Here is a 72,089-nt window from a genome sequence, read left to right on the forward strand (position 1 = left end):
AAACTAACCCACTAGGTACCTCCAGTAAGCGCCACAGAGCTGCGTTGCATGGAGGTGTAAAAAGGGGCGTGGCCTCAGAAAACCTGTCTGCAACGCAGCTCCCTGGCGCATACTGGAGATACCTGTTGGGCTAGTTGGCCCTCAGGGACCCTCAGTATTGAAGGGAAATTAATTCCTCAACTTACAACTGGCCAGGGGGCGCGTTTGCAGAGTGCGGCAAGGAGGGGGCGTGGCCTCCGGTGCGATGCCGGTCTTTTATTTATTTATTTTTAAGAAGGAGGGCTTTGTGTCCCCCTTTCTTTTTCTAATTTATTAGCCCTGGGGACCCCATCCCCCAGGGCCTGCACCCTAATTTTTTTTGTTGAAAAAAATTAATTTGGCCCTCCCAAGGCCTTAATCTGCTCCGGGGACCCCAACCCCCAGATCATGGCCTTTTTTTTATTTTTTTATTCTTTAGGAGGGGGGCTGTGTTGCCCCCCTCCTCAGGCCACTTATGGCCCCGGGGACCCCATCCCCCGGGGCCGGCCTTTGTTTTTTATTTTTTTTAAAAATATATATATTATAGAAACACCTAGGACATGCTGGACAAACCGTATGTACCTATCACCATGACGATTTGCGTGATATTCATTAAAAGGCGACTATGCATACAATGAATCCACATAGAATGTATTCACACCGCTAGTGAAGCTCTGACATGTCTGACACCCTACCGTGCCTAATCCCGGCGCCCCCGCTGGTGGGTACTCTCCAAGTAGACACCCTTGTCGTTTATTTATACAAACATGGGTAGCTATTGACGGGCACATTTAATACACATGCACACCAAGCCATTCAAAGGGGATTCGACAAAAATTCGACCAAACTATGCAAGAATCCCCCTCACGGTTCATAAAACACACATCCACCGCCGGATGTGTAATACTTTTTATTTTACTCTCTGGAAAGGAGACAAACCTCACTTGAGAGTCACAGCGTGCTCCTGGCTGAGCCCAATGCTGTGTTACACCCACCAGTGCCCGCCGAGTGCCACAGACCCCTGTGTTGTATTCCACCAGCTAGTGCGTATGCTATGACACTCTCTAGCCCATGTGCACTGTAACACTACCCCGTGAATAGGTCATGCCACACTTGCCTTCTCACGGGTTATATTGCCCCATCTAACGTGCCTTCCTCGATGCCTATGTTATAAAGCACAGCGCTATGCCATACATATTACAATCTGGGATCCATATCTTTGTCACAGTGCATATGCAATGTTACACTACCCAGCACATATTTTATATTACAACTTTAGAGACTACTTAGGTTACACAACACTGCCCTGTGCATATTACACTCCAAGGTGCATATCACATAGCAAGCGCTAGTGCCTGTGCTATCTCGCGCTCTCCAATGAATCTGTCATTGCGCACAATGTATTGCATATTATATTTCACGCCCCGGTTCATCTTATATCACACTTTTTGGTGCATAGTTTATACCATATACTATATCTAGTTTTCATTTTCAATCGTGCTCTCAGGACTATGTTCTATATAACACTGCGTCCACCTACCCTTTTCACGGGCATTACATTTTGCGATGGGGGTGGAGGGTCAGGGGATGTTTCTGCCAAGTGAGCCCGGAGTCACAGTCCCAAACGTCCTCTTCTTCCTGAATGAAAGTGAGATTATGCTGCATACTTGTTCATATTTTAAGTAGTTCGCACAGACACACATTTTAAAAACAATAAAGTTCCTAAAACCCACCTTCTATGAACAGTTAGCTTGCTGCCCCATCCACCTCCTCCCTATCCTCTGTTGTCTGAATCCATGGACTAGCCTCCTCCCTCCTGCCATGCATGGTCTGATGTGCTGCCACTGCCCTGCATTTAGCATGATGTACCAGTCCACTCATCCTGCCCTCCATTGCCCAATTCTATGCCCCATCATTGACCTCCTGCTTAGCCTCTGTGCTTTGCTTGCTGCCCCTATTCTCCTTCCGCCTGCCCTCCGATGTCTTTGTGCATGCCCCTGCTCTATTCTTTTTGACCACCATGTTCCATGGACCTGCCACTCCTATCTACTCTGAGTGTTCTGTTGAGCTGCCACTCCCCTACCACCTGCCTAGCATTGTCAGATGACTGTAACCTGTTCCTGCCACCTCCACCCTGCCTGTCCACATGCCATGCCCCTATCCCATTCCTCCTGTCCTCCATAGTCCATTTTACTGCCACACCCTTCTGCCCTCCCTGGTCTGTTGTGCTGCAACTGCTCCTCCTGCCTGACCCGCGCGGTCTGTTGTGAGGCCCCTTCCCCTGAACTCTCTTGTCTGTGCCCAGATCCTGACCCTCCCTTCTATCCTCCATGGTCCTTTGTGCATGCCCCTGCACCCTCCTTCTTGCCCATCATAGCCATTGTGCTGCCACTAACCCTCCCGCTTGCCATGCATGGTCTTCTGTGCTGCCATGGCCCCTCCCACCTTCCCTGTGTCGTCAGCTAGCTGCTCCTGACCCCCTCCCACCTTCCCTCCATGGTCTGTGTGTATGCCATCATAGTCTCACTGTTGCTCTCCATGTTGTGTCTTATTTCTAGTGCCCATCCTGCCTGACCTCAATGGTCATCTTGCTGCTCCTGCCCTGCCCCCTTGCCCCCAGCCCTCTGTTTCCATGTGCAGACCCCTATTCCCTCCCTCCTGGCTTGTCGGTTCCATTGTAATGCCCCTGATCCGTCCCTCTTGCCCTTTATGGTCTGTTATGCTGCAGCTTTCTCTCCTGTCTGTCCATTATGGTCAGCTAGCTACCATTGCCTCTTTCCCCTCTGTTGTCTGTTGTCCATGTGCATGGTCCTGTCCCCTCCCTATTGCTTTCTATGGATTGTTGTGCTGCACTCCCGTCCCGCATGCCCTGTGTGGTGTATTGTGCTGCTGCAAACCCTGATGCCTGCCCTGTAGGGTCAGTTTGGTGCACCTCTCAATGTCCCTCCTGTCCTCTGTTATCCGAGTCCATGTCCCTACCCCAATTTCTCCTGCCTACCATGATCCAATGTACCATACTTGCGAACATTTTGAACTTGGTAAGAGGGAGATTTTGAAATAAAACTGGGGTATTGATTTTCCCCTTTGAGTTACAATGAAAAAGAGAAGATTGTAGACAGTAAACAGATCAAGTAAAGCCCATTTGAGCTTAAAAACATTGGACGTTTCCAGGCTGAAACGGGTCTGTTGGCATGTATGGTTGTATGACCACTGCCTCTTCCTTCTGCCCACAATGGTCTATTATATTGCCACAGCCTCTCTTGCCAGTCCTGTATTGTTGGTTTGTTGCCCCTGCCCCGCTTTTCACTGCCCTCCATATTCTGTTGTGCTGCCACTGCCCTTCCTGCCTGCCTAGTGTGGTCAAATTGTTGCCTCTGCACTCTCCTACCTGCCTTCAATTTTCAGAGTCCGTGCCCCTGGCCTCTGACTCTCAACAGTATCCCAATGAACAACTAGATTGCTAACATTCTATATTTATTACAAAAGTGTGGAATGCCTGACGTCATCTTGATGTAATCAAAACTGTAATGCCTAGAGCATTTCCTTTAGAAATTACATATATAAGAGGGTCTTATTTGCATCAAAATTATGGTTAGTGCTCTAAAAAACTAAAATGAGGACATATTTTCTGAGTTTTCAAATAGCGACAAAGAACTTTTAAATTATTTGTAATCTTTATGTTTTTTTATCCAGTTGACCACTTGATTAAATGTTGCATCCAAGGGGAGAGGGTGTGGTGTTACTTCCAGAGCTGCAGACTTTGCAACTGGGGAACCAGGTTGGAGTTTCTGCTTCAGCTCAACATTCTGTGATTCTGGTCAAATCACTTAATCTCCCCATGTCTACAACCAAAATGAATTTGATCTTGTGTGATGTAACCAATGTTCATGTAAAGCACTCCAATACCTGACAAGTCTGCACTATATAAAACTGCAAATACACAAAAAATAAGTGTTTTGCACACTTGTGTCATTGGGCTACATTTGGGCTACATCTGGGTGATATTTGGGCTACATTTGGGCTCTTTTGTCTCTGGTGGCCATTTTAGGAGATTTATTTGTTATGAAGTTTCCTAATTTCCTCATTTACTGCAGTCTCCTAAGTAGGAAATGCTTTCAGTTTTTTACTTTGATTCCATCAAGAAGGTATTCAGATATGTCACACATTTGCCATAAATTCTGAATGTTAGCACTCTAGTTGCTCATTAGATCACTGTAGTAAAGCTACTGCTCACCACGGAAGTCTGCTGCTAGTATTAGAAGTGCATGTTTCAGTCTGCATATCAGAAGTTTTTTAATGAAATAGAAGAGGATTTGAGAAGTCACTCAAAATGTGCCCTAATTTTTCTTTCTTCAGCACTAATCAGCATTTCTATGGCAAAATGAACCCCCTCATTGTGTTCCTTTTTAAATTAAATGTTTTAAGTGTTACCAGTTTATTCCAATTAAGATGGCTTCAGGTGTGCCATACTTTTGTCATAAGTAAGACAGTAAGCGCTGTAGTTGTTCTTAAGAACACTCTGGGACATTCTGTCATTGGGCTATACTTGGGCTACATCTGGGTGATATTTGGGCTACATTTGGGCTCTTTTGTCTCTGGTGGCCATCTTGGGAGATTTATTTGTTATGAAGTTTCCTAATTTCCTCATTTACTGCAGTCTCCTCAGTAGGAAATACTTTCAGTTTTTTACTTTGATTCCATCAAGAAGGCATTCAGATGTGTCACACATTTTCCATAAATTTTGAATGTTAGCACTCTAGTTGCTCATTAGATCACTGTAGTAAAGCTACTGCTCACCAGGCAAGTCTGCTGCTGGTATTCAAAGTGCATGTTTCAGTCTGCATGTCAGAATGTTTTTATGAAATAAAAGAGGATTTCAGAAGTCAAAATGTGCCCTAGTTTTTCTTTCTGCAGCACTAATCATAATTTATATGGCAAAATGAACCCCCTCATTTTGTTCCTTTGTAAATTAAATGTTTTAAGTGTTACCACTTTATTCCAATCAAGATGGCTTCAGGTGTGCCATACTGTTGTCATAAGTAAGACTGTTAGCGCTCTAGTTGTTCTTTAGAGCACTCTGGGAAGCTGCAGTAGAACACAAAGGAATCAAATGACAGTCTCTGCCCTTGTTGGATGTACATGTTTTACTGAGAATGTCAGACTTCATTCTTACGTGACTGAGAAAGATAATGTGAATTTACAGAAAATATGCTCTCAGTTTAGCTTATAGATCACCTTCCAAACCTCCAGGGGTGTGGAATTTTCCAAATAATCTAGTTGTCCAAGGGACAAAATGCCACTGAGATCTACATGTCCTGTAAAATCCACTTGTCCCACCTACCCCCGTTCCACATCAAACCTAAGGGCTCCGGCTGACAGAGAAACATTAAGATATTTTTGCTTTATTAAAATCAGTAAACCATTGAATGTTGTGCAATAATATTGCTAAAGGAAAACTTGTCAAGCGATATTATCGCGTCCCTGCCCCCCTGCGCCCCCTCCCCTTAACCCTGACGGCAATTCTTTTATTTCTATTCCCCTTTTTTTCCATTTTTTTTGGCTGTGTATTTATTCCCACAAAATACGTACATTTCAAACCATACGTAATGTACTAATTTACCGTCACCCTTGGCTGTGTATTTATTCCCACAAAATACGTACATTTCAAACCATACGTAATGTACTAATTTACCGTCACCCTTGTAAAAACGTATGGGTGGGATATAAAAGGTGTCAGCCAGCGTGCCTCCTGCCATTTTCCCCTCACTTTTGCAGCTGGCCAGACGTGAGCCCTACGTTCCTCGCGAATCGGTAAGTTGTATCGAAAAAGAAACAGCAAAGTTGGGAGCTTTCTTTAATAATAAGAATCGTTTTTTCGCCAAATGTACCCTCTTTGCAACATTAATCAATTGTGTAATGTATATTTGTCGGTGTGTTTACGCAGTTATGGGCTGAAAGTTAATAGCTCACTATTCTATATTAGGACTTTAAGTTATAAATTGCAAGTCACCAACGGATGTCTCTTTTGAAAGCATTAATCTGCAGATCTGTTCCCATCCTATGCACTCTGTAATCGACTTCGTACATGTTCTTTGCAGCAGGCATATTAACCCTCTGCACTAACTTCACCGAGGTCACAACCTCAACTATACAAAACACGGATCTTTTCGCCAAATGTACCCTCTTTGCAACATTAATCAATTTTGTAATGTATATTTGTCGGTGTGTTTATGCAGTTCTGGGCTGAAAGTTAATAGCTCACTATTCTATATTAGGACTTTAAGTTAGAAATTGCAAGTCACCAACGGATGTCTCTTTTGAAAGCTTTAATCTGCAGATCTGTTTCCATCCTATGCACTCTGTAATCGACTTCGTACATGTTCTTTGCAGCAGGCATATTAACCCTCTGCACTAACTTCACCGAGGTCACAACCTCAACTATACAAAACACGGATCTCTTTCCAGGATGGTAATTCATCACACAAGTTTCCTACACATTTCTGTGAGGCCTGGTAATTGCCGGCGGAAAGAAACGCTGCAGCAGGTGCTTCGAAAGCTTTTAGTGTTGGCTGCGCCGTGTGCGACAATGTTTTTTTGCCCATAAGCCAAAGGAGTGAAAGTGTAGGAGTCACATGTCACCCATACTGGTAGGCAGTAGTTTAAGAGTGCTTGGTGTGGAGAAGCACAAACGCAGAGTCGAAAAAGAAACAGCAAAGTTGGGAGCTTCCTTTAATAATAAGAATCGTTTTAACGCCAAATGTACCCTCTTTGCAACATTAATCAATTTTGTAATGTATATTTGTCGGTGTGTTTACGCAGTTCTGGGCAGAAAGTTAATAGCTCACTATTCTATATTAGGACTTTAAGTTATAAATTGCAAGTCACCAACGGATGTCTCTTTTGAAAGCATTAATCTGCGGATCTGTTTCCATCCTATGCACTCTGTAATCGACTTTGTACATGTTCTTTGCAGCAGGCATATTTACCCTCTTCACTAACTTCATAGAGGTCACAACCTCAACTATACAAAACACGGATCTCTTTCCAGGATGGTAATTCATCACACGAGTTTTCTACACATTTCTGTGAGGACTGGTAATTGCCGGCGGAAAGAAACGCTGCAGCAGGTGCTTCGAAAGCTTTTAGTGCTGGCTGCGCCGTGTGCGACAATGTTTTTTTGCCCATAAGCCAAAGGAGTGAAAGTGTAGGAGTCACATGTCACCCATACTGGTAGGCAGTAGTTTAAGAGTGCTTGGTGTGGAGAAGCACAAACGCAGAGTCGAAAAAGAAACAGCAAAGTTGGGAGCTTCCTTAAATAATAAGAATCGTTTTTTTCGCCAAATGTACCCTCTTTGCAACATTAATCAATTTTGTAATGTATATTTGTCGGTGTGTTTATGCAGTTCTGGGCTGAAAGTTAATAGTTCACTATTCTATATTAGGAGTTTAAGTTATAAATTGCAAGTCACCAACGAATGTCTCTTTTGAAAGCATTAATCTGCAGATCTGTTTCCATCTGCGGTATGAAGGCTCCGGACCTGCGATGTTAAACCCGCGTTGCGATGGCAGCGCGTGAATCTGAATTCGTTGTAATGGGTGTTTCCCCCATGAAGCGGTGGTAGCGCAGCGCGCCTGCTTGCGATACGCTTTTTTGACGTCCTCATCTGAGGCGCCGAGGCGGGCCAGGCCTAGGCTTTTGTACTAATTAATCTACCCACGCACGGTTGCTAAAAATATAAATAAAAGAAAATCGCAGCACCTCCGTCACAATATCACACAATTCAAGCGGGCAAAACTGCTTATTTTACCTGAATGCTTATTGCAAGCCTCGTGGCGGCCACGGACTACTGCTTGCAGAGGCTGAGTGACGTTTCTCTCCACCAGCCAATCACTGGCTAGAGCCCAGTCATGGGCTGCTAGCCAATCAGATGCCGCCAAAGGCTCTCTGCAAGCTTCGGATTGGCTGTGAGCCCCAGAGTGCCCACAGCCTGTTGTTTTAACGTGATTAAAACGTGATTAATGTCTACATGTCCTTCGCACATAAATAGACAATAAATCTTCTTGCCCGTCAATATAAACAACATGAATCCGATTGGCCGCACTCTGCTAGTCCTATCAGTGTGTTGCCCCAAGGAATTGTGGTCCATGAAGTAGCGTCGGCGGGTACGCCTATGCCAAAAGTTTAAAATGAAAATGAGTGTCGCATTAGCCATCCCTGGACACGTGTTTCGAGGTAGTTGCCTCTCGTCAGCAGGGAGTAGGTATGTGTGTGGGGTTGCTGCGTAGGCTGCCAAAACATATTCTCAGGTAAAGTACCACTCAAGGCGCGCAGGTGCGTAGCCATGGGCTCGTCAGCCCCGCCGGCTCAAGGGAGCCTGAATATAAACAAAAATCCGATTGGCCGCACTCTGCTAGTCCTATCAGCGTGTTGCCCCAAAGAATTGTGGTCCATGAAGTAGCGTCGGCGGGTACGCCTATGCCAAAAGTTTAAAATGAAAATGAGTGTCGCGTTAGCCATCCCTGGACACGTGTTTCAAGGTAGTTGCCTCTCGTCAGCAGGGAGTAGGTATGTGTGTGGGGTTGCTGCATAGGCTGCCAAAAAGTTTTCTCAGGTAAAGTACCACTCAAGGCGCGCAGGTGCGTAGCCATGGGCTCATCAGCCCCACCGGCTCAAGGGAGCCTGAATATAAACAAAAATCCGATTGGCCGCACTCTGCTAGTCCTATCAGCGTGTTGCCCCAAAGAATTGTGGTCCATGAAGTAGCGTCGGCGGGTACGCCTATGCCAAAAGTTTAAAATGAAAATGAGTGTCGCGTTAGCCATCCCTGGACACGTGTTTCGAGGTAGTTGCCTCTCGTCAGCAGGGAGTAGGTATGTGTGTGGGGTTGCTGCGTAGGCTGCCAAAAAATATTCTCATGTAAAGTACCACTCAAGGCGCGCAGGTGCGTAGCCATGGGCTCGTCAGCCCCACCGGCTCGAGGGAGCCTGAATATAAACAAAAATCCGATTGGCCGCACTCTGCTAGTCCTATCAGAGACCACAATTCTTTGGGGCGACACGCTGGTAGGTAGAGCAGTGTGCGACCAATTGGACTTTTGTTAATATTCAGGCTCCTTGAGCCGGTGGAGCTGACGAGCTCATGGTTACGCACCTGCGCGCTACGAGAGGTACTTTACCTGAGAACACTTATTTTAGCAGCCTACACAGCAACCCTACACACTCACCTACTCCCTGCTGATGAGAGGCAACTACCTCAAAACACGTGTCCAGGGATGGCTAACGCTACACTTACTTGAACTCATGACTTGGGCATAGGCGTACCCACCAACGCTGACTTCAGGGACCACAATTCTTTGGGGCGACACGCTGGTAGGTAGAGCAGTGTGCGACCAATTGGACTTTTAATATAAACAACATGGTTCGGGCGTTGGGCGATATGATTCCCCCACCCCTGCCTCTGTGGGAAAAGTATGAGAAAATAGTTTTCTCTCAAACATGGTTCGTGATATCACAGCAGAAGGCTTTTTCACATGGTAAAATCACCTTAGAACACACCACAATTCCTAAAATGAGTATGGTACCATCAACAAATGATTTATAATGTAACTAAAGTCTTAAAACCTTCTATTAACTGCAATGCTTTTTAATGAGGGGCTATCATGTATATTGGTCCCAAGATGGCTGCCAACACTTCTTGGATGAAGTACTGACAGCCAATCAGATCTCACAATGAGATGTGTGGTTAGGCTCCGCCCAGATATGTATATGATTTTACTTTTGATTTTCTCAGGAACTACTGAACGGATTTACACCATATATGAAAGACACATGCCTGACCTGAGGACTACCTCTTTGCCAAATTTCAAGTAATTCTGTTCAGCCGTTCGGGCTGTACCTTGGACTAAAGGTCCCTATGGAAAATTGCATGGGGAAAACGCATTTTGGGACCCCCCTTTTTTCTCAGCCCCCGCTTGACGAATCCCCCTGAGACTTATAGGGTAGGAGCGGAGCGGAGCGCCCCACCTATTTTAAAATTTCGCGAGGATTCGTCAACTGGCGCCAAAGTTATTCCAAATAGAATGTTGCGGATTTCCTATGGAAACACGGTCCTAACTATAACTATCTACTGGTCCAGAGAGGTGGCCACGCCCATTGGGGCGTTTCAGAGACATTTAAATCGAGCTGCACATTGCCGGTCCTGTTCTACGTGCTTTTGCCAATGATTAAGGGTCAGGAGGACTCGAAACGCGTCTGGCAGCAAACTTCACAATTACATTTTGCCGGAAATCTGTGTGCAGCCTTTGTGAAATAAATATTTGGAACTACAACCTACCTGCTCTGGCTCTTCCATATAGGGCAACCTTTCGACTTGATTTGTATCGGCCTGCTCCGGCCGCGGATGAAGCCCCGCTGCTAGCGCGGCGTTCCCGAGATGAGGCTATTCAGTGTCATCGACAAAGGGAGGTAGTCCATCACAGAGGATTAATTGTGCTGCAGTTTTTGACAGGATCGCATCATCCCACTGTGGTAAATAATAAACTGTAAATTTCATGTATTTTCAGGACGGACTCACTGGAGTTTTAATCATGTGCAACTACAATAACCATAAGGCCAGAGTGGTGGCCACGCCCATTGGGGCGTTTCAGAGACATTTAAATCGAGCTGCACATTGCCGGTCCTGTTCTACGTGGTTTTGCCAATGATTAAGGGTCAGGAGGACTCGAAACGCGTCTGGCAGCAAACTTCACGATGACATTTTGCCGGAAATCTGTGTGCAGCCTTTGTGAAATAAATATTTGGAACTACAACCTACCTGCTGTGGCTCTTCCATATAGGGCAACCTTTCGACTTGATATATATATATATATATATATATATATATATATATATATATATATATATATATATATATATATATATATATATTACCTACTGGCGGTCGCCACTAGGTAGTTATAGTTAGGACCCCTTTTCCATAGGAAATCCGCAACATTCTATTTTGAATAACTTTGGCGCCGGTCGATGAATCCTCGCGAATTTCTCAAAATAGGTGGGGCGCTACGCTCCGCTCCTACCCTGAAAGTCTCGGGGGGATCCGTCAAGCGGGGGCTGAGATAAAAGGGGGGTCCCAAAACGCGTTTTTCCCATGCATTTTTCCATAGGACCTTTAGAACGAGCTACAGCCCGAACGGCTGAACAGAATTACTCGAAATTTGGCAGAGAGGTAGTCCCTAGGTCAAGGAAGTGCCTTTTGTAGGTTTGGTGTAAATCTGTTCAGTAGATTCTGAGAAAATAGCCTTTAAATCAATATATATATCTGAGCCCGCTTACGGTACGCTTACCGTACGCTTACCGTAAGCGTACGGTGGCGTGCGCGAGCGCGATTCTGATTGGCTCTTAGATCTTAGTAAACATTCGAATCGGCCGAAACCAGGAAGCGGCGGCCGCCATTTTGTGTATTTCACTCTGAAAAAAAAGAGTGAAAACAAGAAAAGGGGGCAATGAGGAGAGTTACAGACCCCCTAACATTTGTAAGGGGGTCAAAGAAGGACAGAAAAGTACAAAAAAAACATTTATTGATTTTTAAAAAAATCACGGGGTACGCGTACGGTAAGCTTACGGTAAGCGTACGGTAAAAAAAATAAAAATAAATAAATGAAAAGCAGATTTAAGAGTTTAGATATTAGGGAGCTCTAAAAAGAGCTGTTGTGTTTATGAAGTCATTTTTTTAGTGGTACCTACAAGTAAGTACCGATGCAGAGTCTAAGGTTCAAAAGGAAGACTCTGTTCCCTTCATCATTGAAGTGCACACCATCTCCTCTATAAATGTCTTGCATGTCATAACGCAAGTTGTTGTGGTAAATGGCACCCATACCATAGTCACGGAGGAAAGCAGAAACAGATTTGTTGACGTGCTTTCTTGCTTTGTCAATCTGTGGACAGAAATGATTGGACCAGTTCCATTTTTGCCTTTGGCATATGTTGGAAAACACAAAGGCAGTTTTAGGGAAAAGTGAAAACAGTTGTGCAAAGGTGTCCTTCATAAGCATTTCCAGACCTACCCCAGTCAAAGTGCCTAGGTCATTGCCACCACAGTGCACTATTATGAGGTCAGGGTGTTGGATTTGCATGAAGGATTTCACCAATGGCATCAATTGGTGCCACTTTAACCCTCTCTGACCAATCCATTTAATGTCTACATTTGGCAAAGCAAGGTCTCTCACCATATCTGTTTTCTCTGCAAACTTTTCACTCCAGAAGACATAGCTGTGCCCTACAATCCACACTGTGAACATCTTCAAAGGAGATCTGGATGCACTCAGGAGGTGTCTTTCAGTAGAATGGCAATATGAAAAGAAAGACAGTTTGGAAATGGAGGCATACATATTTTTTTCAAAACAAAAAGAACTGATTGGCTGTTTCATACCATTCTAGAATAAAAACTAGGCTGTATGTGTAAATTAATAGAAGCATGTTTTGTATTGGTACAAAAAAATGTGTAACCAAAGAACAGTACTATGGATTTGCTGTTAGGTTTGAAAAGTCAAGCACTCTTGCTCTGTGGAATTGAAACATTGTTTGGCGAACTTCTGACCTAACTCAACACAGCAGTGTTCCATGAGCTGTTGCTATGGTAGCAGGCAGAAGTCAAGTTGGGGGAAGGGTACTAGGCAGAAGTCAAGTTGGGGGAAGGGTACTTTTGGAAAAGGGTTGGTTTTCAACCAATAGAAATGTGTGATTACATTTGAAAAAAAGGGGGAAGCACTGAGATTTGAAACTTACATGTATATGTGTGGAAAAATAGAGGGAAAGTTTGCCATTATCTGGTTCTGCTGAGAGGAGAGAGGTGAACACAACAGAGATCCTGGCTCTGATAATCTGCTGTTTGAGTGTCACATTTCTTTCACTACTAACTAATTTTAAAGGTGAGTTTACAGTTTGAGAGGGGATGTATGTGGTAACTTAAGAAATGAATAATAGAAATGGAAATTGTTTTTGTTGTAGTTGCGTTTATCATTTTCTGTTTTGGGAGAAATTTAAATGTGAGGAACATGTAAAATAATATGGAGTATGTTTTCACAATAAATTAAGGTGTACTGGAAAAAAAAAGAATAGTTTAAGGGTTTGAGGTTGGACTCAGTAATGCAAATACATTCAGCATCACTAAGGCTGGTTGCCCTTGCTGGAGTGTAGGCAGTCACCGAGAATACACATGGTGGTGGTCTGAAAAAACAGTTTGGACATGTGCATTTAAAAAAATCAAAAAAAGTGGTTTCATAATGTGTCAGTCTGTAAAAGTGATTTTCACTTGCCCCGAAAAAAAAAGAGCAGTAAGTGTGCTTTCAAATTGGCAAAGAAATTTCGTTTTGGGACTAATGTGAAAACATGACTCTGTGTGCAGACTGCAGAGAGGAATTATAGGCAGAGATTTATTGCGTATTGCTCTGGTGATTTCACAGTTGCATTAGATGGAAAGGGGGAGCGAATTTTTGGGGGAAGAAGCAGACTCTTAGCACACACCCATGTGCTTGCCATGTATAATCATGCACAGTATTTACAAGCGAGTGGGGTTTTCAGGTTTCAGTCTGTAATGCAAATACATTCAGCATCACTAAGGCTGGTTGCCCTTGCTGGAGTGTAGGCAGTCACCGAGAAAACACATGGTGGTGGTCTGAAAAAACAGTTTGGACATGTGCATTTAAATAAATCAAAAAAAGTGGTTTCATAATGTGTCAGTCTGTAAAAGTGATTTTCACTTGCCCCGAAAAAAAAAAGAGCAGTAAGTGTGCTTTCAAATTGGCAAAGAAATTTCGTTTTGGGACTAATGTGAAAACATGACTCTGTGTGCAGAGAGGATTTATAGGCAGAGATTTATTGCGTATTGCTCTGGTGATTTCACAGTTGCATTAGATGGAAAGGGGGAGCGAATTTTTGGGGGAAGAGGCAGACTCTTAGCACACACCCATGTGCTTGCCATGTATAATCATGCACAGTATTTACAAGCGAGTGGGGTTTTCAGGTTTCAGTCTGTAATGCAAATACATTCAGCATCACTAAGGCTGGTTGCCCTTGCTGGAGTGTAGGCAGTCACCGAGAATACACATGGTGGTGGTCTGAAAAAACAGTTTGGACATGTGCATTTAAATAAATCAAAAAAAGTGGTTTCATAATGTGTCAGTCTGTAAAAGTGTTTATCACTTGCCAAAAAAAGAGCAGTAAGTGTGCTTTCAAATTGGCAAAGAAATTTCGTTTTGTGACTAATGTGAAAACATGACTCTGTGTGCAGAGAGGAATTATAGGCAGAGATTTATTGCGTATTGCTCTGGTGATTTCACAGTTGCATTAGATGGAAAGGGGGAGCCATTTTTTGGTGCAGAAGCAGACTCTTAGCACACAGGTAGCTGCTTACCATGTGGAATCATGCACAGTATTCACAAGCGAGTGGGGTTTGAGGTTTCAGTCAGTAATGCAAATACATTCAGCATCACTAAGGCTGGTTGCCCTTGCTGGAGTGTAGGCAGACACCCAGGTTAGAAATGATGCTGGTCTGAAAAAGCAGTTTGGACATGTGCTTTGTAAAAAATCTGAAAAGTGGATTCATAATGTGTCAGTCTGTAAAAGTGTTTATCACTTGCCAATAAAAAGAGCAGTAAGTGTGCTTTCAAATTGGCAAAGAAATTTCGTTTTGTGACTAATGTGAAAACAAATGTAGTAATATATTTAAATAAAATAAAGGAATTTTTTTAAAGTTTTTTTCAGGTATTGCTGAAGAGCAGTGAACAAAATTAAAGATGCCTACAAAATCCAGAGCAAAAAAAGAGCAGAAAAAAAAACTATATTTGAAGACAACTGGAGGACCTAAGTTAGTTGAAGATGCTCATGTTGGGAAGAAGAAAAAATCTTCTGGTAAGCAAAAGAAAGATTTTCTAAGGAACATATTCAAAAAAAGGAAAAATGTACAAAATGTCTGTACTGAAAAGAATGATTTGAATCGAAAAGGACAGGAAAAAATTGAGAATTTGAAAACAGCAAAAATAAGGCAAAAATATTTTTTGGAAAAAAATGTAAATATGTGTACTGTATTATAAAATGTTTTAAAAATATTAATACTTTTTTCTTTTTTTCCAGATAGATATAGAAAAATTTCGAAAACTAGAACCATTTTTAAAACTATTTTTTTTAAAAACAAATGAATAAATATTTTTTTGAGTGAGTATGGTAAGTCAATAATAATAATTGTAGTCTCTCAAGGACCTTGTAATGTGATAATTGATTTTTAGTGTTTTTTTAAAAAAATAAAAAAAAAGTACGCGCACCGTACGCGTACGGTAAAAAAAAAAAAAAAAGTTTTTAAAAACATATGTAAAAAAAAGATGAAAGATAAGGTTGGCTCTTAAAAGAACCGTTGTGTTCATGCAGGGACAGAGGAAAGGAAGCATGGGAAAATTATTCAAAGCGACAAATGTGCTGATCTATTTTGTTGTTCACTAGGGAAACACTGGTCTCCCTATAGCAAATTAGATCTTGACAAAATGTGCATCGAATATCAACCTTCCGAAATCGAGGGTTGATTTCCAGAGGGCCAGCAAAAGGAGATTCTCCCCCCACAGATGAAGGGCTCACCTGACCTGCAGAAGAAGGAGTCAGCCCTGCAGATGATGGTCCAGGCTGAGCTGCTGTGGATGTACTGGCTTGTCTTTCTGAAGAGTTACCTCCAAAAAGATGACCATGTGTCCTTCTGTGTACATCCTGGAGGTGTCTCTTCATGGTGTGATTCCCAAAGGAATACTTCCTGTTAGGATTACCTCTAGAAAGTACACGCTTACACAGCTTACAAGTCACTAAGGGTGCATTTACCTTTTGCTGGCCTTCAGGAAAAGTAAAATAATCCCATACATAAGAGGGCTTTTGTTTCCTCGATCTCTGCCTCAAGACAGTGCTGCTAGTGCTAGCCTCACTCTCAGAAGAGCTCTGCTGTTCTGCCATCGTATCCCAAAGACAAACCAGCTCCTTCTCCCAAGGGATCACAAGCAGAAATGAGGGGAATGGGTGTGGTGTAGGAGAGTTCTAGAACTGAAAGTAGTTTCAACCAATCAAAAGTTGTGTTTCATGATCACATGACCTACCGTACGCTTACGGTACGCTTACGGTACGCTTACGGCAAAAGTGCGCATGCGCGTAAAAAAGACATGCGCTTGCGCGCATGCGCATAACAGTCACTACCCGACACTTCCGCGTAACGTGCGCGTGTAGCGTACACTCGTACGCGTCCCACGCGGAGTACGCGCGGCTACGCAAATTGCGTAACTATACGCAAGCAGCGTAGGAAAATTACGGACGTTGCGTAAACCGTACGCTTACCGTGAGCTTACGGTACGCGTACTAAAAAAATAAAAAAAACAATAGAAAAAAAGTACTGCAAATAATTTTTACATGTTTATTTTAAAAAATATATAAAAAAAACATATTAAAGAATTAAAAAAATTAAATCATAGTCTTTATAAAAGGTAAGAAAATTAAAATAAAAATATGTTAGAAAAAATAGAAGAAAAAAAAAAAATTAGCATTTAAAAAACCTTGCAAATTCACTGAAAAAACCATGGGTTTCACACACGTTATAGTTAGGAATTAGCATTTAAAAAACCTTAGAAATTCAGTGAAAAAACCATAGGTTTCACACACGTTATAGTTAGGAATTAGCATTTAAAAAACCTTAGAAATTCAGTGAAAAAACCATAGGTTTCACACATGTTATAGTTAGCTGGACATTTTACTCGTAAAAAACCAATGAAATTCCCCCATTATAGTTAGTTCAGCTAACTATAACTCGCGCGCCCGCAATGCACTGCTGATGACGTCACATATTACATCACTCATGACATGGTCAGTGACATCACTCATGACATCACTGATGACATCTCAAATGACATCACTGATGACATCACTGATTACATCATCCTTGTGATAGAGTGGCAGACCTCCTCTTCCCCTAATATAACCTTTGACACACATATTCAAAAATAGAGACTAAAATTTACAAAACAATGGACATACCAATAACAGTTACAACAACCTCTTCAGTAATTCTAAGATCCACATACACATCCACTCATTCACCAACAGTCCAATACAGTCACTCATACATGTACTCACTTATCATATGTACTCATACACCTATACATCCTGTTACACAATGCCACTCATCCATAGAGCAACTCACACACATAGTCACTCATGCTAATAAAGAATCAAACATACATTTACTTGCATATACAGTTATACACACACACCACCACACTTACTTCTACGGAAACTTACACATACTTAGTCTTTTAAACAATCACTTATAGAAACACATACTTATTCATACAGGAACTCTTTCAATCTCTCACTCTCACATATACTCACATATATACACCAATAGTCACATATACTAGTTTTAAACATATGTAGTTACTCATAAAGACACTATTGAGACAGTCATTCACTCACTAACACACCCATACACACACTCATCCACCCATGCAGTCCTGCACACATGCTCTGTTCAACACATACAAACAGTGAGTCACTCATTCATGCACCTATGCACTACGTAATACCCCCCACCGAACCATGCAGACACTCAGACTGATACTCAAAAAACCAACTAATAACCTATATAGACACCCATGTAGCTACTCACCAACCCATGCAGCCACTTATACACAAAGTGAGAGACTGATACAGATATTTACATATTTAAACATTACTCACTAAGCCATGTATTCACTATGATACACTTAATCAGTCAGTTACACAATCAATTTTTCAAAAACAAATCATCCATTTAGACACTTATATACCCATTTATTCTTCCATCGACCTTGAGATATACATATATAAAACATATTTAATTTTCAGAAAAACCCACATTCACTGGATGATGTCATCAGTGATGTCATTTGAGATGTCATCAGTGATGTCATGAGTGATGTCACTGACCATGTCATGAGTGATGTAATATGTGACGTCATCAGCAGTGCATTGCGGGCGCGCGAGTTATAGTTAGCTGAACTAACTATAATGGGGGAATTTCATTGTTTTTTTACGAGTAAAATGTCCAGCTAACTATAACATGTGTGAAACCTATGGTTTTTTCACTGAATTTCTAAGGTTTTTTAAATGCTAATTCCTAACTATAACGTGTGTGAAACCTATGGTTTTTTCACTGAATATATATATATATGTATATATATATATATTCACTGAAAAAACCATAGGTTTCAGGGCTGTTATAGTTAGCTGGATATTTCACTCGTAGAAAACCATTGAAATTCCTCCGTTATAGTTAGTTCTGCTAACTATAATTCACGCGCCTGCAATCCACTGCTGATGATGTCACATATTACATCATTCATGACATGGTCAGTGACATCACTGATGACATCACTGATGACATCATCCACGTGACAATCAGATACACCTCATCATACACTAGTATAACCTTTCATCACTCACTGTAAAATACAGAGTACCATATTTGAATCCATTGACACACCAATACAAGTTTCTAAAAACCCACTCAGTGAGTCCTAGATCTACACGCACATCTAATCACTTACCTATAGATTCGCTCATACATGCTGTCAATGATCAATAGAACACTATCAAATATACTTAAACACCGATATCGACATTACACACAGCACACATCTTATTCACTTATGCAGTCATCCTACTAACTTATGCAAACAAAGGATCATACTTACATTTATTCAGCTACACACTTATACAAACACCACTTCATTTATTCATATAGATAGTAATTCATACTTAGTGTGTTATAAAAGCACTATTACAAGTATACAGTTATCCATACAGTCACTCATAAAATCACTGAGTCTTATGTATACTTATTCATATAAAACAACTGTCACATACACTGCCTTTTATTTTTCTAGTTTGTTGGACATGTACCATTCAGAGATATATTTGGTCATCACCACACCCATAAAGATATTCACTCACCCAAACAACTGTTATAACATGTAGTCTTAACCTCATATACCTACTGAATCAACTATTCACACATCTTTGGGCACTCACACACCCCCTACCGAACCACACACACATTCACTCTCCCATACAAATAGTCTGTTAACTAATCAATAACTAATATAGACTTTCACATAGCTAGTAACCAACTGGTGCAGCAGTTGACACATCAACTGACAAAGTGATACAGATATTCACACAATTTAGTTACTATCCAATATATTTAGTGAGACACTATAAATTAGTCAAGTAAACAGTCAATCACACTGCTACTAAATCCTCCATCCAGATATTTATATTTATATATCCACTCATTCTTCAATGCAGATTGGTATATATATAATACATATTTAAATAACGAACCAAACCACATTCCCTGGATGATGTCATCAGTGATGTAATTTGAGATGTCATCAGTGATGTCATCAGTGATGTCACTGACCATGTCATTAATGATGTCATATGTGACATCATCAGCAGTGCATTGCGGGTGTGCGAGTTATAGTTAGCAGAACTAACTATAACAGAGGAATTTCAATGGTTTTGTACGAGTGAAATATCCAGCTAACTATAACAGCCCTGAAACCTATGTTTTTTTCTGTGAATTTCTAAGGTTTTTTAAATGCTAATTCCTAACTATAACATGTCTGAAACCTATGGTTTTTTCAGTGAATATATATATATATATATATATATATATATATATATATATATATGAAGCAGGAGACCTCTGAGCCCAGAGGTCAAGAGTACACGCACTCAGACGAAATCCAACGGTTTGGTTTGCAGTTCGTTTTTAATCCAAAACAAAGTTGGGCCATTTCTTTATTTCAATCTTGTGTTTACACGTTTTTTCCCCACCAGAGGGATGGGACATCCTGATGTGTGATTTTGGGCTTTGATGGCAATTGATTCTTTCATAAACTGTTTATTTTACCATTAAACCCACTAGAGGGTAAATAACATATATCATATATCGTTTTTCACACATCATGCACGTTAAACACTATGTTTGTGCTAACCTGATTACCTATCGCATCACTTTACTTGGAACTGCGTTGTTAAAAGTGGTCCACTAAAGGATTGTTATTATGACAAACTTATTTTATTCCTCTTCTCTCCCCATGTTACCTCAGTTTAATTTTGGTAAACTTTGTTTTTGTAATTCACCAGCATCATGTGTAAATACACGTACTACAATGACCAGCATGCTTTGCTAACGCTTAAACAGGAAGTAGCAGCAATAATTTAAATAAATAATGTCTGGACATTGTGTAGGTAACCCGTGATCAAGGTTCGAGTGAGAACCGAAACGCGTTGGGCCAGTGTTGTTGTTGGCTGGCTGTGCTGATGAACTTTGTTTTGGATTAAAAACGAACTGCAAACCAAACTGTTGGATTTCGTCTGAGTGCGTGTACTCTTGACCTCTGGGCTCAGAGGTCTCCTGCTTCTTGTTTATACCGGTTGTCCTACCGGTTGTACCACGCACCTCCCCGACCAAAGAGCGCCGTCCCCCAACCCAGGACATTACATGATTTCATATATATATATATATATATATATATTCACTGAAAAAACCATAGGTTTCAGGGGTGTTATAGTTAGCTGGACTTTTCACTTGTACAAAACCATTGAAATTCCTCCGTTATAGTTAGTTCAGCTAACTATAACTCGCGCGCCCGCAATGCACTGCTGATGACGTCACATATTACATCACTCATGACATGGTCAGTGACATCACTGATGACATCACTGATGACATCTCAAATGACATCACTGATGACATCACTGATGACATCATCCAGTGAATGTGTGTTATTCTGAAAATTAAATATGTTTTATATATGTATATCTCAAGGTCGATGGAAGAATAAATGGGTATATAAGTGTCTAAATGGATGATTTGTTTTTGAAAAATTGATTGTGTAACTGACTGATTAAGTGTATCATAGTGAATACATGGCTTAGTGAGTAATGTTTAAATATGTAAATATCTGTATCAGTCTCTCACTTTGTGTATAAGTGGCTGCATGGGTTGGTGAGTAGCTACATGGGTGTCTATATAGGTTATTAGTTGGTTTTTTGAGTATCAGTCTGAGTGTCTGCATGGTTCGGTGGGGGGTATTACGTAGTGCATAGGTGCATGAATGAGTGACTCACTGTTTGTATGTGTTGAACACAGTATGTGTGCAGGACTGTATGGGTGGATGAGTGTGTGTATGGGTGTGTTAGTGAGTGAATGACTGTCTCAATAGTGTCTTTATGAGTAACTACATATGTTTTAAACTAGTATATGTGACTATTGGTGTATATATGTGAGTATATGTGAGAGTGAGAGATTGAAAGAGTTCCTGTATGAATAAGTATGTGTTTCTATAAGTGATTGTTTAAAAGACTAAGTATGTGTAAGTTTCCGTAGAAGTAAGTGTGGTGGTGTGTGTATAACTGTATATGCAAGTAAATGCATGTTTGATTCTTTATTAGCATGAGTGACTATGTGTGTGAGTAACTCTATGGATGAGTGGCATTGTGTAACAGGATGTATGGGTGTATGAGTACATATGATGAGTGAGTACATGTATGAGTGACTGTATTGGACTGTTGGTGAATGAGTGGATGTGTATGTGGATCTTAGAATTACTGAAGAGGTTGTTGTAACTGGTATTGGTATGTCCATTGTTTTGAAAATGTTAGTCTCTATTTTTGAATGTGTGTATCAAAGGTTATATTAGGGTGAGAGGAGGTCTGCCACTCTATCACAAGGATGATGTCATCAGTGATGTCATCAGTGATGTCATTTGAGATGTCATCAGTGATGTCATGAGTGATGTCACTGACCATGTCATGAGTGATGTAATATGTGACGTCATCAGCAGTGCATTGCGGGCGCGCGAGTTATAGTTAGCTGAACTAACTATAACGGAGGAATTTCAATGGTTTTGTACAAGTGAAAAGTCCAGCTAACTATAACACCCCTGAAACCTATGGTTTTTTCAGTGAATTTCTGAGGTTTTTTAAATGCTAATTCCTAACTATAACGTGCCTGAAACCTATGGTTTTTTCTGTTAATTTCAAAGGTTTTTTAAATGCTAATTTCTAACTATGCCTACAGAGATAGGACATGTGAAGAAAGAAGAAAAAATGCACAGAAAGAAACAAAAGAAGTGCAGAAAGAAGCAACAGAAGTCCTCAAATACGAAGATAAGTGCAGGAAGAAGGATAACGTGCAGAAAGAACAAAAAGAAGAGCAGAAAGAAGCCTTGTTGCAAAATCATCCTGTACCCTCAACTTTTTCAGACGGATACTGGTGGTAACTGAGTCTGACTAACCAGTCCTAGAGCCAGTGCTATGTTAAAAGACACTTAGAATACAGTGAAAACACCTACATACACTAGGGAACATTATGCGTTGGGGTCCCCCTGTGATTAGCCTTACCTCCTCTATAAGCCCCTAGTATATAATAGGGCATGGGGATTAAAACTACCTCTTAAAACAGGCCACAGGGCGTTTTTGCACACGTTAACTCAGAGCCCGTCCCCTCCTTTCACCATTGTGTAAACACGCCCTGTGTCCGTTTTTAGTTGGGAGATTAAGTTCATTTGAGTCCTGAGGGTCCCTAGGGTCCAACTAGCCCACTAGGTACCTCCAGTAAGTGCCACAGAGCTGCGTTGCAGAGAGGTGTAAAAAGTGGCACGGCCTGGACCACCTCTCTGCAATGCAGCTCAGTGGCGCTTACTGGAAGCACTTGGTGGGCTAGTTAGCCCCCAGGGGCCCTCAGTATTGAAGGGAAATTATATCCCCAATTTAAAACGTGCCATGGTGCGTGTTTGCACACGTCACCTCAGGCCCCGTCCCCTCCCTTCACCACTGTGTAAACGCGCCCTGTGGCTGTTCTAAGTTGAGAGATTAAGTCCCCTTGAATCCTAAGGGTCCCTAGGGTCACACTAGACCACTAGGTACCTCCAGTAAGCGCCACAGAGCTGCGTTGCAGAGAGGTGTAAAAAGGGGCTTGGCCTCAGAACACCTGTCTGCAGCGCAGCTCCCTGGCGCATACTGGAGATGCCTGTTGGGGGCGCGTTTGCAGAGTGCTGCATGGAGGGGGCATGGCCTCCGGCACGATGCCAGTCTTTTATTTATTTTATTTTTTTAAGAAGGGGGGCTGTGTGGTTCCCCTTCTTATTCTAATTTATTGGCCCTGATGACCCCATCCCCCAGGGCCTGTCTCCTAATTATATTTTTTTGACCCCAATCCCCAGGGCCGGCCACTGTTTTTTATTATTTTAAAAAAATATATATTTATAGACACACCTAGGACATGCTGGACAAACCGTACGTACCTATCACCATGACGATTTGCGTGATATTCATTAAAAGGCGACTATGCATGCAATTAATCCACGTGGAATGTATTTACACCACTAGTGAAGCTCTGACATGTCTGATGCTCTACCGTGCCTAATCCCGGTAGACACCCTTGTCGTTTATTTATACAAACATGGGTAGCTATTGACGGGCACATTTAATACACATGCACACCAAGCCATTCAAAGGGGATTCGACAAAAATTCGACCAAAACTATGCAAGAAACCCCCCTCACAGTTAATAAAACACACATCCACTGCCGGATGTGTAATACTATTTATTTTACTCTCTGGAAAGGGGACGAACATCACTTGCGAGTCACAGCGCGCTCCTGACAGAGCCCAATGCTGTGTTACACCCACCATTGCCTGCCGAGTGCCACACACCTCTGTATTGTATTCCACTAGCTAGTGCATATGCTATGACACTCTCTAGCCCATGTGCACTGTAACACCACCCCGTGAAAATGTCATGCCACACTTGTCTTCGCACGGGTTATATTGCCCCATCTAACGTGCCTTCCTCGATGCCTATGTTATAACGCACAGTGCTATGCCATACATATTACAATTTGGGATCCATATCTTTGTCACAGTGCATATGCAACGTTACACTCCCCAGCACATATTTTATATTACAACTTTAGAGACTAGTTAGGTTACACAACACTGCCCTGTGCATATTACACTCCAAGGCGCATATCGCATAGCACGCGCTAGTGCCTGTGCTATCTCGCGCTCTCCAATGAATCTGTCATTGCGCACAATGTATTGCATATTATATTTCACGCCTGGTTCATCTTATATCACACTTTTTGGTGCATAGTTTATACCATACACTATATCTAGTTTTCATTTTCAATCGTGCTCTCAGGACTATGTTCTATATAACACTGTGTTCACCTACCCTTTTCACGGGCATTACATTTTGCGATAGGGGGTGGAGGGTCAGGGGGTGTTTTTGCCAAGTGAGCCCGGAGTCACAGTCACTAACGTCTTCTTCTTCCTGAATAAAAGTGAGATTATGCTGCATACTTGTTCATATTTTAAGTAGTTTGCACAGACAAAATGTTTTAAAAACAATAAAGTTTCTAATACCCGCCTTCTCTGAACAGTTAGCTTGCTGCCCCATCCCCCTCCTCCCTATCCTCTGTTGTGTGAATCCATGGACTAGCCTCCTCCCTCCTGCCATGCATGGTCTGATGTGCTGCCACTGCCCTCAATTTAGTGTGATGTACCAGTCCACTCCTCCTGCCCTCCATTGCCCAATTCTATGCCCCATCATTGACCTCCTGCTTAAACTCTGTGCTTAGCTTGCTGCCCCTATTCTCCTTCCCCCTGCCCTCCGATGTCTTTGTGCATGCCCCTGCTCCATCCTTTTTGCCCACCATGTCCCATGGACCTGCCACTCCTATCTACTCTGAATGTTCTGTTGAGCTGCCACTCCCCTCCCACCTGCCTAGCATTGTCAGATGACTGTAACCTGTCCCTGCCACCTCCACCCTGCCTGTCCACATGCCATGCCTCTATCCTCTTCCTCCTGTCCTACATGGTCCATTGTACTGCCACACCCTTCTGCCCTCCCTGGTCTGTTGTGCTGCAACTGCTCCTCCTGCCTGCCCCGTGTGGTCTGTTGTGAGGCCCCTTCCCCTGAACTTTCTTGTCTGTGCACAGGTCCTGACCCTCCCTTCTATCCTCCATCGTCCTTTGTGCATGCCCCTGCACCCTCCTTCTTGCCCATCATAGCCATTGTGCTGCCACTAACCCTCCCACTTGCCATGCATGGTCTTCTGTGCTGCCATGGCCCCTCCCACCTTCCCTGTGTGGTCAGTTAGCTGCCCCTGACCCCCTCCCACCTTCCCTCCATGGTCTGTGTGTATGCCATCACAGTCTCACTGTTGCTCTTCATGTTGTGTCTTGCTTCTAGTGCCCATCCTGCCTGACCTCCATGGCTATCTTGCTGCTCCTGCCCTGCCCCCTTGCCCCCAGCCCTCTGTTTACATGTGCAGACCCCTACTCCCTCCCTCCTGGCTTGTCTGTTCCATTGTAATGCCCCTGATCCGTCCCTCCTGCCCTTTATGGTCTGTTATGCTGCAGCCTTCTCTCCTGTCTGTCCATTATGGTCAGCTAGCTACCATTGCCTCTTGCCCCTCTGTTCTCTGTTGTCCATGTGCATGGTCCTGTCCCCTCCCTCTTGCTTTCTATGGATTGTTGTGCTGCACTCCCGTCCTGCATGCCCTGTGTGGTGTATTGTGCTGCTGCAAACCCTGATGCCTGCCCTGCAGGGTCAGTTTGGTGCACCTCTCCATGTCTCTCCTGTCCTCTGTTATCCAAGTCCATGTCCCTATCCCATTTCCTTCCATGATCCAATGTACCAAACTTGCGAACATTTTGAACTTGGTAAGAGGGAGATTTTGAAAAAAAACTGGGGTATTGATTTTCCCCTTTGAGTTACATTGAAAAAGAGGATATTGTAGACAGGAGACAGATCAAATAAAGCCCATTTGAGCTTAAAAACATTGGACGTTTCCTGGCTGAATCGGGTCTGTTGGCATGTATGGTTGTACTACCATTGCCTCTTCCTTCTGCCCACAATGGTCTATTACATTGCCACAGCCTTGAAGGAGGGTAGATTTTGTATCACAGGGGGCCCCTGGCCCGTTCTGTCCACACCTGAAGTATGAGACCCTTGTCCTTGCCCTGCCAGCCGCATTTGTAGGCCGTATTAAATTGACCAGCGGGTCCTGTGTTGCTATATAATTATCCTGAGACATCCTTACCACTCAGCCAGCATAAAACCCCTGTGTAGGCCCTTCTGTTCAATATGTAGGCCTCTTTGTTAAATTGACCATAGCTCTGCAATTTTAGTGTATAGCAGTCTGAAGGCAGGTCTGCGAGGCCTTCTGCTCCAAACTAGTAGCCCCCACCCTACCCGAGTGCTCCGTGCTCGGTATCAAAGTTCAACATCCCCCTGAAGCTGTCGACATACAGTAGGCTGCATCCTGGACTGGTACTTGCTTCCTGGGCAGGTTTCCCGCTTTTAAGGAAGTGGCAACCGCAGAGCGTCAAGTTAGGAGAACTGAGGAGATTTTATACATGAATATATTGAATTCCTGTACAATACCCATTATTTTCTGCTTGCTTTATGGAACTTACGATAAGCGATTGGCCTGAGAGACTGACCTTTTCACCCAGTCCATTGTCAGCATTAAGTGGGTAAATGACGAAATGTCTGGTAAAATCTGCAGACGAAGCTTTTGGGTAGCATACGTAGGTAGATGTAGCGTGCAAAGGAGCCCACAAAATGATATAAAAAGGGAGCACCCACAGATATCGACGGACAACCTCGCCGTCTGTATGTAGGTTAACAGGCTGTGCAGGTTTTCCCCAAGAACTGGGAGCTCTTGTCTTCCTTTGCTTAAATTGTCTTGCTCTGCTTTGCTTGAAGTATCTTATTCTATTTTACCTATATGAAATGTCATGTTATGTTTAACCATTGTTCTCTTTACTTTTGCATTTAAAAGATGTTGTATTGTAATTGCAGGAATGCTTGCTCTAAGAGTAAATGTGAGTGTCCCTAGGTAACATTTTCCTTGGTGTAACTTGTTTCTCATGATGCATTTATAGATGTGTTTTCTCTCTCTCTCTGTCAGTCCATTAATTGAGATACAGAGAATATCATGACAGCTGTATGATTATCTGGATTCTGTATTTTGTACTTTATGTCTCTATTCTGCGGTTTCTTTGAAGTTGCATCTTCTCATTAAACTGCCATTGTATTCTGCCTCCAATTCCATGTCTCATATGTCTGTTTTCTTCATTTTTGGAGCAAGCGTTCCTAGGCACCCCGGCTCAAATTAAGGTGCCCCTTTTGTCCCTGACTCACTCTCCTGCTCAGTTCTGTGGTGGCTCCCGGGGCTCTGGGGACCGCCCCTAGCTTCCTTGACCCGTAATAGATCTTCCCTCCAACAGCCTCTCTTGCAAGTCCTGTATTGTTGGTTTGTTGCCCCTGCCCCCCTTTCCACTGCCCTCCATAGTCTGTTGTGCTTCCACGGCCCTTCCTGCCTGCTCAGTGTGGTTAAATTGTTGCCTTTGCACCCTCCTACCTGCCTTCAATTTTCAGAGTCCGTGCCCCTGGCCTCTGCCTCTCAACAGTATCCTAATGAACAACTAGATCGCTAACATTCTATATTTATTACAAAAGTGTGGAACGCCTGACATCATCTTGATGTAATCAAAACTGTAATACCTAGAGCATTCCTTTAGAAATTACATATATGAGAGGGTCTTATTGGCATCAAAATTATGGTTAGTGCTCTAAAAGACTAAAATAAGGACATATTTTCTGAGTTTTCAAATAGCGACAAAGCACTTTTAAATTATTTGTTAACTTTATGTTTTTTTATCTAGTTGACAACTTGATTAAATGTTGCACTTAGGGGAGAGGATGTGGTGTTACTTCCAGAACTGCAGACTTTGCAACTGGGGAACCAGGTTGAAGTTTCTGCTTCAGCTCGACATTCTGTGATTCTGGTCAAATCACTTAGTCTCCCCATGTCTACAACCAAAATGAATTTGTTCTTGTGTGATGTAACCAATGCTCATGTAAAGCACTCCAATACCTGACAAGTCTGCACTATATAACACTGCAAAAACACAAAATAATAAGTGTTTTGCACACTTCTGTCATTGGGCTATATTTGGGCTATATCTGGGTGATTTTGGGCTACATTTGGGCTCTTTTGTCTCCGGTGGCCATCTTGGGAGATTCATTTGTTATGAAGTTTCCTAATTTCCTCATGTACTGCAGTCTCCTCAGTCGGAAATGCTTTCAGTTTTTTACTTTGATTACATCATGAAGGTATTCAGATATGTCACACATTTGCCATAAATTCTGAATGTTAGCACTCTAGTTGCTCATTAGATCACTGTAGTAAAACTACTGTTCACCATGGAAGTCTGCTCCTGGTATTAAAAGTGCATGTTTCAGTCTGCATGTCAGAATTTTTTAATGAAATAGAAGAGGATTTGAGAAGTCACTCAAAATGTGCCCTCATTTTCTTTCTTCAGCATTAATCATAATTTCTATGGCAAAATGAACCCCCTCATTGTGTTCCTTTTTAAATTAAATGTTTTAAGTGTTACCAGTTTATTCCAATCATGATGGCTTCAGGTGTGCCATACTTTTGTCATAATGAAGACAGTAAGTGCTCTAGTTGTTTTTAAGAACATTCTTGGACATTCTGTCATTGGGCTATACTTGGGCTACATCTGGGTGATATTTGGGCTACATTTGGGCTCTTTTGTCTCTGGTGGCCATCTTGGGAGACTTATTTGTTATGAAGTTTCCTAATTTCCTCATTTACTGCAGTCTCCTCAGTAGGAAATACTTTCAGTTTTTTACTTTGATTCCATCAAGAAGGCATTCAAATGTGTCACACATTTGCCATAAAATCAGAATGTTAGCACTCTTTTTGCTCATTAGATCACTGTAGTAAAGCTACTGCTCACCAGGGAAAACTGCTGCTGGTATTGAAAGTGCATGTTTCAGTCTGCATGTCAGAATTTTTTAATGAAATAGAAGAGGATTTGAGAAGTCACTCAAAATGTGCCCTAATTTTTCTTTCTGCAGCACTAATCATACTTTTTATGGAAAAATGAACCCCCTCATTTTGTTCCTTTTTAAATTAAATGTTTTAAGAGTTACCACTTTAATCCAAGCAAGATGGCTTCAGGTGTGCCATACATTTATCATAAGTAGGACGGTTAGCGCTCTAGTAGTTCTTTGGAACACCCTGGAAAGCTGCAGTAGAACACAAAGGAATCAACTGACAGTCTCTGCCCTTGTTGGATGTACATGTTTTACTGAGAATGTCAGACTTCATTCTCACATGACTGAGAAAGATAATGTGAATTTACAGAAAATAAGCTCTCAGTTTAGCTTATAGATCACCTTCCAAACCTCTGTGGTAAAAGCATGAGAAAATATTTTTCTCTCAATCATGATATCCCAGCAGAAGGCTTTTTCACATGGTGAAATCACCTTAGAACATACCACAATTCCTAAAATGAGTATGGTACCATCAACAAATGATTTATAATGTAACTAAAGTCTTAAAACCTTCTATTAACTGCAATGCTTTTTAATGAGGTGCTATCATGTATATTGGTCCCAAGATGGCTGCCAACACTACTTGGATGAAGTGCTGACAGCCAATCAGATCTCAGGATGAGATGTGTGGTTAGGCTCCGCCCACATATATATATTGATTTAAATGCTATTTTCTCAGGAACTACTGAACAGATTTACACCAGACCTACAAAAGGCACTTCCTTGACCTGAGGACTACCTCTCTGCCAAATTTCAAGTAACTCTGTTCAGCCGTTCGGGCTGTAGCTGTGTCTAAAGGTCCTATGGAAAAATGCATGGGAAAAACGCGTTTTGGGACCCCCCTTTTTTCTCAGTCCCCGCTTGACGAATCCCCCCGAGACTTTCAGGGTAGGAGCGGAGCGGAGCGCCCCACCTATTTTGAAAATTTCGCGAGGATTCATCGACCGGCGCCAAAGTTATTCCAAATAGAATGTTGCGGATTTCCTATGGAAACAGGGTCCTAACTATAACTATCTACTGGCGACCGCCAGTAGATAATATATATATATATATATATATATATATATATATATATATATATATATATATATATATATATATATATTACCTACTGACGGTTGCCAGAAGGTAGTTATACTTAGGACCTATTATCCAAAGGAAATCCGCAACATCTTATTTAGAATAACTTTGGCGCCGGTTGACGAATCTTCACGAAATTTTCAAAACTTGTGGCCCGCTCCAGTCCGCTCCTATTCAGAAAGTCTTGGGGTGATTCGTCAAGTGGGGGCCGAGAAAAAGGGGGACCCAAAACGTGTTTTCCTCATGCAATTTTCCATAGAGACCTTTAGTCGCAGCTACAGCCCAAACTGCTGAACGGAATTACACCAAATTTGGCAGAAAGGTAGACCTTTTGCTTAAATGGTGTAAATCCGTTCAGTAGTGCCTGAGAAAATCAAAAGTAAAATCACATATATATCTGGGCGGAGCCTAACCACACATCTCATCGTGAGATCTGATTGGCTGTCAGCACTTCATCCATGAAGTGTTGGCAGCCATCTGAGAAAATTCGAATTACGATCGTGATCATATCGACCCGCCATTTTGTACTCCGCCGCCATTTTGTGTTGCCCTCACTCAGGCAGCACGGCGAACAAAGCCTTTTCTGCTTTTCCTGCAGCATCATGTTGAAATAAGTCTTCTGCCTCTATTTACAAAGCTGGTGTTAGGACTGGCCGAGCACACTAATCCCCGTCTGGTTTTCGTAATCCCTGTCTCAACTATCTATTGGTTCACACTATTCTCTTTTGACTTTATCTTATCGTCTGGCCTTCGCTGTCCTCTGCTAACATTCTCTCGTTTCACAACTGTCCTCCAAAAACACACAAACGTATCTCGCCACCTGCGAGTCGGTTACAAACCTGTTAATGAATTAGTTTGTGGGGAGGGGTGACAAACACAGTTGGAGGAGAGGCTTCTTCGAGTTACTTGATACTTTATTTTCAAACCTTTCCTATTGGTTCTGTTCTGTTTTCCAACCTTTCTTATTGGCTCTTTTTATATGTTTTAGGTGTGTTCTTGGTTAATGTATATTTCACATATGTACTATATAAGATTGTGCGCCACGGAGTGAAGTGGCAGTCTCCTGAGAACATACCGTGCGTACTTCTAGGACAACTGTACTAGCTGCAGCTAATAAAATCTGATCTTTTACGCCAACAGAGTGTCCCCGTGTCTCTGTGTAGCTGAGCAGGAGAACCCAGGAGATTAAGGCGTACCCTGCGCCGCCAGACCCAATTGGTTCTGGTTCTTTACATCTTGGGACCAATACACAAGATAGCACCTCATTAAAAAGCATTGCAGTTAATAGAAGGTTTTAAGACTTTAGTTACATTATAAATCATTTGTTGATAGTACCATACTCATTTTAGGAATTGTGGTGTGTTCTTAGGTGATTTTACCATGTGAAAAAGCCTTCTGCTGGGATATCATGACTCATGTTTGAGAGAAAACTATTTTTTCATGCTTTTCCCACAGAGGTTTGGAAGGTGATCTATAAGCTAAACTGAGAGCATATTTTCTGTAAATTCACATTATTTTTCTCAGTCATGTGAGAATGAAGTCTGACATTCTCAGTAAAACATGTACATCCAACAAGGGCAGAGACTGTCAGTTGATTCCTTTGTGTTCTACTGCAGGTTCCCAGAGTGTTCCAAAGAACAACTAGAGCGCTAACAGTCCTACTTCTGACAAACATATGGCACACCTGAAGCCATCTTGATTGGAATAAAGTGGTAACTCTTAAAACATTTAATTTAAAAAGGAACAACATGAGGGGGTTCATTTTGCCATAGAAAGCATGATTAGTGCTGCAGAAAGAAAAATTAGGGCACATTTTGAGTGACTTCACAAATCCTCTTCTATTTCATTAAAAAATTCTGACATGCAGACTGAAACATGCACTTTCAATACCAGCAGCAGACTTCCCTGGAGAACAGTAGCTTTACTACAGTGATCTAATGAGCAACTAGAGTGCTACCATTCAGAATTTATGGCAAATGTGTGACACATCTGAATGCCTTCTTGATGGAATCAAAGTAAAAAGCTGAAAGTATTCCTACTGAGGAGACTGTAGTAAATGAGGAAATTAGGAAACTTCATAACAAATAAGTCTCCCAAGATGGCCACCAGAGACAAAAGAGCCCAAATGTAGCACACATATCACCCAGATGTAGAACAAGTATAGCCCAATGACAGAATGTCCCAGAGTGTTCTAAAGAACAACTAGAGCGCTAACAGTCTTACTTATGACAAGTATGGCGCACCTGAAGCCATCTTGATTGGAATAAAGTGGTAACACTTAAAACATTTAATTTGCAAAGGAACAAAATGAGGGGGTTCATTTTGCCATAGAAATTATGATTAGTGATGCAGATGAAAAAATTAGGGCACATTTTGACTTCTCAAATCCTCTTCTATTTCATTAAATAATTCTGACATGCAGACTGAAACATGCACTTTGAATACCAGCAGCAGACTTCCCTGGTGAGCAGTAGCTTTACTACAGTGATATAATGAGCAACTAGAGTGCTATCATTCAGAATTTATGGCAAATGTGTGACACATCTGAATGCCTTCTTGATGGAACCAAAGTAAACAAGCATTAAAAATGCAATAGGTCTCGCCCTCATTTAAGTTAAAGCAATTCTGTTTGTAATTAGGTGGCTTTTTAGCTTTGCTTGTATTAGTGTTTTTCAAACTTTCATGTACATAACATGCATATGCATGCATATATGTATATGTATGCATGCATTTATATTGGTATTTATATAGATATGCAGGTTATATATATGGATGTATATATATATACACATACATATATATAAATGCATATGCATATATATGCATCTATATATGTGCATATGTGTGCGTGTAGAGAGAGGTAGAGAGAGGTAGAGCGGTAGAGAGGTAGAGGTGTAGAGGTAGAGAGGTAGAGGTAGAGAGGTAGAGGTAGAGAGGTAGAGAGCAGTAGAGAGAGAGGTAGAGAGGGGTAGAGAGGTAGAGAGTAGAGGATGAGTAATAGAGAGTAGAGAGTGAGTAGTAGAGAGTAGTAGAGAGAGTAGCCGAGAGTGAGTAGTAGAGCGTATTAGAAAACCATTGAAATTCCTCCGTTATAGTTAGTTCTGCTAACTATAATTCACGCGCCCGCAATCCACTGCTGATGATGTCACATATTACATCATTCATGACATGGTCAGTGACATCACTGATGACATCACTGATGACATCATCCACGTGACAATCAGATACACCTCATCATACACTAGTATAACCTTTCATCACTCACTGTAAAATACAGAGTACCATATTTGAATCCATTGACACACCAATACAAGTTTCTAAAAACCCACTCAGTGAGTCCTAGATCTACACGCACATCTAATCACTTACCTATAGATTCGCTCATACATGCTGTCAATGATCAATAGAACACTATCAAATATACTTAAACACCGATATCGACATTACACACAGCACACATCTTATTCACTTATGCAGTCATCCTACTAACTTATGCAAACAAAGGATCATACTTACATTTATTCAGCTACACACTTATACAAACACCACTTCATTTATTCATATAGATAGTAATTCATACTTAGTGTGTTATAAAAGCACTATTACAAGTATACAGTTATCCATACAGTCACTCATAAAATCACTGAGTCTTATGTATACTTATTCATATAAAACAACTGTCACATACACTGCCTTTTATTTTTCTAGTTTGTTGGACATGTACCATTGAGAGATATATTTGGTCATCACCACACCCATAAAGATATTCACTCACCCAAACAACTGTTATAACATGTAGTCTTAACCTCATATACCTACTGAATCAACTATTCACACATCTTTGGGCACTCACACACCCCCTACCGAACCACACACACATTCACTCTCCCATACAAATAGTCTGTTAACTAATCAATAACTAATATAGACTTTCACATAGCTAGTAACCAACTGGTGCAGCAGTTGACACATCAACTGACAAAGTGATACAGATATTCACACAATTTAGTTACTATCCAATATATTTAGTGAGACACTATAAATTAGTCAAGTAAACAGTCAATCACACTGCTACTAAATCCTCCATCCAGATATTTATATTTATATATCCACTCATTCTTCAATGCAGATTGGTATATATATAATACATATTTAAATAACGAACCAAACCACATTCCCTGGATGATGTCATCAGTGATGTAATTTGAGATGTCATCAGTGATGTCATCAGTGATGTCACTGACCATGTCATTAATGATGTCATATGTGACATCATCAGCAGTGCATTGCGGGTGTGCGAGTTATAGTTAGCAGAACTAACTATAACAGAGGAATTTCAATGGTTTTGTACGAGTGAAATATCCAGCTAACTATAACAGCCCTGAAACCTATGTTTTTTTCTGTGAATTTCTAAGGTTTTTTAAATGCTAATTCCTAACTATAACATGTCTGAAACCTATGGTTTTTTCAGTGAATATATATATATATATATATATATATATATATATATGAAGCAGGAGACCTCTGAGCCCAGAGGTCAAGAGTACACGCACTCAGACGAAATCCAACGGTTTGGTTTGCAGTTCGTTTTTAATCCAAAACAAAGTTGGGCCATTTCTTTATTTCAATCTTGTGTTTACACGTTTTTTCCCCACCAGAGGGATGGGACATCCTGATGTGTGATTTTGGGCTTTGATGGCAATTGATTCTTTCATAAACTGTTTATTTTACCATTAAACCCACTAGAGGGTAAATAACATATATCATATATCGTTTTTCACACATCATGCACGTTAAACACTATGTTTGTGCTAACCTGATTACCTATCGCATCACTTTACTTGGAACTGCGTTGTTAAAAGTGGTCCACTAAAGGATTGTTATTATGACAAACTTATTTTATTCCTCTTCTCTCCCCATGTTACCTCAGTTTAATTTTGGTAAACTTTGTTTTTGTAATTCACCAGCATCATGTGTAAATACACGTACTACAATGACCAGCATGCTTTGCTAACGCTTAAACAGGAAGTAGCAGCAATAATTTAAATAAATAATGTCTGGACATTGTGTAGGTAACCCGTGATCAAGGTTCGAGTGAGAACCGAAACGCGTTGGGCCAGTGTTGTTGTTGGCTGGCTGTGCTGATGAACTTTGTTTTGGATTAAAAACGAACTGCAAACCAAACCGTTGGATTTCGTCTGAGTGCGTGTACTCTTGACCTCTGGGCTCAGAGGTCTCCTGCTTCTTGTTTATACCGGTTGTCCTACCGGTTGTACCACGCACCTCCCCGACCAAAGAGCGCCGTCCCCCAACCCAGGACATTACATGATTTCATATATATATATATATATATATATATATATATATATATATATATATTACCTACTGACGGGTGCCAGAAGGTAGTTATACTTAGGACCTATTATCCAAAGGAAATCCGCAACATCTTATTTAGAATAACTTTGGCGCCGGTTGACGAATCTTCACGAAATTTTCAAAACTTGTGGCCCGCTCCAGTCCGCTCCTATTCAGAAAGTCTTGGGGTGATTCGTCAAGTGGGGGCCGAGAAAAAGGGGGACCCAAAACGTGTTTTCCTCATGCAATTTTCCATAGAGACCTTTAGTCGCAGCTACAGCCCAAACTGCTGAACGGAATTACACCAAATTTGGCAGAAAGGTAGACCTTTTGCTTAAATGGTGTAAATCCGTTCAGTAGTGCCTGAGAAAATCAAAAGTAAAATCACATATATATCTGGGCGGAGCCTAACCACACATCTCATCGTGAGATCTGATTGGCTGTCAGCACTTCATCCATGAAGTGTTGGCAGCCATCTGAGAAAATTCGAATTACGATCGTGATCATATCGACCCGCCATTTTGTACTCCGCCGCCATTTTGTGTTGCCCTCACTCAGGCAGCACGGCGAACAAAGCCTTTTCTGCTTTTCCTGCAGCATCATGTCGAAATAAGTCTTCTGCCTCTATTTACAAAGCTGGTGTTAGGACTGGCCAAGCACACTAATCCCCGTCTGGTTTTCGTAATCCCTGTCTCAACTATCTATTGGTTCACACTATTCTCTTTTGACTTTATCTTATCGTCTGGCCTTCGCTGTCCTCTGCTAACATTCTCTCGTTTCACAACTGTCCTCCAAAAACACACAAACGTATCTCGCCACCTGCGAGTCGGTTACAAACCTGTTAATGAATTAGTTTGTGGGGAGGGGTGACAAACACAGTTGGAGGAGAGGCTTCTTCGAGTTACTTGATACTTTATTTTCAAACCTTTCCTATTGGTTCTGTTCTGTTTTCCAACCTTTCTTATTGGCTCTTTTTATATGTTTTAGGTGTGTTCTTGGTTAATGTATATTTCACATATGTACTATATAAGATTGTGCGCCACGGAGTGAAGTGGCAGTCTCCTGAGAACATACCGTGCGTACTTCTAGGACAACTGTACTAGCTGCAGCTAATAAAATCTGATCTTTTACGCCAACAGAGTGTCCCCGTGTCTCTGTGTAGCTGAGCAGGAGAACCTAGGAGATTAAGGCGTACCCTGCGCCGCCAGACCCAATTGGTTCTGGTTCTTTACATCTTGGGACCAATACACAAGATAGCACCTCATTAAAAAGCATTGCAGTTAATAGAAGGTTTTAAGACTTTAGTTACATTATAAATCATTTGTTGATAGTACCATACTCATTTTAGGAATTGTGGTGTGTTCTTAGGTGATTTTACCATGTGAAAAAGCCTTCTGCTGGGATATCATGACTCATGTTTGAGAGAAAACTATTTTTTCATGCTTTTCCCACAGAGGTTTGGAAGGTGATCTATAAGCTAAACTGAGAGCATATTTTCTGTAAATTCACATTATTTTTCTCAGTCATGTGAGAATGAAGTCTGACATTCTCAGTAAAACATGTACATCCAACAAGGGCAGAGACTGTCAGTTGATTCCTTTGTGTTCTACTGCAGGTTCCCAGAGTGTTCCAAAGAACAACTAGAGCGCTAACAGTCCTACTTCTGACAAACATATGGCACACCTGAAGCCATCTTGATTGGAATAAAGTGGTAACTCTTAAAACATTTAATTTAAAAAGGAACAACATGAGGGGGTTCATTTTGCCATAGAAAGCATGATTAGTGCTGCAGAAAGAAAAATTAGGGCACATTTTGAGTGACTTCACAAATCCTCTTCTATTTCATTAAAAAATTCTGACATGCAGACTGAAACATGCACTTTCAATACCAGCAGCAGACTTCCCTGGAGAACAGTAGCTTTACTACAGTGATCTAATGAGCAACTAGAGTGCTACCATTCAGAATTTATGGCAAATGTGTGACACATCTGAATGCCTTCTTGATGGAATCAAAGTAAAAAGCTGAAAGTATTCCTACTGAGGAGACTGTAGTAAATGAGGAAATTAGGAAACTTCATAACAAATAAGTCTCCCAAGATGGCCACCAGAGACAAAAGAGCCCAAATGTAGCACACATATCACCCAGATGTAGAACAAGTATAGCCCAATGACAGAATGTCCCAGAGTGTTCTAAAGAACAACTAGAGCGCTAACAGTCTTACTTATGACAAGTATGGCGCACCTGAAGCCATCTTGATTGGAATAAAGTGGTAACACTTAAAACATTTAATTTGCAAAGGAACAAAATGAGGGGGTTCATTTTGCCATAGAAAGTATGATTAGTGATGCAGATGAAAAAATTAGGGCACATTTTGACTTCTCAAATCCTCTTCTATTTCATTAAATAATTCTGACATGCAGACTGAAACATGCACTTTGAATACCAGCAGCAGACTTCCCTGGTGAGCAGTAGCTTTACTACAGTGATATAATGAGCAACTAGAGTGCTATCATTCAGAATTTATGGCAAATGTGTGACACATCTGAATGCCTTCTTGATGGAACCAAAGTAAACAAGCATTAAAAATGCAATAGGTCTCGCCCTCATTTAAGTTAAAGCAATTCTGTTTGTAATTAGGTGGCTTTTTAGCTTTGCTTGTATTAGTGTTTTTCAAACTTTCATGTACATAACATGCATATGCATGCATATATGTATATGTATGCATGCATTTATATTGGTATTTATATAGATATGCAGGTTATATATATGGATGTATATATATATACACATACATATATATAAATGCATATGCATATATATGCATCTATATATGTGCATATGTGTGCGTGTACAGAGAGGTAGAGAGAGGTAGAGCGGTAGAGAGGTAGAGGTGTAGAGGTAGAGAGGTAGAGGTAGAGAGGTAGAGGTAGAGAGGTAGAGAGCAGTAGAGAGAGAGGTAGAGAGGGGTAGAGAGGTAGAGAGTAGAGGATGAGTAATAGAGAGTAGAGAGTGAGTAGTAGAGAGTAGTAGAGAGAGTAGCCGAGAGTGAGTAGTAGAGCGTATTAGAGTGAGTAGTAGAGAGTGAGTAGTAGAGAATGAGTAGTAGAGAGTAGTAGAGAGTAAGTAGTAAAGAGTAGTAGAGAGTGGGTAGTAGAGAATGAATAGTAGAAAGTAGTAGAGAGTAGTAGAGAGTGAGTAGTAGAGTGAGAAGTAGAGAGTAGTAGAGAGTGGGTAGTAGAGAGTGAGTAGTAGAGAGTGAGTAGCAGAGAGTGAGTAGTAGAGAGTGAGTAGTAGAGTGAGTAGTAGAGAGTAGTAGAGAGAGAGTAGTAGAGAGTGAGTAGTAGAGAGTAGTAGAGAGAGAGAGTAGCAGAAAGTGAGTAGTAGAGAGAGTAGTAGAGTGAGGGGTAGAGTAGTAGAGAGTAGTAGAGAGAGAGAGTAGTAGAGAGTAGCATAGAGTGAGTAGTAGAGAGTAGTAGAGAAAGAGTAGTAGGGAGTGAGTAGTAGAGAGTGAGAAGTAGAGAGTAGTAGAGAGTGAGTAGTAGGGAGTAGTAGAGTAGTAGAGAGTGAGTAGTAGAGAATGAGTAGTAGAGAGTAGTGAAGTAGTAGAGAGTGATTAGTAGAGAGTGAGTAGTAGAGAGTGAGTAGTAGAGTGAGTAGGAGGGAGTAGTAGAGAGTGAGTAGTAGAGTGAGTAGTAGAGAGTAGTAGAGAGTGTATAGTAGAGAGTGTGTAGTAGAGAGTGAGTAGTAGAGAGAGTAGTAGAGTAGTAGAGAGTGATTAGTAGAGTGAGTAGTAGAGAGTAGTAGAGAGCGAGTAGTAGAGAGTGAGTAGTGGAGAGTGAGTAGTGGAGAGTTAGTAGTAGAGAGTAGTAGAGAGTGAGTAGTAGAGTGAGTAGTAGAGAGTAGTAGAGAGAGAGTAGTAGAGAGAGAGTAGTAGAGAGTGAGTAGTAGAGAGTAGTAGAGAGTGAGTAGTAGAGAGTAGTAGAGAGAGTAGTAGAGAGTGAGTAGTAGAGAGTAGTAGAGAGTGAGCAGTAGGGAGTATTAGAGTAGTAGTGAGTGAGTAGTAGAGAGTGATTAGTAGAGAGTAGTGGAGTAGTAGAGAGTGAGTAGTAGAGTGAGTAGTAGGGAGTAGTAGAGAGTGAGTAGTATAGTGAGTAGTAGAGAGTAGTAGAGAGCGAGCAGTAGAGAGCAAGTAGTAAAGAGTGTGTAGTGGAGAGTGAGTAGTAGAGAGTAGTAGCGAGAGTAGTAGAGGGAGTAGTAGAGAGTGAGTAGTAGAGAGAGTAGTAGAGAGAGTAGCAGAGTAGTAGAGAGTGAGTAGTAGAGTGAGTAGTAGAGAGTAGTAGAGAGTGAGTAGTAGAGAGTGAGTAGTAGAGAGTGAATAGTAGAGAGTAGTAGATTGAGTAGTAGAGAGTGAGTAGTAGAGAGAGAGTTGTAGAGACTAGAAGAGAGTGAGTAGTAGAGTAGCAGAGAGTGAGTGGTAGAGAGTAGTAGAGTGAGTAGTAGAGAGTGAGTAGTAGAGAGAGTAGTAGAGAGAAATAGAGTTTTAGAGAGTGAGTAGTAGAGAGTGAGTAGTAGAGAGAGTAGTAGAGTAGTAGAGAGTGAATAATAGAGTGTGAGTAGTAGAGAGTAGTAGAGAGCGAGCAGTAGAGAGCAAGTAGTAAAGAGTGTGTAGTGGAGAGTGAGTAGTAGAGAGTAGTAGAGAGAGTAGTAGAGAGAGTAGTAGAGAGTGAGTAGTAGAGAGAGTAGTAGAGAGAGTAGCAGAGTAGTAGAGAGTGAGTAGTAGAGTGAGTAGTAGAGAGTAGTAGAGAGTGAGTAGTAGAGAGTGAATAGTAGAGAGTAGTAGATTGAGTAGTAGAGAGTGAGTAGTAGAGAGTTGTAGAGACGAGAAGAGAGTGAGTAGTAGAGTAACAGAGAGTGAGTGGTAGAGAGTAGTAGAGTGAATAGTAGAGAGTGAGTAGTAGAGAGAGTAGTAGAGAGAAAAAGAGTTTTAGAGAGTGAGTAGTAGAGAGTGAGTAGTAGAGAGAGTAAAAGAGTAGTAGAGAGTGAGTAGTAGAGTGTGAGTAGTAGAGAGTAGTAGAAAGCAAGTAGTAGAGAGCGAGTAGTGGAGAGCGAGTAGTGGAGAGTGAGTAGTGGAGCGTGAGTAGTAGAGAGTAGTAGAGAGCGAGTAGTAGAGAGTGAGTAGTAGAGAGTGAGTAGTAGAGAGTGAGAAATAGAGAGCAAGTAGTAGAGAGTTGTAGAGGGAGTAGTAGAGGGAGTAGTAGAGAGAGAGAAGTAGAGAGTAGTAGAGAGTGAGTAGTAGAGTGGAAGAGAGTGAGTGGTAGAGAGTAGTAGAGAGTAGTAGAGTGAGTAGTAGAGAGTAGTAGAGAGTGAGTAGTAGAGAGTGAGTAGTAGAGAGCAGTAGTAGAGTAGTAGAGAGTGAGTAGTAGAGAGTGAGTAGTAGAGAGTAGTAGCGAGTGAGTAGTAGAGAGTGAGTAGTATAATTTAAAAGGAACACGATGAAGGGGTTCATTTAGCCTTAGTAATTATGATTGGTGCGGAAAAAAGAAAAATTAGGGCACATTTTGAGAGACTTCTCAAATTCTCTTCTATTTCATTAAAAAATTCTGACATGCAGACCGAACCATGCACTTTCAATACCAGCAACAGACTTCCCTAGTGACCAGTAGCTTCAGTACAGTGATCTAATAAGCAACTAGAGTGCTAACATTCCGAATTTATGGCAAGTAGAGAGTGAGTAGTAGAGAGTGAGTAGTAGAGAGAGAGTAGTAGAGAGTAGTAGAGAGTGAGTAGTAGAGTAGTAGAGAGTAGTCAGTCAGTGTCAGTCAGTGTCAGTCAGTCAGTGTCAGTTAGTCAGTGTCAGTGTCAGTGTCAGTCAGTCAGTCAGTGTCAGTCAATCAGTGTCAGTCAGTGTCAGTCAGTGTCAGTCAGTTAGTCAGTGCCAGTCAGTCAGTGTCAGTCAATTAGTGTCAGTCAGTTTCAGTCAATCAGTGTCAGTCAGTGTCAGTGTCTGTCAGTGTCAGTGTCAGTCAATCAGTGTCAGTCAGTGTCAATCAGTCAGTGTCAGTCAGTAAGTGTCAGTCAGTCAGTGTCAGCTAGAGCAGCTCTGCTGACCTGGTTCTCTGGCTCTAAAACAGTTCTGCTGACCTGGTTCTCTCCCTCTAAAGCAGCTCTGCTGGCCTGGTTTCTCTGGCTCTACAGCAGGTCTGCTGACCTAGTTCTCTGGCTCTAGAGCAGCTTTGCTGACCTAGCTCTTAGACTTCAGAGCAACTCTGCTGATCTGGTTCTCTGCCTCTCCAAACAGCTCTGCTGACCTGGTTCTCTGGCTCTAAAGCAGCTCTGCTGACCCGGTTCTATGGCTCTAAAGCAGTTCTGCTGACATGGTTCTTTGGTTCTAGAGCAGGTCTGCTGACCTGGTTCACGCCCTCTAGAGCAGCTCTGCTGACCTGGTTCACTGGCTCTAGAGCAGCTCTGCTGACCTGGTTCTTAGGCTCTAGAGCAGCTCTGCTGACCTGGTTCTCTGGCTCTAAAGCAGCTCTGCTGGCCTGGTTCTATGGCTGTAGAGCAGCTCTGCTGACCTGGTTCTATGGCTCTAAAACAGCTCTGATGACCTAGTTCTTTGGCTCTAAAGAAGCTCTGCTAGCCTGGTTCTCTGGCTCTAAAGCAGCTCTGCTGACCTGGTTCTCTCCCTCTAAAGTAGCTCTGCTTACCTGGTTTCTCTGGCTCTACAGCAGGTCTGCTGACCTGGTTCTCTGGCTCTAGAGCAGCTCTGCTGACTTAGTTCTTAGGCTCTAGACCAGCTCTGCTGACCTGGTTCCCTGGCTCTGCCACAGCTCTGCTGACCAGGTTCTCTGGCCCTAGAACAGCTCTGCTGACCTGGTCCCTTGGCTCTAAAGCAGCTCTGCTGACCTGGTTCTCTCCCTCTAAAGAGCTCTGCTGACCTGGTTCTCTGGCTCTAAAGCAGTTCTACTGACCTGGTTCTCTGCCTCTAGAGCAGCTCTGCTGACCTGGTTCTATGGCTCTAAAGCAGGTCTGCTGACCTTGTTCTCTGGCTCTAGAGCAGCTCTGCTGACCTGGTTCTCTGACTCTAAAGCAGTTCTGCTGACCTGGTTCTCTTCCTCTAAAGCAGCTCTGCTGACCTGGTTTCTCTGTCTCCACAGCAGCTCTGCTGACCTGGTTCTCAGCCTCTAGAGCAGCTCTGCTGACCTGCGTCTCTGGCTCTAGAGCAGCTCTGCTGACCTGGTTTCTCTCGCTCTACAGCAGCTCTGCTGACCTGGTTCTCTGCACTCACGATGAACGCACGCGACTTCGCAAAAATATATGTAAAAATAATATGTTTATTATAAGTACAAATATATTATTTTTATGAATATCTTAGATAATCTCTTGCCCTAATATGTACATTAAAGACACATACATATCATTTTGGAACATACTTTTTTTGCGGGTGTCGTGCACTCAGCGCGCCCCAGCACGTACGACGTCACGCGGGACCTGCTACCGCGCAAGCATCTCATACCGTAATGCGCATGTGCGCGAATACGCAGGAGCAGGAGTCGCGGACTGGTCCCATACCAATCACGCACATCACGTAATATTAAATGTATATGATGTAACTAAAAAACACGCAGCCATCACACACCGTACGCGGATCCTTCACGACTTTTCTAAAATGTGCGCACCCACCGTGATGTGTACGCTTTGAGTGCGCGACTCCAAAAAAAAATGGGGGTTTTTCAAAGAAAGTAATATAAATATATTAAAATAAAAAATTAAAACAAGAAAATTAATCAATATTTCAGTTTGAATTTTTTTTGTTGCAATTTTCAGAAAAATATATAATGTTATTTAATGAATAAAATATTTATAAATAAACAGTTGAAAAAGTGTAGAAAATCAGTAAAAAAAATAGGTATAACTACTATCACACTTAAAAATTAGCATTTAAAAAACCTTTGAAATTCACTGAAAAAACCATATGTTTCAGAGACGTTATAGTTAGAAATTAGCATTTAAAAACCCTAGAAATTCACAGAAAAAAACATAGGTTTAAGGGGTGTTATAGTTAGCTGGCCATTTCACTCGTACAAAACCATAGAAATCCCTCCATTATAGTTAGTTCTGCTAACTATATCTCGCGCGCCCGCAATGCACTGCTGATGATGTCACATATTGCATCATTTATGACATGGCCAGTGACATCACTGATGACATCACTGATGACATCTCAAATGACCTCACTGATGACATCATCATACACTAGTATAACCTTTCATCACTCACTGTAAAATACAGAGTACCATATTAGAAAAGATTGACACACCAATACCAGTTACTACATACCCACTCACTGATTCCTAAGTCTACACACACAACTACCATTCAACAATCATTTATACATGCAGTAACTAATTAATAGAACACTATCAAATGCACTTATACACATATATAGACATTGACACATCAGCAGTTCTTAGTCGGTTATGCAGTCATCCTACTCACTCATGAAAAAAATTATTCACACTTACATTTACTCACTTTCACAATTAACCAACAACACCTCATTTCTTCAAACACATAGTAACTCATAGTTAATATGTTAAAAAATCACCATTACAATTATACACTCATTCATATAGTTACTCTCACAATCACTGACTCTTACACATATTTATTTATATACACCAACTCTCACATACAATGCCTTTTATTTTTTTACTTTGTTGAAGATGTACAACTAAAACATATATTCACTCACCAACACACAAATAAATACACTCAGTCACCCGAACAACTGTTTCCACATGCACTCTTAAACCTATACACCTAGTCAATCAACCATTCACACATCTAGAGTTACACACACCCCATCCAACCACATACAAACTCAGTGTCCCATACAAATACTCACCCAACTAATCAATAACTAATTTACACACTCATGTAGTTAGTGACCAACTGATGCAGCATGTTATACAACGACATAGACAGTGCTGCACACATTCACATAGTTTAGTTACTAATCCATGTATTAAGTGAGACACTTAATTATTCACTTAAACAGACAGTCAGACAGCTACTAAATCCTCCAGCCAGACAGTTATATATCCACTCAATCTTCAATACAGATTGGTATATATATAATACATATTTAAATTTCAAACTAAACCACATTCACTGGATGATGTCATCAGTGATTTCACTTGAGATGTCATCAGTGATGTCACTGACCATGTCACTGACCATGTCATGAATTATGCAATATGTGACATCCTCAGCAGTGCATTGCGGGCACACGAGTTATAGTTAGCAGAACTAACTATAGCGGAGGAATTTCTATGGTTTTGTACAAGTAAAATGGCCAGCTAACTATAACACCCCTGAAACCTATGTTTTTTTCTGTGAAGATATATATATATATATATGAACAAAGGTTACACTGACATTATAGTTAGACTGATGTTTCACTCATACAAAACCAGAGAAGTTCAGCCGTTATAGTTACCTGATCCCACATATTGCATCACTCATGACATGGTCAGTGACATCACTGACAGCATCACTGATGACATCTCAGATGACATCACTGATGACATCAGTGCTGATGTTATCCAGTGACTGTGAGTGTTTTAAAAACGTTTATGAGTGTTAAATATATATATCTAGGTGTATTGGTGAATCAGTGGGTGTATGAAAGACTCTTTGGATGACTGAGTGGGTACGTGACTGACTATAAGTGAGTGATTAGGTGTCTTAGTGAATGTATGAATGTTTGACTGCATGTGTGAATGCATCTGTCTGTCAGTTGATGTGGATGTCTAAGTAGGCGTATGAGTATGTTAGTGGGTATGTGAATGGCTATATGGGTGATTGATTGGTTGACTATCTCTATGGTTGTGTGGGTGTCTGTGTGTGTGGGTGAGGAGGTTTGTGAATGAGTGAGTCAGTGCCTGTATGGGCGAGTGACTGCGTGTGTGAGAAGCTGAATGGGAAGTGAGTGTCTGTATGGCTGTTTTGATGATTGAGTGCTTAGTGCTTATGTTAGTATGGGACAGTTACAGTATATGTGAAAGGCAGTATAGTTGAGTGACTGGGTATATGAGTGACATGTATGCATGAGTGAGTGAATGTGAGAGTGGCTATATGGATTAGTACATGCTTCTGTCAGTGACTTTATAGGTGAATGAGTATGTGTCACTATTTGTATGAGCAAGTAAGTGGATGTGTATGGAACTGTTTTGGTTAGTACATACCTGTATGATTGACTGTATGGGTGAGTGTGTAGGTGCGTGAGTAGTTCTATGGGTGACTCACTCAGTGTGTGTGTATGCCTGTATGGGTATATGAATGGATATGTCAATGGCTGTATTGGTGACTGAGCAGGTGTATGAGTGGCAGTATGGGTGAGCAAGTGGATATGTGTGTAGATCTATGAAGTAGTGAGTGACTGTGTAAGTACTGGTATGGCTCTGTCAATCAATCTGTGAATGGTTGAGTGGGAGTGCCAATAGGTGTTTCAAAGATTCTATAGGGGTGTGAGTAGGTGCATCAGAGATGCTGCAGATGATGTCGTCACTAATGTACTCAGTGATGTCATTTAAGATGTTGTCAGTGATGTCATGAGTGATGTCACTGACCATGTCATGAGTGATATAATATGTGAGGTCATAAGCATTGCTTTGGAGGGGCGCATGTTATAGTTAACTCAGGTAACTATAATCAGACCCTCCAGGATTTCGCGATTTCGCGATTTGCAAAAAAATCGCGAAATCGGCACTTTTGTAAAAATGCCGCGATTTTTACAAAAGTGCCCGTGAAATCCTGGCATCCTGGCAGCATCCCACCCCCATCCAGCAGCAGACAGCAGACCACCCGCCCCTCTTCCTCTTCTATTGTTCTATTGGGCCAGTGGCTCTTGCCACGGGTCCAATAGACCAATAGAAGGGGGATAGGGGGTGGTCCTCACAGCAGGCAGTGCTGACGACTCAATGACGACGCGACTCACCTGGTCTGGAGCGGCGCTGCTGGTCTGGATCGTCATCGTATCGTTGTGGCTGGTGCTGGTGGTGGATCGTTGCTGGTCTGGATCGTCATCGTATCGTTGTGGCTGGTGCTGGTGGTGGATCGTCGGATCGTCGTCTCGGGAGGCCCAGAGGCCCAGGTAAGCTGCTGTGAGCTGAGCGCTGTGAGCTTGTTTTGAAAGTCTTTAAAAACTTGCTTAGGTTTTATACATTTCAATGTACGCAATGGTTTTAATTAATACAGCATAATAAGACTAATGGCCCTCTTGCACCCTACGCTTGTATAGTGTACTTCACTGAAAAAGAGCCTTTCCATGGTTTGTTCGTTCCAAAACCCGCTAGGAAACGGTGGCAGACAAATATTCATTCTACAACTAGCTGTGGCTTTCACAGAGAAAAGCACAGGGCCAACTTCAGCCTTAAAACCAGCTGACAGCCTGATAAGAGATTATAGTAATTGCTCAAAAACTGTAGGTGAGCACTACAAACAAGCGGGCAACTGTTATAGCAGGACCTAAACAAGAACCAAAAAATTATGGTGCGCTGAGCGCTGAATTGCGCTGAATTGGCTGCTGTGAGCGCTGTGAGCGCTGAATTGTTGGGGGCCCGCCGCGTGCCCAGTGTGCGGCGGGCCCAAGCACCAACCACCTGCCACCAGTCCCGGGCCCCGGCGTCAGTGATTCCATTTGCTGTGATGCAACTGAGGGACAAAGGGCACATATTTTCATTTCCTTTACTCTTGGCATTTAGTTAATCGACCTCAGCTTGAGGCTGAAGTTCTTGTCTTGTCAGTTTACTTTTGGGAAGAAATAAAGATGAAAGAGATATACGTTTGCGCTGTGATGCATGCGGATGGTGGTGTGCTGTTTTGCAGTGTGCGCAATGTGGTTGTGGATCACATCCGGAAACACACTGTTGATATGCATGTGAAGTCCCAAAAACACTTGAAGCGCTGTTCAGATGATCCAGACCCTCACTCTTCGCCAAAACGTGCCCATCAGATGACTGTCAACGCACTTTTCACAAAGAGTACAGCTGCCGGTGCCTCAAACCAGGAAATTATAAGTGAGTGGGTCAATGTCTGCACAGCGCTGAACATTCCGCTGAGCAAAACCGACCACCCTGTGCTGCGCAAGTTTCTCCATGAGCGAGTGCGAAATGGTGGAGCAATACCTGGAAGTCATCAGCTTCAAGAACGTCATCTCCCAGAGAGATATATAGTAGCAAAGAACGAGCTGAAAGAACACTTGCAAGATCAGAAGATCAGTGTTATATTTGATGAAACACCTGATGTTGAAGGGCGGTGTGTATTGAAAGTGTTATTTGCGGTTGTTTCTGCGCAGGGTGGCCGTAAGATCCACACCCACCTAGCGGACACAGTGTTCCTCTCACAGTGCAACCATGGGACTGTAGCGCAAGCAGTTGTGAAGGTGCTCACAGAGTACAACATAGCCTTCCAGGACGTTATTTCCTTTAACACTGACAATGCGGCATACATGCTCAAGGCATACAACACTGTTTTGAGAAATCTGTACACAAACTCCATACATATCACCTGCTTGGCACACATAATGAACCTTATTGGAGAGTCATTTAGGAAGCCTTTTGTGGAGCTAAATGCTTTTCTCCTGTACTTCTCGCGCATCTTTTACATGGCCGGGAGCAGAAAGAGAAGGTACCTGCACCATCTTGCTGAGAACCATGGGATGAAACCACGGATGGCACCTGATCCTTGCAGTACCCGGTGGAATTCTTGGTTTGCTGCTGTCCAGTACCATTGCAAGCATTTTGAGGCCTATGCTGGGTTTGTTGAGTCTGAGATGCAACTCAGCAAGTCTCCCCCAGATTCCCTTGAAAATCTGCAAAGGATTTTGAACAGCGACGAAAGAAACTGCATAAAAGTGCAATTGGACATTGTGGCCGAAAAATGCCAAAACATTTTGCATCTGATGGACTTATTCCAGAGTCAGACACCAGTGACAATGAAGGTGTATGATTATTTGGAGGACCTTCACATAGACCTAACAAACAATTCAGTCCTCACTCTGGAGTCACTACAACCATTTCTGCAGACGACTGCAGGGGCTAAATTAACTCTGACACAGAAAAAAAAGATAACAGCCCAGCTCAATGAAGCTTTTGAAAATTCTCTGGAAAAGGCGGGCAAATACATGGGGGAGGCCCAACCGGGCATTGGGTTCTTGAAGCAAGTGCGCCTTTTCAATCCTGCACGACTCTGCATCCTGCCTAAGGACAAGAGTGCATATTCTGCCATCCCTGCTTTCAGCGAAGTCCCCGATCAGGAGCTTTGCCTCTACTTTGAACATGTAGGCCCAGAAGCAGTACAGGCATCTGTTTCTGGGGTGATTGACACTGACCTTTTCTGGTGTGGGATGGCTGACCGCATTCTAGTCCTTTCACAGCTTGCAGCTGTGTACAAGGACTGTGTGACCAGTTCTGCAGATGCTGAAAGGAGCAACAGCATCTACAAAATTATTTTGTCAGCCAGACGACGGTCCCTCTCAGAGCAATCCATCCGGGCATTATTGTTCCTGCATTATAATCAGCAGCACAATATTGGGCTACATTTGGACTGCTCAGAAGAACTGCAAGATTAACACGACAAGCATTTATTCAGTAACAGGTTTATGTCCTATTTGTAGTCTTGAAGACAAACAAAGTCTCTACATTGTAAATAAACCAAATATACATAGCTTCATGGTGTTAAATAACTCAAAAAACAAAGAGATCTGTGTTTGTTGTAGGTTAAACTGCCAAATAAAACGCCGCTAAATTGCCGCTAAATTTCCATATTTGTGCCGCTAAATTTCCATATTTGTGCCGCTAAATTTGCTAATCCATGCCGCTATATCCTGGGGGGTCTGTGCTGAATTTCTCTTGCTTTGTACAAGTGAAATGTCAGTCTAACTATAATGTCCCTGCAACCTTTGTTTTTTTGCGTGAATTTCTAAGGTTTTTTAAATTCTATTTGCTAACTATAATGTCACTGTAACCTTTGCTTTTTTAAGAGAATTTCTAAGGTTTTTTAAATGCTAATTCCTCACTATAACGTCCGTGTAACTTCTGTTTTTTGTGTGAATCTCTATGGTTTTTTAACGAGCAGTCATTTTTGCAGAGTGGTGGAGAAAGGGGTCTGGGCCTTCGGCCAGCTCTCGGGAATGCTGCTGTTTAGGGCTTACAGGAGGTAGCAGGAGGGCTTCATGGCCCCCAATGTCCCTCTGGAGCCAAGGGGAATTTATCCCCCAACTAGTAGTGCACCAGGAGGCACGTCTGCAGAGTGGTGGAGAAAGGGGGCACAGCCTCTGACAACTTCTCAGTAATCCTGCTGTGTGGGACTTACTGGAGGTAACAGCAGGGGTGGTTGGCCCCCAAGGTCGTCCTTGGGGGTCAACTACTCCTCCTATTACCTCCAGTAAGTCCCACACAGCAGGACTGCTGAGTTCTGACAGCAGGCCATGGCCTCTTTCTCCACCAGTCTGCAAACACACATCTTGGCGTGCTCTTGGTTGGGGGATAAAGGCCCTTTCGCTGCTGGAGGTTCTTAGGGGCCAACTAACCCACCTGGTACCTCCAGGTAGCCCCACACAGTGGGATTGCTGAGAGGCGGTAGCAGGCTACACCCCTTTCTACACCACTCTGCAAAGTGCCTCCTGGCACACTATTATTATTTGGGGGTGGAGAAGTGTGGCTCAATGGTTAGCGCGGCAGACCTCGATGCAGAGCACCAGTCCGGGACCAGGGTTCGATTCCCGTCGCGGTAGGGTCTCGGGCTATAAATTCCGCGGACCGGATATTCTCGCCTCAGTGCCTATTCTAATCATGGGTCCCACGCTGCAACTCTGGGCAATAGCTTGCTTAATCTCCACAACGGCCCCAACAGCGCTGGGATGTCTGGCCTTCACCATGGGGGTGCCCAGGAGTGGACACCTCACATGGAAAGCCAGGAAGGGTTCCTTCAGTGGTATGAATACAGCGCTGAGATACCCGTAGTGGTGATCGGCGCTATATAAAAAACCATACATTTACATTACACATTACATGAAGTCCATTTGCTTCTTCAGGGTCCCTGGGGGCCAACTAGCCCTCCTGTTACCTCCAGTAAGTCTCACACAGCTGGATTGCTGAGAGGTGGCTGGAGGCCATGCCCCTTTCTCCACCACTCTGCAAACGCGCCTCATGCAACACTTCAGCTTGCGGGATGAAGTCCACTTTAGTACTGAGGCCCTCAGAACACAAGGGAACCTCATCGCCCCACCAGCAGTGTGATGAGAGGCGCGTTTTCAGAGTGGTGGAAAAAAGGGGCATGATCACTTCTCAACAATACCACTGTGTGGGGCTTACTGGAGGTAACAGGTGGGCTAGTTGGTCCCTAAGGACCCTCAGTAGCGAAGATGACTTCATCCCCCAACCAAGAGTGTGCCAGGATGCGCAATTGCAGAGTAGTGGAGAAAGGGGGAGGGGCATCCAGCGACTTGCTGGCTTCCAATTTTTTATTTTATTTTAGGAAGGGGGCTGTGTGGCCCCCCTTCCAATGATCCTTTTGGGCCTGGTGACCCCATCCCCCAGGGCTTGACCCCTTAAAAAAAAATGAAATAAAATGAAAAGGAAGGGGGCGTGTGGCCTCCCTCCAGAGGCTGATTTCTGCCACGGCAACCCCATCCCCGGAGCCCACCCATTTTATTCACTTTATTTTAAGGGAGGGGGGCCGAGTGGCCCCCCCTCCCTGGCCATTTTCTGGCTGCTTTGTGGATGCGCAGGGTTTCGGCCAGTGCAAGGTTGGAAGATCTAAGGTTTCTTTTGGGTACGTGGAAGTTTAGTCTGTCGTTGAGGTATTTGGGTCCGTTGTTGTGTAGGCATTTGTAGGCGTGAGTGAGGATTTTGAAAGTGACTCTTTTCTCCACGGGGAGCCAGTGGAGACTTCATAGGTGTTGGCTGATGTGTTCGTGTCGGGGGATGCCGAGGACGAGTCTGGCGGCGGTGTTCTGTATTGTCTGGAGTTTGCGTAGTAGGGGCTTGTTGATGCCGGCGTAGAGTGAGTTTCCATAGTCCAGTCTACTGGTGATTAGTGCGTGGGTGACTGTTTTCCTTGACTTAGGGGGGATCAACTTGAAGGTCTTGCGGAGGATGCTGAGGGTGTTGAAGCAGCTGGAGGTGACGGTGTTGACCTGATGGTTCATGGTGAGTGATCAGTTGAGTACGATGCCGAGGTTCTTGGTGTGGTCTGAGGGGGTAGGTGGGCTTCCGAGGGCGGTCGGCCAACAGGTGCTGTCCCATGCAGAAGGGGAGGTACAGAGGACGAGAACTTCTGTCTGCTCGGTGTTGATCTTCAGGCAGCTGTTGATCATCCAGACTGCAACATCTTGCATTCCTTTCCGGAAGTTGAGTTTGACAATGGTGGGGTCTTTGGTAAGGGAGAGGATGAGATGGGTGTCATTGGCATAGGATACGATGTTGAGGCCGTGTTGTCGGACGATGGCTGCGAGGGGGGCCATGTAGATGTTGAAGAGAGCGGGGCTCAGGGGTGAACCCTGTGGGACCCCTGTGGGGTTCAATCGGTGCCTCTGGGCCCTGATGCTACTGCACTTGCTCCACCGATGGTAGCTACACCCTTGCAGGTGGCCTGGAAGACACATGGAAGATTCGCCATATCACTCTCCAATTATAAGCCGCTGCTTATACAGAAGGACATATTCAGGACATATGCTTGTTTTTGCCTCATCTTCCTCATCGTTTATGGACCAGTTTAATTGCTCTTGCTGCAGGGTTCCAAATTAATGCAAGACAATCCCATCCTACACGCACAGTCGTTAATCGCTTCCTCTTCTAAGTATAGACGAAGCAAATACAAATATATTTCGACTCTTATTTTAATGGAGCTCATACAGAATGGATTCAGAGCTTCCCTGCTGGGAAGATGAGTGTCTCAATAAAATGTTTTGCTTTCTGCCTCTTTTAACCTTGTGCTTGTGTTGATAATTGCGAATAGACAACGCTGCATATTGGGATTTTTTGATCACTTCCTTCCTGCAGATGTTCTGGTTTTGTACGCATTTAAGAAAATACAAACAATTTTTTTTCACGAAAGTGCCATCTTTTTAAAAGAAAAACTGGGCAGCAAATGACTTCTCAGGGAGGCTGTAGTATGTGGGTAAGACTAGAGACAGTGGAATAGCAGTGATGAAGTATATTGGCCTGTATCATTGTCTGCAATCATACAGCAGTCCAAAAATGAGAGTTGCCAATATTTGCATTACTGCTTCACATAGTATTCAAAACACTCTGGGAGCTATTTATGTAAAAGTAGCACAATGTAGTGCAGCAAGTCAACTTGCTGAACTGCGTTACAGAGAAAGGGCAGGAATGCACCCTATTTATAACAGTATTGTGCATTTCTGTCCTTTCCCCAGTGCTGATGCGCAATAGGCTGCCTAGCAACGGTGCAGGCAGCTTCCTGCACAAAAACAATCCTTAGAGGGGTTTTCCTCTTCCTAAGTGTGCTGCAGAATTCAGCACACATAGAAAGAGGAAGTAAAGAGGAGAAATAAAAATATTTCTCTTCATTACACCTCACCTGGGAAGGTGTTGCATTTTGCATCACAGTGACTATCCAAAAGAACATGATGATTTTTTTGCTTTCCTTAGATAATTATAGAAAAGTTGGAGTCTTTCTGTGTGTTTCTACACATTCTAAGCTACTGCAGTTTTTTTTTTTAATTGACTTGTATTGAACTGCTTCTAATATCTTTTTGCAGCAAAAATCTAACAGGTTTTTGATGTGTTTTAATTTTTGCACTAGAGATTCAATTTTTACTCTTCAAGTTTGCAAACATACCCTCTCTTTTATATGAAAGAGCTACGCGCCAAGGTTTCAAGTGGTTTGTTGGAAAGGTGATGGTGTGACCATGTATTATAAGGGATAAAGTACACCTTGCCATACATGATAAGAATATTGCAAGTCACCTTGGAGTTCCTTAACACTATAAAGGAACTCGGCCTTCTGCCTCATTCATCTATATTGTTATGGAACTCCTCAGTGACTTGCAATATCCTCACAATGTACGGCAGTGGGCACTTTATCCCTAATTTCAATCAAGAGATAAACACTCACTCAGCTGATTATGTCACAGCAAGGACTGTTCCTTCCAATGGCAATTGTAGTCATTCATTATATAGAAACAATTACCTAATCCCTAACCTATAGAAAGCAATTGGCCCATAGCCAACCTCCTTGTTTCATTTTAAAACGTGAAATCTTTAATATGATAACTCAAACAGAGCGTCATACGATCTCCTCGATGCAATCCATTTCAGAGCCCAGATCTTTTCAAAGAGCAGACTTCATAGTGGCTTTCTTGCAAGGAGTACCCAGAGATCACAGTCCAAGGAGCACCAGAGCACACCACCCAGAGCCCTAATGAGGAACCGCTAAGTAGACTTCCAACAAAAGCTCATTTTGAGGATCTTGGCCAACGAGCAAGTGAAACAAGCCAGTAGATCAGCTCCGGCTGCTCTCTGGTGCTTTCACCACTCTATCCTCACAGTGTCTGTTTCACCACGTCTGTGCGTCACTCTCCACTTCTGTTGTGTATGTAATTTGACTAAACCGTGGTATACCGCGTCGCCACTGTAATATCTTATTGCTGACTGATCGTTGTCCTCATCAGCTTTGGCCCTGTCAGGGGTTTTAGTAATGGAACTGACCTTTTCAGAAGCCTGCATTGCAACGTTGTTGACTTTCAGCCCTCATTACCTGCGTTTTTGCACCCTTGTTTGTGAACCTATTGAAGGTGCAATCTTGTGCCACGTTTTCCAGTGCTGCAACAAAAGTTTCCTTAGATGTGCATGCCTCCTGGTATACTGAGTTCAAGGTGTTCTGTGCCCAGCTCACATTCCTCTTGGGGATGAAGTGCACACACATAGGTTATTTGTGGTTTTTACACGTTTTTTATAGAGAATGTCCAGAGAAGGTGCTTGTCTTCGTGTGTCAATGGAGCAATTAGAGGCTTTGGTTTTTGTTTGTCTTGCAAATTTCCTGCCACTTCACGAAATGTATTTAGCGTCTCCGGCCATAGGTCCACTTGAACCCCAACTTCCATGTATTAGGGACAACTATTTTTTAGGTACGGGGACAAGTCTGAAGAGGTTCTGTCTTCAAGCATAGTAATGTGGTAGTGGGGCTCTCTGCTCCTTTAAGTGTAACACTGTGTGTGCCTCACTTTCTCCCAAACATGTCTGCATGGTATCCTTCTTTTGAGATTGCTTTACTCTGACACTATCTCACAAGCCTGGCGAAGATTGTCACAGGTGTTAACACTGATCCACCTTAGTGCTCCGTAAGAATAACTTGTGCAAGTTTATTTCCATCAACTGTTCTGGATGGGCGTAGTGCTTTCTCTACACCTCTCAAGTTTTGAATACCTTTTAAATAGGTGTGGTTATTTACCTATATATGCTAATTTTTCTGTAATGATGTCCAGAACCTTGCAGCCTCAAAGTGCTGCAGGCAGGAGGCACCACAAACACTCAACTCAATAGTATTAAATTTGGTAAACTCATGGGGATAGATGTCCTAGTTGTACCTCTGGACTTCGAACTTGTAACTGGCAGATCCTTTTATGGCCTAGAGGCAACTAGCTTTCTCAAATTATAAAATTGGATCTGTCCGCTAGTGTCCCTCTCCTCTGCTATTTTCTTTGTATGTAACTTTTTTTTGATTCACAAATGGAGTGATTGGTGTAACGTCAGTGCACAGTGCGAGAAGCCGGATGTACCTCTCTCCAGAGTGAGGAATGGACTCACCCTAAGTATTTTTGGGATTTCATTGTAGACCTCCTTTCTCCTTATGCTATATGCATAGACAAGGGCAGTGCAGTGGTGTTCGGACAGTGTGAGGGGACGTGCTGGAGCTGGTGTTTTAGGGTTTAGGGCAGTGCAGTGGTGTTTGGGCAGTGTAGGGGATCGTGCTGGGGCTGGTGTTTTATGGTTTAGGGTAGTGCAGTGGTGTTCGGGTAGTGTAGGGGGTCATGCTAGGGGTGGAATTTTAGGGTTTAGGGTAGTGCAGTGGTGTTCGGGTAGTGTAGGGGGTCATGCAGGGGGTGGTGTTTTAGGGTTTAGGGCAGTGAAGTGGTGTTCGGGCAGTGTTGGGGGTCGTGCTGGGGGTGGTGTTTTAGGGTTTAGGGCAGTGCAGTGGTGTTCGGGCAGTGTAGGGGGTCATGCTGGGGGTGGTGTTTTAGGGTTTTGGGCAGTGCAGTGGTGTTCGGGCAGTGTAGGGGGTGGTGCTGGGGGTGGTGTTTTAGGGTTTAGGGCAGTGCAGTGGTGTTCGGGCAGTGTAGGGGTCGTGCTGGGGGTGGTGCATCAGGGTTTAGGGCAGTGCAGTGGTGTTCGGGCAGTGTAGGGGGTCATGCAGGGGTTGGTGTTTCAGGGTTTAGGGCAGTGCAGTGGTGTTTGGGCAGTGTAGGGGGTCCTGCATGGGGTGGTGTTTCAGGGTTTAGGGCAGTGGTGTTCGGGCAGTGTAGGGTGTCTTGCTGGGGGTGGTGTTTCATGGTTTAGGGCAGAACAGTGGTGTTCGGGCAGTGCAGGGGGTCGTGATGGGGCTGGTGTTTCAGGGTTTAGGGCAGTGCAGTGGTGTTCGGGTAGTGTAGGGGTCATGTAAGGGGTGGTGTTTCAGGGTTTAGGGCAGTGCAGTGCTTTTTGTGCAGTGTAGGGGTCTTGTTGGGGGTGGTGTTTCAGGGTTTAGGGCAGTGGTGTTCGGGCAGTGAAGGGGGTCTTGCTGGGGTTGGTGTATCAGGGTTTAGGGCAGTGCAGTGGTGTTCGGGCAGTGTAGGGGGTCGTGCTGGGACTGGTGTTTCAGGGTTTAGGGCAGTGGTGTTCGGGCAGTGTAGGGGGTCTTGCTGGGGGTGGTGTTTCAGGGTTTAGGGCAGTATAGTGGTATTCGGGCAGTGTAGGGGGTCGTGCAGGGAGTGGTCTTTCAGGGTTTAGGGCAGTACAGTGGTGTTCAGGTAGTGTAGGGGTCGTGCTGGGGGTGGTATTTCAGGGTTTAGGGCAGTGCAGTGGTGTTCGGGCAGTGTAGGGGGTCATGCTGGGTGTGGTGTTTCAGGGTTTGGGGCAGTGCAGTGGTGTTCAGGCAGTGTGAGGGGTCGTGCTGGAGCTGGTGTTTTAGGGTTTAGGGCAGTGCAGTGGTGTTCGGGCAGTGTAGGGGGTCGTGCTGGTGTTTTATGGTTAAGGGTAGTACAGTGGTGTTCAGGCAGTGTGGGGGGTCGTGCTGGGGGTGGTGTTTTAGGGATTAGGGCAGTGCAGTGGTTTTCGGGTAGTGTAGGGGGTCATGTAGGGGGTGGTGGTTTAGGGTTTAGGGCAGTGCAGTGCTGTTCGGGTAGTGTAGGGGGTCATGCTAGGGGTGGAATTTTAGAGTTTAGGGCAGTGCAGTGGTGTTCAGGCAGTGTAGGGGGTTGTGCTGGGGATGGTGTTTTAGGGTTTAGGGCAGTGCTGTGGGGTTCGGGCAGTGTAGGGGGTCATGCTGAGGGTGGTGTTTCAGGGTTTGGGGCAGTGCAGTGGTGTTCGGGTAGTGTAGGGGGGCCTACAGGGGGTGGTGTATCAGGAGTTAGGGTGGTGTAGTGGTGCTCGGGCAGTGTAGGGGTCTTGCAGGGGGTGGTGTTTCAGAGTTTACGGCAGGGGTATTTGGGCAGTATAGGGGGTCTTGCTGTGGGTGGTGTTTCAGGGTTTAGGGCAGTGGTGTTTGGGCAGTGTAGTGGGTCCTGCTGGGGGTGGTTTTTCAGGGTTTAGGGCAGTGCAGTGCAGTGGAGTTCGGACAGTGTAGGGGGTCATGCTGGGGGTGATGTTTCTGGTTTTAGGGCAGTGCAGTGGTGTTCAGGCAGTGTAGGGGGACGTACTGGGAGTGGTGTTTTAGGGTTTAGGGCAGAGCAGTGGGGTTCGGACAGTGTAGGGGGTCGTGTTCGGGGTGGTGTTTCAGCGTTTAGGGCAGTGCAGTGGTGTTCAAGCAGTGTAGGGGTCGTGCAGGGGGTGGTGTTTCAGGGATTAGGGCAGTGCAGTGGTTTTTGGGCAGTGTAGGGTGTCTTGTTGGGGTGGTGTTTCAGGGTTTAGGGCAGTGGCGTTTGGGAAGTGTAGGGGTCGTGCTGGGAGTGGTGTTTTAGAGTTTAGGGTAGTGCAGTGGTGTTTGGGTAGTGTAGGGGGTCGTGCTGGGGGTGGTGTTTTAGGGTTTAGGGCAGTGCAGTGGTGTTCGGGCAGTGTAAGGGGTCGTGCTGGGGGTGGTGTTTTAGGGTTTAGAGCTGTGCAGTGGTGTTCGTGCAGTATATGGGGTCGTGCTGGGGTGGTTTTTCAGGGTTTAGAGCAGTGGTGCAGTGGTGTTCAGGCAGTGTAGGGGGTCTTGCAGGGGGTGGTGTTTCAGGGTTTAGGGCAGTGGTATTTGGGCAGTGTAGGGGGTCTTGCTGGGGTTGCTGTTTCAGGGTTTAGGGCAGTGGTGTTCGGGCAGTGTAGGGGGTCTTGCTGGGGTTGGTGTTTCAGGGTTTAGAGCAGTGCAGTGGCATTCAGGCAGTGTAGGGGGTTGTGCTGGGGGTGGTGTTTCAGGGGTTAGGGCAGTGCAGTGGTGTTCGGGCTGTGTAGGGGGTCGTGCTGGGGGTGGTGTTTCAGGGTTTAGGGCAAGGCAGTGGTGTTCGGACAGTGCAGGGAGACTTGCTGGGGGTGGTGTTTCAGGGTTTAGGGCAGTGCAGGGGTGTTTGGAGAGTGTAGGGGGATGACCTGGGGGTGGTGTTTCAGGGTTTAGGGCAGTGGAGTGGTGTTCAGGCAGTGTAGGGGGTCGTGCAGGGCGTGGTGTTTCAGGGTTTAGGGCAGTGCAGTGGTGTTTGGGCAGTGTAGGGGATTGTGAGGGGGTAAGGTTTCTGGGTTTAGGGCAGTGTAGGGGGTCTTGCTGGGTGTGGTGTTTCAGGGTTTACAGCAGTGGTGTTTGGGCAGTGTAGGGGGTATTGCTGGGGGTGGTGTTTCAGGGTTTAGGGCAGTGCAGTGGTGTTCAGGCAGTGTAGGGGGACGTACTGGGAGTGGTGTTTTAGGGTTTAGGGCAGAGCAGTGGGGTTCGGACAGTGTAGGGGGTCGTGTTCGGGGTGGTGTTTCAGCGTTTAGGGCAGTGCAGTGGTTTTCAAGCAGTGTAGGGGTCGTGCAGGGGGTAGTGTTTCAGGGTTTAGGGCAGTGCAGTGGTTTTTGGGCATTGTAGGGGGTCTTGTTGGGGTGGTGTTTCAGGGTTTAGGGCAGTGGCGTTTGGGAAGTGTAGGGGGTCGTGCTGGGAGTGGTGTTTTAGAGTTTTGGGTAGTGCAGTGGTGTTTGGGTAGTGTAGGGGGTCGTGCTGGGGGTGGTGTTTTAGGGTTTAGGGCAGTGCAGTGGTGTTCGGGCAGTGTAGGGGGTCGTGCTGGGGGTGGTGTTTTAGGGTTTAGAGCAGTGCAGTGGTGTTCGGGCAGTATATGGGGTTGTGCTGGGGTGGTTTTTCAGGGTTTAGAGCAGTGGTGCAGTGGTGTTCAGGCAGTGTAGGGGGTCTTGCAGGGGGTGGTGTTTCAGGGTTTAGGGCAGTGGTATTTGGGCAGTGTAGGGGGTCTTGCTGGGGTTGCTGTTTCAGGGTTTAGGGCAGTGGTGTTCGGGCAGTGTAGGGGGTCTTGCTGGGGGTGGTGTTTCAGGGTTTAGAGCAGTGCAGTGGCATTCAGGCAGTGTAGGGGGTTGTGCTGGGGGTGGTGTTTCAGGGGTTAGGGCAGTGCAGTGGTGTTCGGGCTGTGTAGGGGTCGTGCTGGGGGTGGTGTTTCAGGGTTTAGGGCAATGCAGTGGTGTTCGGACAGTGTAGGGAGACTTGCTGGGGGTGGTGTTTCAGGGTTTAGGGCAGTGCAGGGGTGTTTGGACAGTGTAGGGGGATGACCTGGGGGTGGTGTTTCAGGGTTTAGGGCAGTGGAGTGGTGTTCAGGCAGTGTAGGGGGTCGTGCAGGGCGTGGTGTTTCAGGGTTTAGGGCAGTGCAGTGGTGTTTGGGCAGTGTAGGGGATTGTGAGGGGGTAAGGTTTCTGGGTTTAGGGCAGTGTAGGGGGTCTTGCTGGGAGTGGTGTTTCAGGGTTTACAGCAGTGGTGTTTGGGCAGTGTAGGGGGTATTGCTGGGGGTGGTGTTTCAGGGTTTAGGGCAGTGCAGTGGTGTTCGGGCAGTGTAGAAGGTCTTGATGGGTGTGGTGTTTCAGGGTTTAGGGCAGTGGTGTTCAGGCAGTGTAGGGGGTGTAGCTGGGGGTGGTGTTTCAGGATTTAGGGCAGTGCAATAGTATTCTGGCAGTGTAGGGGGTCGTGAATGGGGGTGGTGTTTCAGGATTTAGGGCAGTGCAGTGGTGTTCGGGCAGTGTAGGGGGTGTTGCTGGGGGTGGTGTTTCAGGATTTAGGGCAGTGCAATAGTATTCGGGCAGTGTAGGGGGTCGTGAATTGGGGTGGTGTTTCAGGGTTTAGGGCAGTGCAGTGTGTTCGGGCAGTGTAGCGGGTCGTGCTGGGGGTGGGGTTTTAAGGTTTACGGCAGTGCAGTTATGTTCGGGCAGTGTAGGGGGTCGTGCTGGGGATGGTGTGTCAGGGTTTAGGGCAGTGCAGTGGTGTTCGGGCAGTGTAGGAGGTCGTTCAGGGGTTGGTGTTTCAGGGTTTAGGGCAGTGCAGTGATGTTTGGGCAGTGTTGGGGGTCTTGCAGGGGGAGGTGTTTCATGGTTTAGGGCAGTGGTGTTTGGGCACTGTAGGGGGTCTTCCAGGGGGTGACATTTCAGGGTTTAGGGCAGTGGTGTTCGGGCAGTGTAGGGTGTCTTGCTGGGGGTGGTGTTTCAGGGTTTAGGGCAGTGCAGTGGTGTTTGGGCAGTGTAGGGGGACGTGCAGGGGGTGGTGTTTCAGGGTTTAGGGCAGTGGCATTTGGGAAGTGTAGGGGGTCGTGTTGGGAGTGGTGTTTTAGGGTTTAGGGTAGTGCAGTGGTGTTTGGGTAGTGTAGGGGATCGTGCTGGGGTGGTGTTTTAGGGTTTAGGGCAGTGCAGTGGTGTTCGGGCAGTGTAGGGGGTCGTGCTGGGGGTGGTTTTTTAGGGTTTAGAGCAGTGCAGTGGTGTTCGGGCAGTATATGGGGTCGTGCTGGGGTGATGTTTCAGGGTTTAGAGCAGTGGTGCAGTGGTGTTCAGGCAGTGTAGGGGGTTGTGCTGGGGATGGTGTTTCAGGGGTTAGGGCAGTGCAGTGGTGTTCGGGCTGTGTAGGGGGTCATGCTGGGGTGGTGTTTCAGGGTTTAGGGCAATGCAGTGGTGTTCGGACAGTGCAGGGAGACTTGCTGGGGGGGTGTCTTAGGGTTTAGGGCAGTGCAGGGGTGTTTGGACAGTGTAGGGGGATGACCTGGGGGTGGTGTCAGGGTTTAGGGCAGTGGAGTGGTGTTCAGGCAGTGTAGGGGGTCGTGCAGGGCGTGGTGTTTCAGGGTTTAGGGCAGTGCAGTGGTGTTTGGGCAGTGTAGGGGATTCTGCAGGGGGTAGGGTTTCTGGGTTTAGGGCAGTGTAGGGGGTCTTGCTGGGTGTGGTGTTTCAGGGTTTACAGCAGTGGTGTTTGGGCAGTGTAGGGGGTATTGCTGGGGGTGGTGTTTCAGGGTTTAGGGCAGTGCAGTGGTGTTCGGGCAGTGTAGAAGGTCTTGCTGGGTGTGGTGTTTCAGGGTTTAGGGCAGTGGTGTTCAGGCAGTGTAGGGGGTGTTGCTGGGGGTGGTGTTTCAGGATTTAGGGCAGTGCAATTGTATTCGGGAAGTGTAGGGGGTCATGAATGGGGGTGGTGTTTCAGGATTTAGGGCAGTGCAGGGGTGTTCGGGCAGTGTAGGGGGTGTTGCTGGGGGTGGTGTTTCAGGATTTAGGGCAGTGCAATAGTATTCGGGCAGTGTAGGGGGTCGTGAATGGAGGTGGTGTTTCAGAGTTTAGGGCAGTGCAGTGGTGTTTGGGCAGTGTAGGGGGTCGTGCTGGGGTGGGGTTTTAGGGTTTAGGGCAGTGCAGTTATGTTCGGGCAGTGTAGGGGGTCGTGCTGGGGGTGGTGTGTCAGGGTTTAGGGCAGTGCAGTGGTGTTCGGGCAGTGTAGGAGGTCGTGCAGGGGTTGGTGTTTCAGGGTTTAGGGCAGTGCAGTGGTGTTTGGGCAAGGTAGGGGGTCTTGCAGGGGGAGGTGTTTCATGGTTTAGGGCAGTGGTGTTTGGGCAGTGTAGGGGGTCTTCCAGGGGGTGGCATTTCAGGGTTTAGGGCAGTGGTGTTCGGGCAGTGTAGGGTGTCTTGCTGGGGGTGGTGTTTCAGGGTTTAGGGCAGTGCAGTGGTGTTTGGGCAGTGTAGGGGGACATGCAGGGGGTGGTGTTTCAGGGTTTAGGGCAGAGCAGTGGTGTTCAGGCAGTGCAGGAGGTCGTGATGGGGCTGATGTTTCAGGGTTTAGGGCAGTGCAGTGGTGTTTGGGCAGTGTAGGGGGTCATGCTGGGGCTGATGTTTTTAGGGATTAGGACAGTACAGTGGTGTCCAGGCAGTGTAGGGGGTCGTACTGGGGCTGGTGTTTTAGGGTTTAGGGTAGTGCAGTGGTGTTTGGGCAGTGTAGGGGGTCGTGCTGGGGCTGGTGTTTTATGGTTTAGGGTAGTGCAGTGGTGTTTGAGCAGTGTAGCGGGTCGTGCTGGGGGTGGTGTTTCAGGGATTAGGGCAGTGCAGTGATGTTCGGGTAGTGTAGGGGGTCGTGCTGGGGTTGGTGTTTCAGGGTTTAGGGCAGTCCAGTGGTGTTCGGGTAGTGTAGAGGGTCGTGCTGGGGTTGGTGTTTCAGGGTTTAGGGCAGTCCAGTGGTGTTTGGGCAGTGTATGGGGTGGTGCTGGGGGTGGTGTTTTAGGGTTTAGGGCAGTGCGGTGGTGTTCGGGCAGTGTAGGGGTTGTGCTGCTGGGGGTGGTGTTTCAGGTTTTATGGCAGTGCAGTGGGGTTCGGGCAGTGTAGGGGTTGTGCTGCTGGGGGTGGTGTTTCAGGTTTTATGGCAGTGCAGTGCGGTTCGGGCAGTGTAGGGGGTCTTGCAGGGGTGGTGTTTCAGGGTTTAGGGCAGTGATGTTCGGGCATTGTAGGGGGTCGTGCTGGGGTTGGTGTTTCAGGCTTTAGGGCAGTCCAGTGGTGTTCGGGTAAGTTAGGGGGTCGTGCTGGGGTTGGTGTTTCAGGGTTTAGGGCAGTCCAGTGGTGTTTGGGCAGTGTATGGGGTGGTGCTGGGGTTGGTGTATCAGGGGTTAGGGCAGTTTAGTGGTGTTCGGGCAGTGTAGGGGTCATGCTGGGTGTGTTGTTTCAGGATTTAGGGCAGTGCAGTGGTGTTCGAGCAGTGTGATGGGCCATGCTGGTGCTGGTGTTTTAGCGTTTAGGGCAGTGCAGTGGTGTTCAGGCAGTGTAGGGGGTCATACTGGGGCTGCTGTTTTAGGATTTAGGGTAGTGCAGTGGTGTTCAGGCAGTGTAGGGGGTTGTGCTGGGGCTGGTGTTTTATGGTTTAGGATAGTGCAGTGGTGTTCGGGCAGTGTAGGGGGTCGTGCTGGGGTTGGTGTTTCAGGGTTTAGGGCAGTCCAGAGGTGTTCGGGCAGTGTATGGGGTCGTGCTGGGGGAGGTGTTTTAGGGTTTAGAGCAGTGCAGTGGTGTTTGGGCAGTGCATGGGGTCATGCTGGGGGTGGTGTTTTAGGGTTTAGGGCAGGGCAGTGGTATTCAGGCAGTGTATGGGGCGTGCTGCTGGGGGTGGTGTTTCAGGGTTTAGGGCAGTGCTGTGGTGTTCGGGCAGTATAGGGGGGTCATGCAGGGGGTGGTGTTTCAGGGTTTTCAGCAGTGCAGTTGTGTTCGGGCAGTGTAGGGGGTCTTGCAGGATGTGGTGTTTCAGGGTTTAGGGAAGTGGTGTTCCAGCAGTGTATGGGGTCTTGCTGGGGGTGATGTTTCAGGGTTTAGGGCAGTGGTGTTCGGGCAGTGTAGGAGGTCATGCTGGGGCGGTGTTTCAGGGTTTAGGGCAGAGCAGTGGTGTTCGGGCAGTGTAAGGGGTCGTGCTAGGGCTGGTGTTTCAGGGTTTAGGGCAGTCCAGTGGTGCTCAGGCAGTATAGGGGGTCGTGCTGGGGCTGGTGTTTCAGGGTTTAGGACAGTGCAGTGGTGTTCGGGCTGTGTAGGTGGTCGTGCTGGGGCTGGTGTTTCAGGGTTTAGGGCAGTGCAGTGATGTTCGGGCAGTGTAGGGAGTCATGCTGGGGATGATGTTTCAGGTTTTAGGGCAGTGCAGTGGTGTTTGAGCAGTGTACAGGGTTGTGCAGGGGCTGGTGTTTTAGGGTTTAGGGCAGTGCGGTGGTGTTCGGGCAGTGTAGGGGTTGTGCTGCTGGGGGTGGTGTTTCAGGTTTTATGGCAGTGCAGTGGGGTTCGGGCAGTGTAGGGGTTGTGCTGCTGGGGGTGGTGTTTCAGGTTTTATGGCAGTGCAGTGCGGTTCGGGCAGTGTAGGGGGTCTTGCAGGGGTGGTGTTTCAGGGTTTAGGGCAGTGATGTTCGGGCATTGTAGGGGGTCGTGCTGGGGTTGGTGTTTCAGGCTTTAGGGCAGTCCAGTGGTGTTCGGGTAAGTTAGGGGGTTGTGCTGGGGTTGGTGTTTCAGGGTTTAGGGCAGTCCAGTGGTGTTTGGGCAGTGTATGGGGTGGTGCTGGGGTTGGTGTATCAGGGGTTAGGGCAGTTTAGTGGTGTTCGGGCAGTGTAGGGGTCATGCTGGGTGTGTTGTTTCAGGGTTTAGGGCAGTGCAGTGGTGTTCGAGCAGTGTGATGGGCCATGCTGGTGCTGGTGTTTTAGCGTTTAGGGCAGTGCAGTGGTGTTCAGGCAGTGAAGGGGGTCATACTGGGGCTGGTGTTTTAGGATTTAGGGTAGTGCAGTGGTGTTCAGGCAGTGTAGGGGGTTGTACTGGGGCTGGTGTTTTATGGTTTAGGATAGTGCAGTGGTGTTCGGGCAGTGTAGGGGGTCGTGCTGGGGTTGGTGTTTCAGGGTTTAGGGCAGTCCAGAGGTGTTCGGGCAGTGTATGGGGTCGTGCTGGGGGAGGTGTTTTAGGGTTTAGAGCAGTGCAGTGATGTTTGGGCAGTGCATGGGGTCATGCTGGGGGTGGTGTTTTAGGGTTTAGGGCAGGGCAGTGGTATTCAGGCAGTGTATGGGGCGTGCTGCTGGGGGTGGTGTTTCAGGGTTTAGGGCAGTGCTGTGGTGTTCGGGCAGTATAGGGGGGTCATGCAGGGGGTGGTGTTTCAGGGTTTTCAGCAGTGCAGTTGTGTTCGGGCAGTGTAGGGGGTCTTGCAGGATGTGGTGTTTCAGGGTTTAGGGAAGTGGTGTTCCGGCAGTGTATGGGGTCTTGCTGGGGGTGATGTTTCAGGGTTTAGGGCAGTGGTGTTCGGGCAGTGTAGGAGGTCATGCTGGGGCGGTGTTTCAGGGTTTAGGGCAGAGCAGTGGTGTTCGGGCAGTGTAAGGGGTCGTGCTAGGGCTGGTGTTTCAGGGTTTAGGGCAGTCCAGTGGTGCTCAGGCAGTATAGGGGGTCGTGCTGGGGCTGGTGTTTCAGGGTTTAGGACAGTGCAGTGGTGTTCGGGCTGTGTAGGTGGTCGTGCTGGGGCTGGTGTTTCAGGGTTTAGGGCAGTGCAGTGATGTTCGGGCAGTGTAGGGAGTCATGCTGGGGATGGTGTTTCAGGTTTTAGGGCAGTGCAGTGGTGTTTGAGCAGTGTACAGGGTTGTGCAGGGGCTGGTGTTTCAGGGTTTAGGGTAGTGCAGTGGTGTTCGGGCAGTGTAGGGGTTCGTGCGGGGGCTGGTGTTTTAGGGTTTAGGGCAGTGCAGTTGTGTTTGGGCAGTGTAGGGGGTTGTGCAGGGGGTGGTGTTTCAAGGTTTAGGGCAGTGTAGTGGTTTTCGGGCAGTGTAGGGGGTCTTGCTGGGGGTGGTGTTTCAGGGTTTAGGGCAGTACAGTGGTGTTCGGGCACTGTAATGGGTCTTGCTGGGGATGGTGTTTCAGGGTTTAGGGCAGTGCAGTGGTATTCAGGCAGTGTAGGGGGTCGTGCAGGGGGGTGGTGTTCCAGGGTTTAGGGCAGTGCAGTGGTGCTTGGGCAGTGTAGGGGGTCATGCTGGGGGTGGTGTTTCAGGGTTTAGGGCAGTGCAGTGGTGTTCGGGCAGTGTAGGGGGTCGTGCAGGGTGTGTTGTTTCAGGGTTTAAGGCAGTGCAGTGGTGTTTGGGCAGTGTGATGGGTCATGCTGGGGCTGATGTTTTAGGGATTAGGACAATACAGTGGTGTTCAGGCAGTGTAGGGGGTCGTACTGGGGCTGGTGTTTTAGGGTTTAGGGTAGTGCAGTGGTGTTTGGGCAGCGTAGGGGTCGTGCTGGGGCTGGTGTTTTATGGCTTAGGGTAGTGCAGTGGTGTTTGAGCAGTGTAGCGGGTCGTGCTGGGGGTGGTGTTTCGGGGATTAGGGCAGTGCAGTGATGTTCGGGTAGTGTAGGGGGTCGTGCTGGGGTTGGTGTTTCAGGGTTTAGGGCAGTCCAGTGGTGTTCGGGTAGTGTAGAGGGTCGTGCTGGGGTTGGTGTTTCAGGGTTTAGGGCAGTCCAGTGGTGTTTGGGCAGTGTATGGGGTGGTGCTGGGGGTGGTGTTTTAGGGTTTAGGGCAGTGCAGTGGTCTTCGGTCAGTGTAGGGGTCGTGCTGCTGGGGGTGGTGTTTCAGGTTTTATGGCAGTGCAGTGGTGTTCGGGCAGTGTAGGGGGTCTTGCAGGGGTGGTGTTTCAGGGTTTAGGGCAGTGATGTTCGGGCATTGTAGGGGGTCGTGCTGGGGTTGGTGTTTCTGGGTTTAGGGCAGTCCAGTGGTGTTCGGGTAAGTTAGGGGGTCGTGCTGGGGTTGGTGTTTCAGGGTTTAGGGCAGTCCAGTGGTGTTTGGGCAGTGTATGGGGTGGTGCTGGGGGTGCTGTTTTAGGGTTTAGGGCAGTGCAGTGGTGTTCGGGCAGTGTAGGGGGTCGTGCTGCTGGGGGTGGTGTTTCAGGTTTTATGGCAGTACAGTGGTGTTCGGGCAGTGTGGGGGGCTTGCAGGGGGTGGTGTTTCAGGGTTTAGGGCAGTGGTATTCGGGCAGTGTAGGGGGTCTTGCTGGGGGTGGTGTTTCAGGGTTTAGGGCAGTGGTGTTCGGGGAGTGTAGGCGGTCTTGCTGGGGGTGGTGTATCAGGGTTTAGGGCAGTGGTGTTTGGGCAGTGTAGGGGGTCTTGCTGGGGTGGTGCTTCAGGGTTTAGGGAAGTGCATTGTTGTTCGGGCAGTGTAAGGGGTCATGCTGCGGCTCGTGTTTCAGGGTTTAGGGCAGTGCTGGGGTGTTCAGGCAGTGTAGGGGGTTGTGCTGGTGGTGGTGTTTCAGGGTTTAGGGCAGTGCAGTGGTGTTCGGGCAGTGTAGGGGGCCGTGCTGGCTGGTGTTTCAGGGTTTAGGGCAGTGCAGTGGTGTTCGGGCAGTGAAGGGGGTCGTGCTTGGGCTGGTGTTTCAGGGTTTAGGCAGTGCAGTGGTGTTCGGGCAGTGTAGGGGTTTGTGCTGGGGCTGGTGTTTCAGGGTTTTGGGCAGAGCAGTGGTGTTCGGGCAGTGTTGGGGGTTGTGCCGGGGCTGGTGTTTCAGGGTTTAGGACAGTGCAGTGGTATTCGGGCAGTGTAGGGGGTCATGCTGGGGCTGGTGTTTCAGGGTTTAGGGCAGTGCAGTGGTGTTCGGGCAGTGTAGGTGGTCATGCTGACTGGTGTTTCAGGGTTTGGGGAAGAGCAGTGGTGTTTGGGCAGTGTAGGGTGTCTTGCTGGGGGTTGTGTTTCAGGGTTTAGGGCAGTGCAGTGGTGTGCGGGCTGTGTAGGGGGTCATGCGGGGGCTGGTGTTTCAGGGTTTTGGGCAGTGCAGTGGTGTTCGGGCAGTGTAGGGGGACGTGCTGGATGTGGTGTTTCAGGGTTTAGGGCAGTGCAGTGGTGTTTGGGCAGTGTAGGGTGTCTTGCTGGGGTTTTGTTTCAGGGTTTAGGGCAGTGCAGTGGTGTGCGGGCAGTGTAGGGGGTCATGCGGGGGCTGGTGTTTCAGGGTTTTGGGCAGTGCAGTGGTGTTCGTGCAGTGTAGGGGGACGTGCTGGGTGTGGTGTTTCAGGGTTTAGGGCAGTGCAGTGGTGTTTGGGCAGTCTAGGGGGTCATTCAGGGGTGGTGTTTTAGGGTTTAGGGCAGTGGTGTTCGGGCAGTGTAGGCGGTCGTGCTGGGGCTCGGGCTGGTGTTTCAGGGTTTAGGGCAGTGCAGTGATGTTCGGGCAGTGTAGTGGGTCGTGCTGGGGCTGGTGTTTTAGGTTTTAGGGCAGTGCAGTGGTGTTCGGGCAGTGTTGGGGGTTGTGCTGGGGGTGGTGTTTCAGTGTTTAGGGCAATGGTGTTCGGGCAGTGTAGGGGGTCTTGCTGGAGGTGATGTTTCATGGGTTAGGGCAGTGCAGTAGTGTTCGGGCAGTGTAGGGGGTCTTGCTGGGGGTAGTGTTCCAGAGTTTAAGGCAGTGCAGTGTTGTTCAGGCAGTGTAGGAGGTCGTGCTGGGTGTGGTGTTTCAGCGTTTAGGGCAGTGCAGTGGTGTTCGGGCAGTGTAGGGGGTCATGCTGGGGGTGGTGTTTCAGGGTTTAGGGCAGTGCAGTGGTGTTCGGGCAGTGTAGGGGGTCATGCTGGGGTAGTGTTTCAGGTTTTAGGTTAGTGCAGTGGTGTTTGGGCAGTGTAAGGGGTCGTGCTGGGGTGGTGTTTCAGGGTTTTGGGCAGTGCAGTGGTGTTCGGGCAGTGTAGGGGGTCATGTTGGGGGTACTGTTTTAGGGATTAGCGCAGTGCAGTGGTGTTCGGGCAGTGTAGGGAGTCATGCTGGGGTAGTGTTTCAGGGTTTAGGCAGTGCAGTTGTGTTCGTGCAGTGTAGGGGCTCGTGATGTGGTAGTGTTTTAGGGTTTAGGGCAGTGCAGTTGTGATTGTGTAGTGTGCAGTGCATGTGCTGCGTCACTAAACGAGACCTAAAAAGCATTGCACAAAGATGGCTGCCAACAATTCCTGGATTGAAATGTTGGCAGCCAATCACAGCCAAGCTTGTGCTTGTGTAGTTAGGTCCCGCCCAGATATATAAAAGTTTTTTTCCTTTAATATCTCAAAAACTACTGAACGGATTTACACCATTTAAATAAAAGGTCGCTTTATGAACCAAGCACTACCTTTTTGCCAAATTTGGTGTAATTCAGTTCAGCAGTTTCAGCTGTACAGTGTCTAAAGTTTCCTATGGGAAATAACATGGAGAAAACATGTTTTGGGACCCCCTTTTTACTCGGGCCCCGCTTGGCGAATCACCCTGAAACTTTCAGGATAGAAGCTGACCAGAGCGGAACCAAAGTTTTGGAAATTTTGCGAAGATTCTTCAACCGGCGCCAAAGTTATTGGGAAAAGAAAAAACACTTTTTGAATAGAGACAAGGTCCTAACTTTAACTCCCTACTGGCGACTGCCAGTAGGTAAAAAAAAAAAATATATATATATATATATATATATATATATATATATTCAATGAAAAAACCATAGGTTTCACACACGTTATAGTTAGGAATTAGCATTTAAAAAACCTTAGAAATTCAATGAAAAAACCAAAGGTTTCACACACGTTATAGTTAGCTGGACATTTTACTCGTAAAAAACCATTGAAATTCCCCCGTTATAGTTAGTTAAGCTAACTATAACTCGCGCGCCCGCAATGCACTGCTGATGACGTCACATATTACATCACTCATGACATGGTCAGTGACATCACTCATGACATCACTGATGACATCTCAAATGACATCACTGATGACATCACTGGTGACATCATCCCGTGAATGTGTGTTTTTCTGAAAATTAAATATGTTTTATATATGTATATCTCAAGGTCGATGGAAGAATAAATGGGTATATAAGTGTCTAAATGGATGATATGTTTTTGAAAAATTGATTGTGTAACTGAATGATTAGGTGTATCATAGTGAATACATGGCTTAGTGAGTAATGTTTAAATATGTATATATCTGTATCAGTCTCTCAGTTTGTGTATAAGTGGCTGCATGGGTTGGTGAGCAGCTACATGGGTGTCTATATAGGTTATTAGTTGTTTTTTTGAGTATGAGTCTGAGTATCTGTATGGTTCGGTGGGGGGTATTACGTAGTGCATAGGTGCATGAATGAGTGACTCACTGTTTGTATGTGTTGAAGATAGTATGTATGCAGGACTGCATGGGTGGATGAGTGTGTGTATGGGTGTGTTAGTGAGTGAATGACTGTCTCTACAGTGTCTTTATGAGTAACTACATATGTTTTAAACTAGTATAAGTGACTATTGGTGTATATAAGTGAGTATATGTGAGAGTGAGAGATTGAAAGAGTTCCTGTGTGAATAAGTATGTGTTTCTATAAGTGATTGTTTAAAAGACTAAGTATGTGCAAGTTTCCGCAGAAGTAAGTGTGGTGGTGTGTGTATAACTGTATATGCAAGTAAATGGATGTTTGATTCTTTATTAGCATGAGTGACTATGTGTGTGAGTAACTCTACGGATGAGTAGCATTGTGTAACAGGATGTATAGGTGTATGAGTACATATGATGAGTGAGTACATGTATGAGTGACTGTATAGGACTGTTGGTGAATGAGTGGATGTGTATGTGGATCTTAGAATTACTGAAGAGGTTGTTGTAACTGGTATTGGTATGTCCTTTGTTTTGAAAATTGTAGTCTCTATTTTTGAATGTGTGTATCAAAGGTTATATTAGGGTGAGAGGAGGTTTGCCACTCTATCACAAGGATGATGTCATCAGTGATGTCATCAGTGATGTCATTTGAGATGTCATCAGTGATGTCATGAGTGATGTCACTGACCATGTCATGAGTGATGTAATATGTGACGTCATCAGCAGTGCATTGCGGGCGCGCGAGTTATAGTTAGCTTAACTAACTATAACGGGGGAATTTCAATGGTTTTTTACGAGTAAAATGTTCAGCTAACTATAACGTGTGTGAAACCTTTGGTTTTTTCATTGAATTTCTAAGGTTTTTTAAATGCTAATTCCTAACTATAACTTGTGTGAAACCTATGGTTTTTTCATTGAATTAGCAAGGTTTTTTAAATGCTAATTTTTTTTGTTCTTCTATTTTTTAAAACATATTTTTAATTTAATGTTCTTACCTTTTATAAAGACTATGGTTAAATTATTAAAATTCTTTAATATGTTTTTTTAAATATATTTCATAAAATAAACATGTTATAATTTTTTGCAGTTCATTTTTTCTTTTTTTTTTAGTACGCGTACCGTAAGCTTACGGTAAGCGTACGGTTTACGCAACGCCCGTAATTTATCTATGCTGTTTGCGTATAGTTACGCAATTTGCGTAGCCGCGCGTACTCCGCGTGGGACGCGTACGCGCGTACGCTACACGCGCACGTTACGCGGAAGTGTCGGGTAGTGACTGTTATGCGCATGCGCGCAAGCGCGTGTCTTTTTTACGCGCATGTGCACTTTTGCCGTAAGCGTACCGTAAGCGTACCGTAAGCGTACGGTAGGTCATGTGATCGTGAAACACAACTTTTGATTGGTTGAAACTACTTTCAGTTCTAGAACTCTCCTACACCACACCCATTCCTCTCATTTCTGCTTGTGATCCCTTAGGAGAAGGAGCTGGGTTGTCTTTGTGATACGATGGCAGACCAGCAGAGCTCTTCTGAGAGTGAGGCTAGCACTAGCAGCACTACCTTGAGGCAGAGAGCGAGGAAACAAAAGACTTCTTATGTATGGGATTATTTTACTTTTCCTGAAGGCCAGAAAAAGGTAAATGCACCCTTAGTAACTTGCAAGCTGTGTAAGCGTGTACTTTCAAGAGGTAATCCTGACAGGAAGTATTCCTTTGGGAATCATACCATGAAGAGACACCTCAAGGATGTACACAGAAGGACACATGCTCGACTTTTTGGAGGTAACTCTTCAGAAAGTCAACCAAGCACATCCACAGCAGCTCAGCCTGGACCATCATCTGCAGGGCTGACTCCTTCTTCTGCAGGTCAGGTGAGCCCTTCATCTGTGGGGGGAGCATCTCCTTTTGCTGGCCCTCTGGAAATTAACCCTCGGTTTGCGAGGGTTGAAGTACGGTGCGCCCATTGTCACGATCTAATTACTTATAGGGAGACCAGTGTTTCCCTAGTGAACAGTAAAATAGATCAGCACACTTGTCGTACCATCTAATATTCCCAATCTTTCTTTCCTCTGTCCCTGCATGAACACAACGGCTCTTTTAAGAGCCAACCTTACCTTTCATCTATTTTTATATATGTTTTTAAAAACTTTTTTTTTTTTTTTTTTTACCGTACGCGTAATTTTTTTTTTTTTTTTGTAAAAATCAATTATCACATTACAAGGTCCTTGAGAGACTACAATTATTATTATTGACTTACCATACCCACTCAAAAAAATATTTATTCATTTGTTTTAAAAAAAAATTGCTTTAAAAATGGTTCTAGTTTTGGAAATTTTTCTATATCAATCTGAAAAAAAAGAAAAAAGTATTAATATTTTTAAAACATTTTATAATACAGTACACATATGTACATAT

The sequence above is a fragment of the Triturus cristatus genome, chromosome 11 (genome assembly GCF_964204655.1).
Source record: "Triturus cristatus chromosome 11, aTriCri1.1, whole genome shotgun sequence".
Lineage (NCBI taxonomy): Eukaryota > Metazoa > Chordata > Amphibia > Caudata > Salamandridae > Triturus > Triturus cristatus.